At 40.5% G+C, this 71,073-nt stretch overlaps 4 protein-coding genes across 9 annotated transcripts in view; 3 read left to right on the top strand and 1 right to left on the bottom strand.

Annotated features, from left to right (window-relative positions):
- ldb1b (LIM-domain binding 1b) overlaps positions 1–12,104 on the top strand; it is a 23,501-nt gene extending 11,397 nt beyond the window's left edge. For 2 of the 5 annotated variants that reach the window (XM_044028341.1, XM_044028340.1), the window contains exons 2-11: positions 2,681–2,783; positions 3,669–3,713; positions 3,984–4,059; positions 4,149–4,251; positions 4,351–4,523; positions 4,813–4,935; positions 5,650–5,733; positions 8,755–8,878; positions 9,138–9,286; positions 9,905–12,104. In XM_044028341.1, coding sequence (XP_043884276.1) covers positions 2,681–2,783; positions 3,669–3,713; positions 3,984–4,059; positions 4,149–4,251; positions 4,351–4,523; positions 4,813–4,935; positions 5,650–5,733; positions 8,755–8,878; positions 9,138–9,286; positions 9,905–10,135 — 1,211 coding nt within the window. In that variant the 3' untranslated portion in view covers positions 10,136–12,104. Of the gene's footprint in view, positions 95–2,680; positions 2,784–3,668; positions 3,714–3,983; positions 4,060–4,148; positions 4,252–4,350; positions 4,524–4,812; positions 4,936–5,649; positions 5,734–8,754; positions 8,879–9,137; positions 9,287–9,904 lie in introns of all 5 variants that reach the window. The other 3 variants (XM_044028343.1, XM_044028342.1, XM_044028344.1) reach the window with 2 other exon arrangements.
- A 3,287-nt stretch (positions 12,105–15,391) lies between these two features.
- On the top strand, positions 15,392–36,538 carry armh3 (armadillo like helical domain containing 3). The gene is made up of 26 exons (XM_044029021.1): positions 15,392–15,496; positions 17,624–17,733; positions 17,828–17,884; positions 18,081–18,227; positions 18,580–18,687; positions 18,768–18,860; positions 18,971–19,045; positions 19,146–19,232; positions 20,160–20,216; positions 20,328–20,371; positions 20,892–20,952; positions 21,051–21,097; positions 21,878–21,953; positions 23,054–23,147; positions 24,983–25,084; positions 25,282–25,340; positions 25,449–25,514; positions 26,104–26,173; positions 26,419–26,479; positions 26,562–26,650; positions 27,789–27,871; positions 28,624–28,750; positions 28,867–28,942; positions 30,806–30,884; positions 34,374–34,490; positions 35,541–36,538. Exons 2-26 carry the CDS (start codon positions 17,632–17,634, stop codon positions 35,631–35,633), a joined length of 2,070 nt encoding a protein of 689 aa, XP_043884956.1. The 5' UTR covers positions 15,392–15,496; positions 17,624–17,631; the 3' UTR covers positions 35,634–36,538.
- A 3,154-nt stretch (positions 36,539–39,692) lies between these two features.
- LOC122770659 (Kv channel-interacting protein 2-like) lies at positions 39,693–48,587 on the top strand. Of its 2 annotated transcripts, none has more exons than XM_044027636.1 (9): positions 39,693–40,073; positions 45,576–45,680; positions 45,778–45,878; positions 46,438–46,507; positions 47,031–47,101; positions 47,502–47,609; positions 47,707–47,811; positions 48,212–48,274; positions 48,389–48,587. In XM_044027636.1, the coding sequence occupies exons 1-9, from the start codon at positions 40,001–40,003 to the stop codon at positions 48,434–48,436; spliced, it is 744 nt and encodes a 247-aa protein (XP_043883571.1). In that variant the 5' UTR covers positions 39,693–40,000; the 3' UTR covers positions 48,437–48,587. The 2 variants fall into 2 exon arrangements, with proteins under 2 accessions (XP_043883571.1, XP_043883570.1); XM_044027635.1 differs by having other exon boundaries at positions 45,778–45,902.
- A 2,083-nt stretch (positions 48,588–50,670) lies between these two features.
- On the bottom strand, positions 50,671–69,944 carry jupa (junction plakoglobin a). Its single transcript, XM_044028524.1, has 16 exons — positions 69,789–69,944; positions 58,774–58,823; positions 58,056–58,223; positions 57,702–57,955; positions 57,096–57,334; positions 56,603–56,804; positions 56,220–56,364; positions 55,942–56,045; positions 55,319–55,657; positions 54,466–54,618; positions 54,235–54,354; positions 53,979–54,129; positions 53,117–53,238; positions 52,920–52,959; positions 52,532–52,661; positions 50,671–51,748 (listed from the first exon to the last, which is right to left on the bottom strand). Exons 2-15 carry the CDS (start codon positions 58,784–58,786, stop codon positions 52,534–52,536), a joined length of 2,178 nt encoding a protein of 725 aa, XP_043884459.1. The 5' UTR covers positions 58,787–58,823; positions 69,789–69,944; the 3' UTR covers positions 50,671–51,748; positions 52,532–52,533.
- Positions 69,945–71,073: the final 1,129 nt, after the last annotated feature.

The following is a 71,073-nucleotide window of genomic DNA, read 5'->3' as shown; positions in this document are numbered from 1 at the left end:
CCAGCGGGCCTATCCGTTCTTACGCACGGAGCGTACACACGGTCTATCATCACGGATCTGTAAACATCAATTTTCTGATTGGACTTCTTTGCAGGTAAAAGGGGTTCGCTTTTCCACGAACACACACTTTTAACCCGCGGGGTACAGCTGCTGGAGAGAGTGAATTTAGCTCGGGGACTTTGGCTGTTGTCGTTTTTCGTTTTATTTCGCTGCCCCTTTTCCGTTGAAAAGGGGATTTGAACGCTAAGGCGTTAGCAAGAAAGCTAACTTCGGCTAACGGGCAATTGGCTGTGTCTTGCTAACGTTAGCTTGCCCCGCAGGCCTTTATTGACAGGGTTTTAACGTTGCTCGCGCAGTGTTGTATGACCTGGGAATTGCTCAGTTGTTGTGCTCGATATACATTTGTAACACATTCGTTTTAAGTTATGTAGCGAAATTATTGTGGGTTCTCAAAGCGTCCGTTTGATGTTTTAGCCTAGCTTAAAGCCCAGTGTTAGCATTGTACGCTTGTTGCCTTTCTAATAGCCTTTGTAGCCAGATAATTCCATGTTAAATGTGCAAATGTGACTTAAATGTTAAACTTACAGGCTGAACGGGAGTTTTAATTCACATTAAAAGTAAAGCGCGATCGTAATATCACATTCTTGTCCTTATCAGAAAGTTTACCAACATAGGTTTGTGCTTCAGTATAACCTAGCAATTGGAGGGTATCCCTGTTAGACAGTTATTTGTCCCTCGAAAACAGACATGGTGGCAGTGTGCAGTGGCATATGTCCAAAACCCCACCACAGGTTATTCTTCTTATGTGGTGATTCTGGGTGAAAACTGGGTCTGTAGTTTGTGTGCCAGACTTATTAGGTTTCTGTCACTCGGCATCTGAGATAGATTTTGCTCTAAAGGTTGGTCGACGATCACTCAAAGCAGGAAAATGTGTGCATGTTTAATGTCTGTGTGTGTGTGTGTGTGTGTGTGTGTATAGTGTACTGGGAGAGGGGAACATGATTCCCAGTGGAGGAAGTGGAGTCCAGTTGATGTGATTGTGACTGCCTGTCATTAACCGCTAACAGGAGAGGAGAGGAGCTAATGGAGCTCTCAACAACTAATGGACACATAACATCGATTATTTATTTATTTATCATCCCCCATTTGTTTTTCTCTGGTGAAGCATCCAGCCCATAGCATAGTGTTGATGTTCACAGTGTAAACAACGTGTTGTTGCACATAGTGAAGGCAGCCGGGCTGCACACAATCATATATATATGTATATGTACACATATATAATGATCTGTGCTCTAAATGAGAAACTTTTATTGTTATCAATGTTGCCTCTGTATGTCAGCAGCAGACCACATGTATCTGTTCTAGCTCTGTTAGTTACAAAGACAGTAGAAACCAACTACACTGGAAACTAGTAAGTGCTGCATTCAAAGAGCAGCTGGATTATATATATTATATAATATATATAGATATATTTTTAACACAATTAACAATTTCCCCTGCTTAAAAACATCCCCTCATTTCAACGTCAATTTAAAAAAAAAAATCCATGTATGTAACACAATATACATCTTCCTTGAAGCACACTCAGAGATGTGTTTAATATGCAAAGACTGAAAAGACAGCCATAAATGAGGCGGGGCTTCACCATGGCGACGACAGGGGTCATGACCCAGTGGCTGCTATGCGTAGATGACCTTTATGGAAGAGCTGGGCAATTAGAGTACAATAAGTGCTGGAGCACTGTGTGTGTGTGTTTGATAGAGATTCATCGGTTTTGTGTGTTTCTTGGTGAATTTAGTCAATGTTGATGTTATGATGTATAGCATTCCATTTTTATTTAGGAGGATTGTATAAAAGGTAATAGAGCTGTGACAGAAGCATGTTGTTTACAGGAATCTTCCCCTTGACATGTCATGTTGCATCTTCATGTGAGAAGATGGACACAATCTGTAAATTAGTGCAGCTATTCTGGACAATTGGTGCCATTTGCCTCCATCCCATACATAAGCTTCAATCAAAAAACTAGACACTAAGGCAACAGTGTTGACATGCTATCTTATCTCACAAGGTTAAACATTGATCTAAAAAACAAATCCAGATCCATATCACTACCAAATTCTAATATTTTTCCCTGGGTCATAATAACCTACATCCTTGAAAAGAAAAGTGTTATCAAAATCTGTGCTTTACTCTTTGAGTTGTGCTGCTCAGACAGACAAACGTGGCCAAAAAACACACCCTCCTTGGAAGAAGAGCACATACCACATACCAAAATACTTATTCAGAGGAACACTTTGCACAGGTGGCATGCCATATGTCAAAATGTTAAGGAAAGTGAAAACTCTTAATTTATCTGCCCCCTAACTCAGAACTATTCCAAAATATAGTTGGTCCTTCCTTGGCCCGTACCCCACACCCAACCAACTTTCAAGAATTCAGTGGATTGTACTTTATCCTGCTAACAGACAGCACAGAAAGCAGCCTCCTTGGTGGTGATAAACAAAATACCATGTATGGTTTTATGTTTACTTTCTCGTATTTGCTTTTATAATTTAAGATCTTTTCCATCTAAGTGGTCACTTAAGACGTTTTTTGCCATGATCTAGAAGCTCTAATAACTACTCACCTAAGAGGTGACACACAAATTGAAAATGATGTTTACATTTTTCTTGTCTTTCAGGCTGTTCCTCCAAGTCATTCAAGCTGTACTCCCCTAAGGAGCCCCCCAACGGTAGCACTTTCCCCCCTTTCCACCCCGGCACCATGCTGGACAGAGACGTGGGGTGAGTTTTTATGTGTTATGTCTGTTTTTTAAGCAGTCTGCTGGGGTTCATGTTCACGTATTTGTATTATTGCCTTCCCCTCTATATTGCTATGTAAAGCTTGCCTGAAAAATGCTTCTCTTAAAAAAGTGATTGTTGATTCAGCTTGGCATCTGTTAGGCTGACTCTGACCTATCAACAAATTACTGGAAGTGGTTTAGAGGACAGAGTGCATGAGCAGCACTTCTGTGAATATGAAATGCAAATTGAGATAGTCACTGGTGGTTGATTTTTTTTTTTGGAGGTTCACTAACTTCATGAACAAATCCTGAAATGTACATTATGTTATTTTGGAGCTACACAACCTGTTTCTCTTGTCAAATTCACTAAGTAACTGATTTCAATGCATAGTTTAGTTCTAGGGACATCAGGGTGCAGGGAGCTGAGTTAGGGATCTTATGCCATAGTGGGGAACCTGTCAGGTTTTTAGCAATTGTTGAAGAGCTGATCTTATACTTTGTTAATGAATATGAACACCTCATTGTGTTGCCAAATGTGTGTTGGTCCTCAATGACTTAAGTGAAACTTTTAGACTGGCCATGTGAGACAACTCTTTAATACTCTCAGTCAATTTAAGTTGCCTTGTGTGGCTTTGTAAGGCGAGGGATTGTACCTATACAGAACTGTGTGCAGTATTTCACAGCTTGTCGTTCTGCAGTAAATAGATCAGCTGCAGTTGATGTATGTGTATTTGAGAAGTGTTTCTATTTAGTGTCTCCTTGTATCATCTAATGTGGGCCATGCTTGGCTGAAGTCCCAGGGTCATAAAGACATACTAGTTCCTGAAGTAGGGCACATTAACTCTCTAGCTGAATGTAACAATCCCTCCGTCTCTTGTTTCTTCAGTCCCACCCCAATGTATCCTCCCACATACCTGGAGCCAGGAATAGGGTAAGACATTATTTCTTGCTATCTCCAGCCATTGTGAAACAGCAATAATTAAAGTAAAGTTCAGATAAGGTTGTGGGAAGTTATATTCTTATCTGAGAAGGCTCAAATAGGTGTTGGAAAAAAAACAGAAAAGTGCAGACACTATGAGAGCATTAACATTTAAGTGATCAGGAAGTTTCCTTCATTCCACTGAAGCCTTTCATTATACAGGCTTACTGTTCTCACATAACTCCTCCATTTGTTTCCTTCTGTCTTGAAATATTTGTACAGGAGGCACACACCATATGGCAACCAGACAGACTACAGAATATTTGAACTTAACAAACGGCTACAGAACTGGACAGAGGTTTGTGGCACAGTGTTGTATGTATATTGTATGCACACACAAAGAAACAAGACATAATGTTGGTGTCTACTCTTTTCCTCATCCTGTAGGAGTGTGATAACTTGTGGTGGGATGCATTTACTACGGAATTCTTCGAAGATGATGCCATGTTGACCATTACTTTTTGTCTGGAGGATGGACCCAAACGTTACAGTAAGGAAGCAAAATCACAGCCGTCTATTCCGTTTTAAATGGGATGATATGCTGTTCCTTAGTTTTCCCTTACATCTTTTTTTTCTTCCTCTTCACTAGCAATTGGCCGGACATTGATTCCACGGTACTTCCGAAGTATATTTGAGGGCGGTGCCACTGAACTCTACTATGTGCTGAAACATCCGAAGGAGTCCTTCCACAATAACTTTGTCTCCCTCGACTGTGATCAGTGCACCATGGTCACCCAGAATGGAAAGCCCATGTTCACACAGGTGAGACTGTGTTCTTGTGCAGGGTTTACACCTCTAACAGAGATATGTTATAGTAGTATGTATTCCAACTTAAACGCTAATCTGTCTCTACATTGTGGAAAAATCCTGGTTTTAAATGATGGCCTCACAGGATGTACAGGATGTCTTCATGCAGCTCTCACATGCCAATATTTTCAGTTATAACCTTTGCCCTAAATCTGAGTACAGAAGAGCAGCTTGTCCAGTTCCCTGTTTATGTTTTCATGGTCCTCCTGCTTCATACTGACCTCCGACCTCTAAACTCCTGTAGGTATGTGTGGAGGGGCGCTTGTACCTGGAGTTCATGTTTGACGACATGATGAGGATAAAGACATGGCACTTCAGTATCAGACAACATCGTGAACTCATCCCCCGAAGTATACTGGCCATGCATGTAAGTGAATACACACGGGCACACAATCTGAAAAAGTTCAGAACAAAGATCAGTTAATTGAGGGCAACTTACAAAAAAGAAGTCTATTGAGTATTTGTTTAGCTTGGTGTATACTTCCTCTGGTGGAAGTGAATGTGCGCCAGGAATGAAGTAATCTCCATGGGCGTGGGGGCTCCAAACGTTGTTGTGGTGCTTGGTCTGACACCTCTGAATTTATGTAACCATGTGTGCTCTGTGCACACAGTGGATATATCCAGTGGAAAACTGGCCTCGCAGATGTGTCTTAATAAGCAGCTCTTTTAGAGCAGAGAGGAGTTTTTATTGCATAGTTAACAAAGCAACACAGGGAAGCAGTTCAGTGTACACATCAACTTCCCACATGTGTGAGGTGTGAAAACACAACTCGTGTGTATAGAAAGAAAGAATGTTTGAAATTACTGATTTACTGTAACTATTATGATGTTACTATTCAATATATTCATTGGCAGACCTTATCTTGTTGACTTCCTGTTTATGCACACAATTAACTGTTGAAGCAAAGTGCATTGAGAGCCAGTATGTGTTGCCTCATGCAAGTATAAACAAGTTTTATGGCTAGGTATATGTAGGGTAATCAAGTTGTGGATCAGTGTAGTTTGCCGAAGTGAATCCAGGCGTGTGTGTGTGTGTTTTTGTTCAATTGTTATAAGTAACTGTCTTCAATTGATGTCCCAGGCCCAGGACCCACAGATGCTGGACCAGTTGTCCAAAAATATAACAAGATGTGGCCTGTCAAACTCCACCCTTAACTACCTCCGAGTAAGTCAAGCACCCATTCAACAATTTTATCTTTATTGTCTTGAATATTTTTTCCTTGTTTTGGAGCAATTGTTGGTAGAATGGCGGCTTTTATAACTGTAACCGTACCTCACTCAACATTTCAAATTCTCATCATCAGTTTCACATGTTCAAATTTGCCATCTACTAGCATAATTAGTTGAGAAAAGAGGCTGTCTTCAAGTTGCTCCAGCCACATGACTTTAGCTGTTATAGCTGTTATATAATCTGCTTTGACATGTTCACTTCTAAGCCTGTGCAGTCTGTGCAAACTCTATGATGTTGGATAACATTGTTCAACATTATAATGATGCTTTGACTTGCCGGAGTGCACGCACATGTCTTATTCCTCAGCCACTGGGCAGCCAAACCTCACACTCACCAGCTGTTGGCTTACTGAGGCATAATGTGATTGACTAAATGAATGGGTAGCCCATGCATTCAATCACATGTTTGCATACCGAGTGGTGCTTATGATGAGGTTGTGGGGTTAGGTCATTTTATGTAGTCAACCATGAATCAAATGTGAATATTAGGGATGTAACGATTACCGGTATGACGATAAACCGCGGTAAAATTCCCGACGGTTAGTACCACCGTTTCAAATTTTAATTATCGTTAAAACCGTGATTGATTACCGCAAAACTCAGTGATACTGCTCATTTCCTGAAGAAGCAGCAGCACCTGAACGGCACTTGCTCAGAAGCGGGCGCGCATGTGCAGTTTCCACTGTCCTGTGACAACACGGCTGAAGCCACCTGCGCTCCAGAGATTTCCCCCCAGTAAAAAAAACAAGATCAGAAGTCTGGGCATAGTTTGCATTTTTAAAAGATGTTGACGGTAAAATAATTGAAGACAAAAAAAAAAACTCCGCGAAGGGGGGTAACACTTCCGTGACCACCACCCCACAACCTTTCAGCGAGTGTAAAGTAAGTCAACAAAAACGGGATTTCTGAATAGTGGGAAATGTCATGGTTTGTCTGTAAAACGTTCCTATTTTGTCAATAAAGGAAACCTAAGTTAAGTGTTACCGAACGTTACTCCTGTAAAAATACATGTTATTGGGTGCTATCAGCGAAAGCAAGTAGTGTGTGCAGATGACACGTACCGTAGCAGAGCAAAATTTGTTTGTTTCTGTGTTTTCTATTTTATTTTCATGCTGTGTACGACTGCTGCTACTTAATTATTATCTGACAGATCCGACAGATTGAGGATCTGTGTGTGTGCGCGCGTGTCAGTCAGTCAGATAATAATTAACAATAATAATAATAATAATAATAGTAATCATCATATAATATAAAATATATTTTTTTAAATAAAACTTTGTTAAAAGATTTCAGTGTGTGTTCAGTACTTTTTGAACATTTTGAACACATCTAACAACACCGTGATAATATTTATAACCGTGATAATTTTGGTCACAATAACCGTGATATGAAATTTTCATATCGTTACATCTCTAGTGAATATATGTCAATAAACAAAATATTTGTGAAATACAAACACTTGTATTTACTTGGATACACTTGTATATAGAAGTTGAATGAAGTGCCTCAACATCGGTCACAAGGTGATGCCGCTAGAGAGGGGGAGGCTGTTGTCTGCCTCCTGTATAGCTATAGGTTTATTTAAATTTAACAAATAAATAAAAATGGCAGTCTACGCACATATGTAGTTTAAAGTACACATAAAACTTTGTTGGAGTATTGATAAAGGAGTCCTTTTGTTTTTGTCACCCTCAAAGGTTTTGATTACACTCTTAAGTGCTGTCCACTGAGTGAGCATTTGTCAGAAAGAGTATCAGCTTTGTTGTGCTGCCTTAGTCTTAAAAACCTTGTATGTATGCAGTGTGTATGCATTTGCTATGTTTTAATTGCCCGTTCCTCTTAAAAAGACAATGAAAATTTAGTTACCTCAAAGAAGTTTGAGGTTGTTCAGTTTAATCGGTATTGGCATGGGTCAGCGTTGGCAGTGTTTGAAGCCTGTATTGCTTCTGTCCGTCAGACTGGAACTACAGGCTGAGTCTTTACTGCTTGGTACAAATGAGTCACAACCCCCAATGTTATTTAATTGAAAAGTTGTATGTGGCTGTTTGTCAAGAATATAGTATTAATTAGTCAACAGATTCCATTAAAGCTGTAGTGTGTTGAATAGCCTGTCTGCCTGAGTTGTCTGTGGTGACATTCCTGCGCTACACAGAAGCATCAGACTGAAGCATAACAGCTACACTATTAAAGCCAAATGGCAGTGAACATCAGGTTTAAGGAATTGTCCCCAGTCCTCTGAAACATGAGTGAGGTAAAGTGAATGTTGAAATATATCTTCAGGTCTAGAAATTAACCCTGGTACTCTGACATATGAGCGAGGCAGTGAGACATCAAAACTAATGTTGACAAAGAACGTTTAGAATATGGACCTCAACTCAGAGGACACATATTCCCACACCTCACCTGAAGTGTGGGGTATGTGTGTGGAGCTTTAGTGCTAGACATTTACGAACAAAATTATATAGTATCTTTCATCTGCATCATTGTAATTTGACAATTTTATTTTTATTTCAAATCTCTACAAATACACATTGCTGTTTATCTGCCATTCAGTGACACACATTAAAGCTGCTTGTCTATTCTGCCCCCACTCTTGTGCCACCATGTGCCATCTCACTATGTTTTTGCTGTTAGCATCGGTGTGGTCTGATCAGAATTTGACTATGTTGTCTTGTGTACATTTTTAACATCTGAAATGTCCGGAAACTCATCACACATGACATAGTTTACCCATCTGTCTCAAATCCTACACAGTGAAACTGCTTTCAGCAACCCAACCACTGGAATATAAACTTCTTCAGTGAAAAAAAACCTGAGTCTCTGTTGTCAGAACGTGGATTTCAAGTCCACCACTGACATGCTTGTTCTTAACTCCAGCCACTTGATCAAGTGGAGAATCTCTTCACATTGTCATTGTAATCTCTAACCAGTTTCCTCTCTCTGTTTCCACTTCCAGCTGTGTGTGATTCTTGAGCCCATGCAGGAGCTGATGTCCAGACACAAGACATACAGCCTCAGCCCCAGAGACTGCCTCAAGACCTGCCTCTTCCAGAAGTGGCAGAGGATGGTGGCACCACCAGGTAAGATAAATGACACGTGGCGCTTTTTCTTGAGAGTTTCTGACTAATCAGTGGCCAGCAGTCTGTTGAGATCACATTTTAATATTGGCTTAGCTCGCTTGGAACCTTCCTAGAACAGGTAACAAGAAAAGCACATGAGTCTAGTCGAGTGGAGTAGTGGTCGAGCTGTATAATGGAAAAGCCCCAATATTGACAAACAGACAGACCTTTATTTGTATCTGTGTATCTTTGTAACTCTCTTCTTATTTCTGCCTTTTAGCCGAGCCATCAAGACAGGCGCCTAAAAACCGGCGGAAGCGTAAGATGTCAGGTGGCAGCACCATCAGCACAGGAGGAGGAACTAACAACAACAACAACAACAAAAAGAAGAGCCCGGGCAGTGGCTTCCCTCTGTCTAGCCAAGTCCCAGTGAGTACATCACTCCCACCTGGAGTCAGCAAAATGCTATTACACCTGTGTTTATTGAAAAGCTGATTCATGGAGGGGAAATAAGCCTTGGTTTCCATTAAAGTGCATCATAAGTGTTGCACCAATATTTTTGTTTAAAGTGCACATTTATGTGTGTTTACATTCACTGCTGAGTTTGTTAACCAATAAGAGCATAATGCAGAAAGAAAAATTGGTATTTTGCAGTGTTTTGATACTGCTTCCCATCTGTTATTGTTGCTTGTTGCTTTGTTTGATACTTGTCAAGGAATCATGAACCCAAACCATCATATTCACTTTCTGCCGTTGTGACTTTTCAGACTTTTTGACTCACGGTTTTTAACAGCGTCTTTTATTCACTGAATCTTAGATTTCGATTTATAATCTGTTCCCTTTGTGGTAGGGAGTGGTAATAATAGTGACTCTAATAAGTCTAACTTTCATTAAAAGAAATTTTTTTTTGACAGAATCCACATAATGAATGTAGTCCGCTTATTTAAATATAAAAAAAAAAATCACACCAACACGTATCAGTTCATGCTCTTGTTATGACATTTGTAATTTCCATGCGTACTGAAGAAAGTGATGCTGTCTCTGCAGGACGTGATGGTGGTGGGAGAGCCCACTCTGATGGGAGGAGAGTTCGGTGACGAGGATGAGCGCCTGATCACGCGGCTTGAGAACACACAGTTTGACGCGGCCAACGGCATCGACGACGAGGACAGCTTCAACAACTCGCCAGCGCTGGGCTCCAACTCGCCCTGGAACAACAAGGCCCCGCCCAGCCAGGAGAGCAAGAACGACAACCCCACCTCACAGGCGTCGCAGTAGAGCCCTAGAGCCCCGCAAACCACTACATGAGCCCTTGTCTGTCACTCCTCAGCCGTCCCGTCCCACTTCACACCAAACAGCCGCCAGTGCAACAACAGCAACAGTCCCATCATCTACTCACCTACTGAGACATCCATGTAGAGCTCAGATTCATCACACACGTAGCCCGGAGGCTTTGAGAGAGAGCTCAGTCTTTCATCCTCTGTGCCCGAGGAAGTTTTACAAGGTTTTTAATATTCAGGCACTGTCCCACTTCCCTCACCTCCATATACAAAATGTCTCATCTGCTCTTACTATTTTTTTAGTTTGGACAATGTAGTAGCTGTAGTAGAGGAGAACTGTGCACACTGAACCATCCACACTGAAGTTTTATATGCAGGAAGGGGCTGGGTGCAGGAGAATAGTGGCAGTGGGGCTTTGAGATGGTGGAGAGTTGCTTTGGGATAACTTGTTCCGCCCATCCTCTTAACACAGCTCTCAGTTCTGGTCTGCTCTGTCGATGCTTATGTCACTGATAACGTTTGTTAATAGAGTGTGTGTGTGTGTGTGTGTGAATGTGTGTGTGTGAGTGAAACGCATGAGGAGACAAAAGAGGCAGTTTGAGTTCATCTGTGGCTTTGCTGAAGCAGACAGACCATAATTTAATATCAGTCTATAAAACTGTTGAAATTCATACATGAGAAATTCAAATTGAAATTCATACATGAGAAGGAGAACTTAAATGTGGCACTAGGGAAACATTACACATACACACACAGATACACGCCAAAACAAACGTGATGATTGAAGGATTTTAAGTCCCGCAGTGCCCGCGTCATCTCTGATTTAGACTACAGTGAATGCAGTCTTTCAACAGAGATCATTTAAAACACCCCCCTCCACACACACACACACACACACACACAGTTACAGAGTTTTTATACAGTATATATTTCCCTAGAATGTTTTTTTAATTTGTATTGAACGCCTTCATTTCAATTGTTACTTTTTTATTTTCTACCAATACTGAAAAGCTACAGACCAAGGAGCAACACAGGACTTTTATTCCCTCCCCCCATCTAAAATATATTGTTTTTATCTTTTATGTTTATAAAAGAGAAATAATTTAGTGTGGATGTTTTTATTTTGTCTTTTGTTCCATTTTTGGAGATTTGAATTTTTGTGTATTTGTGCTTGTATATTTAAGGTAGTAGCAAAGTTCTGTCTGACTGTAATAAAAATGTATTCTTACTTAGATTTACCTAAAGCCATCCTGATCTAATGTAAAGAAAACAAAAAATAGGAAAAAGGAGAAAAAACACCCATGAACCTGTTCCCTCTATCTACCCACTTGCTCTCTTTCCTCCTCCCTCTTTTTTAAAACTTGTGTAAATTAAAATTACAAAATCCCTGGGGTACAGTGGCACCATGGAGAGACAATTTTACAGTTATAGATTTTTTTCTTTTAATTTATTTTGGCAGAGATTCAATTCATGTTTTCATCGACGCAGGAAGTGAACTTTCACTGACCACCGTTCATCTTTAATCTTGTGTACTAGCTCAATGTCAAGTGAATGTGCTCACTGAATTTTAGTTGGATTTCATGTTTTGTCACTGACTCAAACTGAGATTTTTCTCTTTCCAATTTCTGTCTTAATCATTTGTTTGATCTTTCATAACCGACATATGTGAAGTCATGGATCATGCAAACATCTTCTAAAACCAGCTTAACATTGAGTTTAGTCGGCATTTTGTAGCAACTCTGAGTCTGTGGAGTCTGACTAAAAACGGCTGATGTTGTTTCGTACATTTCCATTGTGTTCCAGTGGATTCCAGCAGCAGTTATGACTGAGCTTGAATGGTGACTTGTACCTTCTCCGAAAAACCCTGTAGAAAAATCATTGTTTGATATATATTTTTTTGATTTGGTTAGTTTCTGCCCTTGATAATTAATGTATGGTACCAATAAAAAGATACATTTTCACTTTAATATATTTTGCGTTGTCTTTGAAATCAGATTTTGTTGTGGAGCTCTAACGAGTCACTGACTATGAGGAAACTTTTTTCTGCGGTCTTAAAATTGAAACGAGTAAAAATAAAACATGCAGTCAAAGCAATCGTATAAGAAAAGAAATCTGGATGGACGGATGGGTTTTTCCTCAGGCACTTCATGTTGAGATAGTGAGGTGATTGATTTCCCACTGCTTACACAGAAATTACATTTAGAAGGGATATCTTTATTGTAACAGAAAGCAAAGCCTACTACTTGGTAAACATGTTGATCGATTGGTTCATTGTTGGATTACAGCTTTAAGACAGTGGTTCCCAACCTTTTTTCCTTGTATGTGTCCAAGACAAACCAGGCCCCCGAAACCTGAACCGCCTGTCCATGCATAAACACTTATAAGTGACTAATTACAAATGTTAACATGCACAAATAAACAGTTTGTGTGTGTGGATACATTTGTAAAGCCTTGTCTATTGTATGTACATGCCTTCATTTTTCCACCTCTGAACAAACCTGTCCTCTGCTGTCAGGTGTCAGTGAAGGTGAGCTGTATGTCACACAGGCTAGAGGCTGTGCTGCAGGGTATTTCTGGGCCCTCCTCACATCTCTGAGACTTGCTGGTGTTTGGGCCTAGTGTTGATCCGGGTCTACATCCGTCCTTAAAAAAAAAAACGGCTACAAAGGAAAAACTAGGCTGGGGGACCATGGAGCCCTGGAGGAGGCGGATCACAGACAAGGTCTTACTTGTCGAACACAATGTAACATTTTCTTTAGCATACTGCAAATGTTTTTTGTCAGGTTTTGTCCAAATCTGTTCCTGTGTCTATATCAAGTGAGAAATGAGACTGCATGGTTATAAACGTTATTAAAGCAACAATTCTCATGCCATAGTTAGTTAACTACACAGACTACGAACCTCCATCCTCCCTGACATTATCTGTATTTATAGCAGTCTTTTTCTATCATTCATATAGACTTGAGTCAGGGATTTCCTTCCTGTTGAAAGATACCTCACTCTACCACTGACCCACTGTCGCCCACGAAGAGGAAAATACTAAATAATGTGATTCTGTACAATGATGTGAAAATGGAAACAATGTCACACATTTAAATAATAACTTGTATTCTTGCTTTTTCATATTATTTAGTTCCTTGGTTATTAATTCATTCATTTTTCAACATGTTTAAATGTCTTCTGTGTCTATTATTTTCATATAAGCCTCTTGAATGTCTGAAAAACCTGTTTATTCCGTTTACTGCAGGAGCAAAAGAGTAGCAGAGACTCACTTTGACACAGGGTTACACATCCCCACCGTCATGGAACTGGCAGCATCTCACCTGCCAACTATCTCACCTTCTCCTCTGAGATTTATTCCACTCACTGACTGTGTCACACTGTTCCTTCAGAGCAGCGAGGGCTGTCGCTGACACTCCCAGTGTCTGAGTGTTGAAGTCGAGCTGCAGGAGCCGATCAACGCTGGTTTTGCTGAGCCCCAGTGAAACAGCCTGAAGACCCTGGAGACCCTAACACTCACAAATTTTAGTTTGTGAACCACTCACACTCAACTGTGCTAAAGTCCAAAGAGAAAATCCACATTTTTATCTTGCATGGACACAGAAACTGTTGGTCTGCTGCCTTGTAAATGTATTTTATTTGAACTGACCGATGGAGGCAGCAGTGGATTAACGTTATAGTTTATGTCTTTTAACACGTTTAGATTGAAGCCATTAAGAGCCAAATGCAACTTTTCCACTGAGAATTTCAAATAAAACTCAACCTGGTGTGTGAATGTTTCGACTGTGCGTATGTACCAACAGCTAGGTTATGACTCTGTATAATTTGCTTTTCTTCTATTGTTCCTCGTCTCTCATTATATTCAGATTTTCATTTCCCCCTCTGTCACCTCATCCACCTCCCTGTCTAATGACACTTTAAAGAGCAGAGCTCGTCTCATTTATTTAGGAAATGCGAGGCTGCTCCACATCGTCTTTGCAAGAAATATTTCCCCCTTGTCAGTGATAAAAAGTTAATTTATCAAAGAGCACACAAGGTCAGAACATGGACGTGTCCAACAGGTGCCTTAAATGCACAATGTCATGGAAGTGAGACTGCCACAGATAGTTAGACGCGTTATTCTCAGTCAAATGAATTTGTACCAGATTGCCATTAAGCTCCATCTATAATAACTTGAGTATTTGAATTGAGATTAAGTCTGTGTTATTTTGATTTACTGAACATAGTTTGGGTAACTGTTGTGTGCATATGTGAAGTGGTGCAGCTCAGACATGAATCTATTGTTGATTGTTTTAAATCATCAACAAGTCGCCATGTGTTGCAGAGACAAAAATGTTTTTTTACACCCAATTCTGTCCTGCTGGGTTCATCTACATTTGGAGTAAAAAGAGCAGATGCACCCTCTTCTCAGAATACCACAGATGGTTTATTACTACATATTTTTTTGGAGTCCCAATTCCATTCTGCCAGAATCAGCCTGTCTTCAGTCGTAGACCATTAATGGGAATACAAAGTACTCAACATTTTGCTTTGAGGCCCCTGCTGCTGTCAAACATCCACTTGACAGGATTTCAAAAACCCTCGTGTTAATGTCGAGACTGTTTACTGCATGACGCACAGATGGTCTAATCACTTGAGTCTCCATAATGATACAGACACAGCACTTCACAAAAACCTCCACAGATTACAGAGAAAATGCACATTCACTCGCGATGCCAGGACCTGGAGTTGTTGTTGAAGGTCTCACTAATTTTTAAATTTGAAGATCATAAGACATTAGAAATACATCTATCATAGTCCAAACTGCCTTCCTGTAAGGAAATAATACATTTTTGTTGTATCCAGTTATTTATATGTGGTCAATTATTTCAACAGTCTAAATAATATGGGAAATATTTGTTCATTCAAAAGTAGTATCGATTTGTCAGTGTCTATTCTAATACTCACTGTCTGTGTTTATAGCAACAATCCAAAAAAGAAAGACATTGTACTTGGGAACTTGGATTGTAACTGGAGGGTATGCCGGTTTGAGTCCCTGGGGTACCCCTGAGCATCCCTGAGTAAAAAAGTGACTAAATCACTTTTACGCTGAGTAAATTTTAAATAAGCTACTTTTTTTACTTTAACTTGCATTCATTTTTAGACCAGTACTTTTACTTGAGTATTTAAGTCCTCTTTCCACCTCTGCTTAATTATTCACTGTAGTAGTTAGCTTGTGCTCCTAACCAGTTTATTGACAGTGTAATATGTGGGGTGTTAGGACCAGGAAGACCAACAGGAGACTACAGGCAGCAGTATGCTATGCTAGCAGATGCTAGCGCTGTCACAGGACTCATAGGTTTTTAAAACTTCAGTTGAGGTAAGAAAAAACAATCTGTATTAATCTAAAACTGAGACCTGTCTGAACAATTGAACCCAGTAATGTTATCAATAGCCGCACCCAGATGTCACACGGCCAATCAGCCTGTATCAGTGCCTTAGATTTTAGCACAAGGCAGCGTTAGCTTTAGCAGAGTGACACTCACTGAACATTATTTCCGTGAATTTACATTAGGAGAACGAACTGCTAATGAACAACGCAAATGCTGAGCGAGTGTGGACTGGACGACACACACTGTCCGTCCACTTTAACCTGTTGTTTGTCCTTAAGCTTTTAAATCCACTGAATGAGTGTAGCAGTGGCTCAGTTAGCTCACGTGAGCTAGCTCGCAGTTTATGTGCCATCATATTCATATTCGTGTATCGTCATTATTTACCATTACCGTCATATGTGCTAATGGTAATAGTAGTTTATTTACAATATATGTATATATAGAGAGAGAGAGAAAGAAAGAAAGAAAGAAAGAAAGAAAGAGACAGAGACGGAGAGAGCGCTACAAAAGTGATAGATACTTTATTCATCTCACAGAGAAATTCACAAGTGGATAATCAAAGACAATCTGAGAAAAAGAAAACTGAAGATTTCATGTACAGTGGGTGGGGAGAAGTACAATTTATTTAATCCCACCCCTTCTCCTTTAAGTATTAGCAGCTATACTTTAAGGAGTATAGCTGGTGAATGATACGCCTGGTGATAGTGGAAAAACTCTAATCCCTATATTATGATGTTTTTAAACATATATACAAAAACTAATTATAACCCCCTTCCCTTACAGTGAGTGAACACATTTAGATTGCTTTTTGTTGTTGCTTTAAATAAGATTATAGCCCACTGTAAGTCTAGGAGATCTTTGAGTTTTAGTAACTTTGACTGTAAAACATTGAGGTTGTGTGATCTCTGTGACCTGCCTTATGAATTATCCTTATTGCTTTCTTTTGCACTATGAGTAGTGTTTGTATTGTACTGATATACTTATTGCCCCAAACCGCTACACAGTAACCTAGATATGGAAGTCCTATTGACCAGTAATGCTAAGTGAATGAAGTCAATGTATTTGCACAAACTGCATGCTTGGACTATGTACATGTTTACTATTGTTGATTTCATTATTGATTTGTTTTATTCCCTATTCTCTGTATATATGTGGCATATGTATTTGTATTGATACAGTTTTATTGTGTGAGTGAGTGAAGCCCTTTTTCATTGTGGAGTCTGCAATTGTGACAGCTGTCATTTAGTTTGATAGTAAATACATAGGATTTCTATTTTCATGAAAGGAGCATCAGTCTATGTGTAATGGAGACAGGGGCTCGAGAATGAATGAAAACATCCAATTATTCTCACTTTATGTGAGCTGGCCCTCTGCTCCTGGAGCAAGCAAAACAGAGAAACTGCCACCAAAAACAACAATGAGCTGATTGTTGTCTACATAGGTTATGTCTCTGTGTCTTAGAGTAATGTTTCCTATGGCTGGGTGATATGGCCAAAGTCTGTATTTGTAATTAATGCAATTTGATATTTGGATAATATTGAGTTACTTATTTAGGAAATTAAATACGGTTAATTGCGGCTGAATAGAACATCTCAAACACTGCACAGGGAAATTACATGTTTTACCTAAAAGTGTGTTGCAGTGCATAGATGTTATGTCTATATATTTGAACAGAAACCAAGAACAAAATCCAAGAACAAAACCACAGCCTTGCACCAAACTGATTAATTCCTTCATAATTGTTTGCACAAGCAATAATTCTGTTTTTTAGTATCCTTCTGCCTCCCAGAACAAGTAATTTTTCAGCAGATTCATGACTGAATAATTTTGGTCAAATACAGTATTTACTCCTGATTGAGTAGCCTTTGCTAGTGTTCATGTTTTCGTCCAAAATATTTGTGTCCTCTGAAATGATTGGGCTTGAGGTGAGATGTACAGATAGCAGGGGGAAATCAGACGGTGTTGGCGCACTATCGCATTGCTGATTTTGGTATTTTGATATGATTTAGAAAACATAGACTGGGCTTAACCTTTAAATATACAATTTTCTGTTTTCCATACAGCTCTGATATCTACATGGGAATCACTTACATTCCTCTCTGTGTTGTTTTCAGACCCAGTCATGTCTCAGGTGGAGAAGAAGGCTGGGCTTCTTAGGAGGACGTCGTCCTCTAAAAAACCCTTGAAAGAGAAGGTGGTACTGATGTATGATGAGATATTTGCAGTGAGTATCACAGTTAAAGAAAGTCAGTGTTGAAAGTTGAATGAAAATGTATTTATGTTCAGTTGTTAACACTGTCTTGTCTGTGCTGTTTTAGAAAGAGGACCCAGCCAAAAACAACCCACGCTTCTGGGATGAGCTGTTTCTTATGAAGGTACAACAAAGAGAAAATTACTGTGTTGACATGACAGAAACTCTCTGGGGGGTAGTGTGTGCAATTATGGTGTGGCTATATCATGCACAGGAATCAGGTTAATTTTCATTAAAAAATCTATTATCTACAGACCATGTAATTACTGACAGAAAGCATCATCTACCATCATTTTTGCTGTCTTTCTTTCATGGTCCAGGTGAACCTGGAGTATCTTGAGTCTAAACTGGAGTGTGTAGATGGGGAAGAAGTCCAGCGCATTCAAGACAACATCAACTCCCTGTTTCACCACTGTGTTCAGGCTCTGGGTGAGGAGCACCAGATCAAAGTGGTCAATGCCCTGCAGGTAATCACAGCTCCAGACAGCAGCCTAGATTTTCAGCTGTGTTCCAATCACATCTTTATGATGACAATAGAGCTCCGTTAGCCGACATCACACAACCAAGGTATTGCCCTCTGGCATGATGTCCACTGCACTGTTTACACTGGACAACACATAAATCCAGCACCGGTCCCATTCATTTTTTGCCACACCTTAGGTTGCCAACATGGCAGTTGATAGGGACCGAGTCATGTGACAACCGGAGCTCCTTAGGACCATAACTGTAGTCAAATGGACCTTTACTAATTTTGTCTAATTGGAACTTATTTCTCTTGTTGTGTGTTGAACTTGAACTGTGCTCTTGTAACTCCTCCAGACACTGTGCGCACTTTTCCGTGGTGTTCATCAAAAGAACAAGTCGGCATCTGGATTTGACATCATCAACATGCTCATGGGTTTTGATAAAGCTGAACAAAGGATGAAGGTATGTGTGGAAAATAACATCAAAGAGGGGTGGAAAGTAGTCAATACTATGAGATAGTATTCATTGTCTGTCTCCTGCAGGACCTGATGGAGAGACTGGACAGCCTTCTTTGTGGCGATGGCTCAGAAAGCCTGAAGAGCCTCTGTCTCAAACTGCTGCTCTGTCTGGTGACGGTGAGACAAGACACACATCAACATATCACATGAGTTTTAACATGATCGATAGAGTTTGGGGAGTCTTTCTTGTCCTTTTTAAAGCAAAACATCATAAAATTTGTTCACAGGTAACAGACAACATTAGTCAGAACACAATACTGGAATATGTGATGATCAACAGCATCTTTGAAGCCATTCTACAAGTGAGTGACCATGGAAAGACTGTCTTTCCATTTTCTAATGTATTTTATTAATACAAAAAAAATAATTATAACTTTATCTCTCTGTCTGTTCCTTCCTCAGATTCTGGCAGATGTATCCAGTAGAGGGCAGCATGGTTATGATGCTGTGGTGCTTCTGGCTTTATTGGTCAACTACAGGAAATATGAGGTGTGTATTATGTACATGCTAACTTGGTAACTTGATATATATACAGGCTCATGAGCTCAAAAAGGTCCACAAAATGTGCCCTATTTATCTCCATTCTCTTACTTTTGCACTGTGATTGTAATCTCGCTGTGAGAGCTGCTGTTATGTCTCACCAGCAGGGAATATAATAGAAGTTGTGTCTTTCTGGTTGTTCACTTGTGGTGTGTCCTCTCTGGGAGGCTTTTTCACTTCAGTGTTGCACCATGCCCAGGGGAAAATGAGGTAAAAAAAATAGAGTCGTTAATTTGCCCATGTTGATAAGATTTTAACCACAGACGAAGCTTTATGACACTCCACCCATCCATTAGCTGTACTGCTGAGTGTTGTGGGGGCATGGGCGGAGCCAGTCCCAGCTGAGAAAAAACATTAATTAATGATAACATCAACAGAATATTTGTGTAGGTGAAATATGGACATGTCCTTATTTTGCACTGCATATAAAAGAATACAGACAAAGAAATAAACTTGCTGTCTGTTTTTCTCCTGGAAGAATAATAGTTACAGTGTGAGAGAGGAGAAAATGGATTAGAATACACCCAGCAAACTTGGCAACAATATGACAAAAAGTAGTAAAATGCATAGGGCTGCAACTAACGTTTCTACTATATCTTGAGTCGTTGAAGTTGAGCAATCAGAGTAACTTGTTTTAATTGTGAAATACACTCAAACTGTTAAATCACATATCAAAATAGTTGGTGATTGTAATCGAAAACATTGAAAACAATGCTAAATTCAAACTAACAGGTGGACGGTCTCAAAGATGTAGCTGTATTGTTTGCATGTATCAATTTGTGACGTCAGATCAGGCCCTTTAGAAAACGAGTGACATTAACGTCACTATTTGTCTCAAATGATTTACCTGATGTGAAATTCTGATTTCTTTGACAGTCCGTGAATCCATACATTGTGAAGCTGTCCATTATTGATGACGAGCCAACACTAGATGTGAGTATGTTGTTCCTTACGGTGTCTTCTTACCAGCAGAATAATAAATAGTCAGTCTAATATAAGCATCGTCAAAGTTTTGATTGAAACTCTGGATGTTTTCTCTTCCAGGGAATGGGAATGGTCGTTAACCAAGCTCTGACTGAGTATAACAGGTGAAATCTAAATCTGTTTTTTTGTTTTTGTTTTGTTTTTTAAATGATCCACTACACAGTGTGCTGAGGCCACTGGTGTCAGCAGTTTGGTTTGATGTCTCCCACACATGTTCTGTTTCCATTCTTCTGGAAAAAAAACAGGCTCTTTATTCGTTTAGCTATTTATATCTGACAGTTCTCTTTGGCAGTCAGTAATGGTTTTTGGATGAAGCAAGATTTGGAAAGTTAAATGCTGTTTATGAGTAAAGGACTTGTCTGTCTGTCTGTCTGTGTAGACAGACATGTCAAAGTGATGGATGGCAGCTGTATGCAGTTCATTGTTTTGTGTATAAACTGAATGCCCCATCAATAATAAATTGCAGACAGGAGACGGGGATGTTGAGAAAATGAATGTGAGTAAGGTTACAAGTGCTGTGCTTTAAGTGACAGTGTACATCTCTGCCTCTGCCGTTTTGTTGCCCCTTTTCTCTTCACTTTGTCATTACTTTATGTCTCTTGTCTTTGTTTCTGTGGTTCATAGGCAGTACAAAGATAAAGAGGAGGAGAACCAGGGTGGGTTTTTCTCTACCCTAACCAGTATGGTAAGATCTTATAATCCTATAGGTGTTTGATAGGATGCCCTGTTTTGGGGCCCTTTGTTGTTTTTCCACTGATAACTCAGTTTTTGTTTTGTTCATAGGTGGGCAGCATGTTTATAGCAGATGCTGATGAGAAACTCTCTGTGCAGTAAGTGTTTTATGTTCTTGCAGTAATCGCATCGTCTGGTGAGATGATCTAATATAAAATTTAGTTTATTCCAGCTATATGCCACAGTGGTTAATACACTGGTTGCAAAAAAACAAAATCTGTTTGAATAGAACTCAATGAGAAAATGAACCCACTTCTCACTTGATTTATAACCCCAGAAAACATTTTCCTGTGGAGGAAAGTCTCAATCACTAGTTTCTTCAGTTGAAAATGTCGGTAGTAATTTACGTTCCCGTTTAGAGGAAAATAGATGATAAAACCCGAGTGGACACCAGTGTGATTGAAAGCAGGTGTCACCATAATAGGGGCCTGGTTGCATGTGAGGTCTAGGAACTTCCATTTGCAAAACCTCAACCTGATCCCGGACAAATCTATGCAAATCCTGAGGTTTGAAACAGCAGTTCAGATTTTAGTGGGTGCTTTTTTGCCACTCTGTTACACCACAGGCACAAATGTCTTCTGGTATCATCAGACATCAGTTTTTATTTATAAACAAGGGTTTTTGTTGTTTCATTTCATGTTTAAGTTTCAGGTTATTTTTTATATACACAATTACATTGAATGCATATGAAATTATGTAGGTTATTTAATAGCAAGTGTACACATTATGCTGCATTTAATGAACAGAAAATCAATGTTACCTGCAGACAGAGACACAGAAGTGAACACCAGACCTGTTGACTTGATCTTTTAGTCATGTGAGGATTTGACTTTCTAATGGAAAAACACTTTAATCACCTGCTTCTCCTTTATCTGAAGGACAAACGAGGCGATTCTGCTGGCACTCTATGAAGCTGTGCACCTTAACCGTAACTTCATCACTGTATTAGCACAGGTAAATGTTATTTATGCTATTTATTTAGAATGTTGTGTTATATAAAATGTGAACAGAGCCCTTTTGAACTAAATTTTCATCACCTTTATTGAACCTGCATTACCCAGAAGAGGCTGTTGCAAAGGAGCAAGTTGACCAGTGAGAATGTATTCTTTGCTTAGAGGTCTGCATATTCCAGTTCCTACAGTAGGGTTAAAATCCAAATATTTCCAAAACATAAGCTCTTTAAAAAAAATAAAATAAAAAATAATAATAATAATAATTAAAACCTGCAGCCTGGGTTTTGTTTTTCCCCTTCTCCTATTCTAGGGCTTTGGAAAGTTGGCAAACCTTTCTAATCTTATGCCAGTCATGAAATCAGCAATGTGAACTGGAATCAGATAAAGAAGAGACAGACTTCTGTCCTCTTCTTTACATTTTTCAGAGCTGCTGGTTGGTGATGTTGGTGGATCCAATTATTTTACGTGTTTTTTATTTCATCAGTAGATTCTGAATGTCAGCAGGAGAGTTAATACTGTAATTAAAACACAATTAATTAAATGACAAAACACTCCTTTTACATCTCCTTTTTCTCTGTCTTCCTTTGTATGACAAGCTGCTTTTTTAGTGCGTAAAATAACTTCTGCCACTAACTTAGACTTGTTACCTTAAACAATTCAATATTGACATTGTCTTTTAGTAGTCCTGAGGGATTTAACAATGAAAAAGGCATTTAAACTTAAGCATTGTGAGGGGACCAAAGATTAGCACAGCTGAAAACTCTGACTGTAGAACATCTCTAAATCTTTGGCTGATAACTTATAGTAATATATAGTCGGCCTCAGTCAATTGATTACTACCAACTATTGTGATAATCGCTTAATCAGTTTGTTTGTTTTTACTAATAAAACAAGTTTTCTGACATTTCTTGCTCCATAAAACAAAGAAATAATTTAAACCGAAATCATGGTTTGTGGACAAAAGACATTTGAAAAGTGATTCATCGAGATAGTAATTGATATATTAATTGATTATGAATTGTTTTTTCAGTTGCTGCCCTAATAACAAGGGACATTTATTCCCTTTTTTTTATAAAATGTGTGTTTTTCTCCTTTTAACAGAGCCACCCTGAGATTGACATCCCAACCACCCCCACCACCCCTACTCCAACAACACCTACAACTCCACTTGGCACAACGCCACCCTCTCTAGACAGTAAGCCATACATGCTTATACTGTATATTTTAATTCCAACAGATTTAGTGTCTGTAACATCACCAATAGGTTCCTGAAAGAAACAGGTAAAACTAGATCACAAGACAGGACTTTGTCAAATTCAAAATTGTCACTTGGGATCACAAATGTAGTTGCGTGTAGACAAAAACGTTTATTTTCTATGTTTTTTTTAGGTGTCTTTTTATCCTTTTATTGTCTTTTTATTTTTCTTTGTAGGAGAGCTTTAAACTCATCAGTGCTGTGTTTACAAATGCTTTAGGTCACCTCCTCATAAACTAAATGGCACTGTCTACATACAGGGTGAAAAAAAGAAGTGCTGTGGCTCTCTAAACCTTTTGGCAATGACGATGTTTGCATCTTTGTCCTTTTGTGGTCTTAAAAGGGAGCATACATTTTTGATGACTCTGCCCTAACTCTCGTTTACTTCGACCTCGAGCAGGAACTCTTATGCTGCGATCAGACTACACAAATTCAGGCCAAAATGTGACCCGATTATGAACGTAGGGAATGATTAACAGACATTTACTGTAACGTAATTGAAGAACAGAGCTTTGGTGTCGTTATTTCTGTTTTCCTGCCTAGTCTGACATCTACACCGTGCCCCTGGATGTTGACCAATAGGATAACAGTGTGCACTGACCTGGCGTAACATACAGACATAAACATAGAGAAGAGGAAGAGGGAAGCTGCCGCTGCCGTTAAATAAATAAAATAGTGATACCAAAGAAAGGCGCTGTTGAGCTTTGGCAACATTAACCCCTGCCTCTTTGACGTCTGCTCAAGGGACAACCACGACAAAGCTAAAAAAACAAAAATAGGCGGAGGCACTTCAGCTGCCCGAGTGAGTAATGATTGACAAATCTTTCCCCCGCCTCCCCAATGACCTTTTATCTGTGTCTTGAACAATGATTGGCCCAGTGTTGCCAGTCCCCCGAACAAGACATGGCAAGAATCCGTGCCACTGTGATATAATCTGACATGGTGACCATCGTGAAAGACAAAAATATTGTGTAGTCTGATCCCGGCATTAGACACGTGTGCATGTGCACAGGAATCTCTTTAAATATTCACTAGTTCTAAAGATTATCTAAAAGGAATTAGTTGCCGATATGCTGAAAACACACTTGTGTGATAATATGCATTTATTATATTTTAGTTTCCTAAAAAGATTATTTCACTATCTTAATAACTTTCTTATCTCTCTTGAAACTAAATGCAGCAGGTGTATGTTGTCAGCGCCAGCTCTCATGCTATAACTGACCAAGTGCACATGCTTCTATCTATGGCTAGCTCTCCCTCTCTCTATTGCTTTGAACTCCAGAGCCGTTTCCTAATAAAATATTAACCTGCAGCTTCAAATACAGATGAATGTCCCACATGCAGCATGCATTACGCCGTGTCATTGGACATTCACACACGGGCCTGCATCACATGTCAGGAAAATGATCCTTTTCCTTCCACTGCTTTGCCCCATGTGATGGTGTGTTTCTTTACAGTGAAATCTTGTGATCTGACAGAGAAGGAAACAAATGAGGGTCTACGTTGTGCAGGGAGATCCTTTTTAAAAGGATGGAAATTCTTGTCTAGACAATACTACAGTAGCAGAACAAAGACATACTGTCATCAATTTTTGTTTTTAATAAATTTGGGCTACAGCTCAGGTTTTGAGAACATAAATATTTATGGAATAATTGCTTGTGACTCCCCTGTGACACCCCTATGTTTTTTTATGTACAGTATGTCCTTTTTTCCCTGTAAGTTTTAAAAAGAATATTGGCAAGACTTTAAATTTTGTATGTGCATCTGCTGTGTAGTGATGAACAACCCAGAACTGCCTCTGGATCCCAATCTGCAGACCAGCAACCTTCTCATCACCTTCCTCAAGTATGCCTCCATTGTAATGCAGGACACTAAAGGTAAATGGCAGCCTCCATGTTCTCTTCCTCTACATGTCTTGACACTCTTAGAATTCTTCATCCTCCTGTTATAGATGATCCATTTCTGTAATGTCAAATTTCTTCTCTTTCCGCCTCTGTAATTGTTGTGCAAAAATAACTTTAATTACGTTTCAATTTTCCTGTCTCTACTAAGACTCTGATGTTTGTGTTTTCAGATGAGCATCGACTCAACAGTGCCAGACTGTGCCTAATTATCCTCACCTGCATAGCAGAGGTACGGGCAGCTTATCTTTCCACATCCACCAACAATCATGTGATCTCTGCCTGAATCTTCACCTCAAGTATTTGTTCCTAATCCACCTGTATGTGTGTGTCCAAACAGGACCAGTATGCTGATGCCTTTCTTCATGATGACAATATGAATTTCAGAGTCAATCTCCACAGAATGGTGAGTTTATTGCTGGGATTGAAAGAGGGGAAGTGAATTATAAAACTTTTGCAGGTACTTTCAGCTGTGGTACTTTAAAAAAAACCCAAAAAACATAATTACCACTGTGACAAACATACTGTAAAAACTCGGACACACTGGTCCATCACTTGTGTGCAGTATTCTGAATGAATGAATCCTCACACACATACAGTACACAAGGTCCACCTTCTGGTGAACAGTTGGAGCTTTCAAGCTAAACATCTTGAGCTGTTTGTGTTTTTTCCTTGGTTGTCATGGAGATTGTTGTATTTCAGTCATGAATGATGATGATGATGATGATGATAAAGAGATGCTGGCTGCATTATTGGTGCTTAGTCACCTTTAGTTTGTAATTGTCCTGCCATAAGTTGCTATTGGATTTAGGTTGCTGCTATTAATTGTTTCAAATTCTGACAACAACATGACAACAACAGCACAATCTTTATGAGGGAAATTGACTGGTGAAGGCTACAGGATGTGACAGAAAGCTCTATAAGGTTTCCAGTAAGTGCACCTTGTGCTTTTTTTTTTATAAAGTTAATAATGGATGTCCTGTATGTTTTTCCAGCCAATGAGACACAGAAAAAAAGCAGTGGACAAGAACATCCCTTCACGGCCGCTGGTGTGTGCTGTACTAGGTATGAGGAACATTTATGATGGTCGTTTAACATGCACTGGAATTGGCTGATCAGCGTTGTGTATCTATGTCATTACCCAGTTGTCATTACCCACATGATATTATTTGCAAGATATTTTCCAGATTAAATAATATTTTCACTAATGTTTATTCCCCAGAAAGAGTCCTGCTTTATGATTTGTTAGCTTTTCTGTACCACTTTACACACATTATTCACAATTATTCTTCATTCTCTGTTGCCTTTAGACCTGATGGTGGAGTTCATTGTCACACATATGATGAAGGACTTTCCAATGGACTTATACTTGTGAGAGCACATTACACACACACATGCATACACATTCACATTACTGTTATTAGTCTCATAATGTGCTCTTTTTTGTGTGCAGACGCTGTGTGCAGATCATCCACAAACTGCTATGCTACCAGAAGAAATGCCGAATCCGATTGCACTACACTTGGAGGGAGTTGTGGTCAGGTAATGATAGCTCACATCATTTGTACCTTTATGTAACTAAACCTACTAATATTTGGATTTTAACCCTACCTCCCTCATAAAGAACAAACAGGCATAGCAACATAACATACTACTGAAAACATAACCTCCTTGTTGTAGGTAATGGATTTAGGTGCCTCCAGCACAATGAGTACCAATTATTATATTAACCCTCTTATAACAGGCCGTCTGGATTTATTTTGATTTTATGGCTGTAGAATTGTCAAAAAATGTTCAATGAGTGAGTGCTTCATCCCCTTTTTCCAAGATAACTATCTGGCAGTTCTTCAATATTACTGTGTGTTTTGACAGTTTGTTGGAGTACATGACCAAGTGTTTTTATTTTGTGGTGTACACAAACGTTCTAGGAGTTACGGTAATGAGAAGTGCGTAAACAATAATAATTTTCCCTTAATTTTTTATAAAATTATTGTAATTATTAAAGTAGGTTTTAATGGTTATTTATCTTTTTAAGGATTTAGGATCTTTATTTAAGACTTCATTGACAGTAACCTGTTACCAAGCAAAACCCATTTCATCTTGAAGTCATTGGGCCTGTTATTGTGGAAACGTATTGCATCATTGAGAGTGGATAACGAGGCTCTATAAAAAGGTACAATGCATGGCAGTGGCCTTGTCTTCAGCCTGGTCAACGCACAGGAGGATATCATTTCAGGTTGTTATGGCCCCATTGCAGCATCTCATTAGGAAATGGAGTTCTCTAATCAGACCAATAATCTGTTTAATTCCCTGAGTAACACCAAACCTCTCCTCATGGTGGTGATAATAGTGTACCATGAAATAAGACTGGAGAGAAAAAAAACGAGCTAAATTAAGGAAATAATAGAGTTTATCTTGAGTGTGTTGTTGTGCCAGCTCATGCTGGAGCTTGTTAAGGGCTTTTTTTGTACAAGCACAATTTGGTCCCTTGGTTTTCCTCAATAAAATCTGTGAAAGAACTTGATTTGGTGTTGAAAGGTTTCCCTCCTCCAGTGTTTCCATTATCTACCCTAATAGAGATACACACCGAGGAAAGCAGACTGCTGCCATATGTCTGCGGTAGATGACTCTCAGCACTCCAGATTATTTCATTAATGTGAGCATATCTTCCTCTGCACAGCTCTCATCAACCTGCTGAAGTTCCTGCTGTCAAATGAGACTACACTGCTGGCCAAGCACAACATCTTTCATTTGGCCTTACTGGTGAGAAACACCACACTCACACATACACACACACACACACTGAACCCTGGAGCCTGAGAGAGTACAGTCCATAAGGCAGATAACTTTCTCACACAGTACGTTTCAGTGCACACATTAGTTGAGCTATGGTTGTAGCTTCAATTGGACTGGTTGTCTTTTACTTTTTTGTACCGATTTATTATTTCTGGGTTTAAACCAGGGGCGGGAACTGTGGCGGACTGATTTAGTGAAAGTTCAGTCAAACTAACATGTTTACATGTATTTTAAAGGTCCGGGTTTTGTGGGACTAACACGATAACTTGTTTTTTTCTAGTTTCATGTAAATGCACTGACAGAGATGTGTATTCTTTTCCAGTGAGAAGAAGCAAAGATTTACTGGCGTCGCTTGTAGCCCAGCTGTAGTTTTTCTTTTCTTTATTTCTTTATTAGTTTGAACTGAGGAGAAGAAAAAAACAAACCTGTTGCACAGCATGAACTTACACTAATCAACCACAGCATGAGAACTGGTAATGAGTTTTAATGTGTCCCTTAATCTATGAAGCCATGAAATAATTCAAACATAATTTGTTTTAAATCACAGTATTTTCCAAAATAACTCTTTCAAAACAAACCACACAATTAAAACCAGTTACATGTCAAATGTTGTGACAGATTGTTGTAGTTTATCCACAAAACTCTTTTCCCATGTTGCACCTTTTGAGCCTGAATGTGTTGTTTGCATGTTTAGACTTAAAGCGTGCCTCCTTTCACAGGTAGTGAACCTATTTAATATGTTCATAACATATGGCGACACGTTCCTGCCCACGTCCAACAGCTACGACGAGCTGTACTATGAAATCGTACGAATGCACCAGGTCTTTGACAACCTCTACTGTATGGGTACGTATGGATGGGTCAGAGCATTTTGTTGCAGCCTTAAACCTAAGAGGTGAAAAGAAATGTTCACAAGGGGCTGCACATTCATCTGAGTCTGTCTGTTATCCTCCTCCTTCTAGTTCTGAGAGTATCAACCAACACAGGCCAATGGAAGGAGCCAGCCAGCAAAGTCACACATGCCCTCATCAATGTTCGGTAAACATGCACGGAAACACACACACACACACTCACACACAGGTACTGACAGGTGTTGTAGTTGTGATTTGATTTTCAATCATGTTTTTTTAAGTCAGTTTTATATTCACTGTACAATACATACGTACAAAATTGTCAATCTCAAAAATTACGTTAATTATTTAAGTTTTATGGAAACTATTTCATATTACACTTAAGTAATGTTGAAGTAATTGTTTTACAGTACACTATGAGATTAGATCAAAATGTTGTGCAGATTTAGCCCTAATCTTAACCAGTTCCTCAGAAATGAGGTTCTACCTCATTAGGACCAGGTGTCAGTCTCCGGAGTCTTGTTTCCATCATGGTACAGTTCGGTTTGGTACAGTGCGGTATGGTTTGGAAAGGAAAAGCCCTCGGTCAGGCTTGGTTTTTCAACTGAGAATAGTACCTTTACTTGGTAGGTGGGGTGTGTGAGGTGCCCGATGGCCGTGCTAGCGAGATCCGAAGTGTGACGTTGTACAAGTGCGACAACAATGAGCACGACACAACAGACAACAACGGAGGAAATCCAGCAGCTTGTTTATTTTTTGCTTGATTTGTCTGACGTCAAGCTTTGTGTGAGAATAGATTATGGGTATTGAAGAAACACTGGTCGCAAGGGAGTGACACTTTTCTGTCACCATTCCATTACTCTGTGAGTGCCGAAATCAGGTTATTTTGGAACTATTCCTAACAAAAATCTGTTCAGAACTGAACCTGAATCGTTCCACTTGGTGGAAACACGCTAGGAGGACTACTGGTACTGACAAGGTCAGTGTTTATACCAGAAAAGATGTAACAAATGCAAGTACACACACGGCAAGGCAAAAACAACAATATGGAATGGAATGGAATACCAAATGTGACCAAGGAACGTAGAAGAAGTCAGGGGGTTAAGTCTTGGGAACTATAATTCTGGTTGTCCGTCCCTACCCTTTTCTCTCTATATTTGTCCCCTAAGCTGGTCTATTTTTATCATTTTCAAACCTTTTATCACCTCAACCAGCCTCCACACACACATAGCATGCTTCTCCGACATTTTCCATTCCAGTAATCTGTCTTTCCACCTCGTTCTTCCCTGATGAGGTGATCCTCTGAGGTCACCCTGGCTCGGAGGCACCCGAGGGCAGAAGGAGCGCTTTTGCTCCCCACGGATTCAGCCACTTAGCTGCTCTGGTGATGGTGTAGACTCCACTGCTTAGATAGGCAGTCAGGAGTGGTTGAGGGAAGACTCGGTGATAGGAGGCTGAAAGAAAAATGAGCAGATAAATAAAACGAGTTAAAGCAAAGAGGTATAAAGAACCCAGTGAGACTGAGTTGAAATTAACTCAAATGAAGGGAGCATTTCCATTTCACTGCTATCACTTCTGGTCTCCATATGCTGATTTCCCACATGGAAATGACAGCAGAATTACCCTTATGGGGATTTTGCTGCATTTTGTCCCTATAATTTATCTGATATATTACACTATCTCACTCAGTATAAAATAAGCAATTTCATTTCACAGCTGTGTTTATTGCATCAACTTGTATTTGTCCTGTAAAGCTGTTTATTTGTTTGAAATGAATGCACATGCTGGGGAAGATTTTGAATTTAAATCCGAAACTCCCTGGTGTGCTCACACAGTATGGAAATGAGTGTTGGTGTTAAACAGGCAGTCTGTAACTGGTCCAGTTTGAAACAATGCATGTCAAAGGTCTGGCCTTTGCTGACCTTCACATTTTGATTGTGTGGATCTTGTTTGTACATAAAAATAAGTATCTAACGTATTGTGCAATGTTAACGTGTTGACTTTTGAGGTACATGTCAATTGTAAAGGGCTCCTGTTTTTGTTCCTTTAGGGCCATCATCAACCATTTCAACCCCAAGATTGAGTCGTATGCTGCCGTGAACCACATCTCACAGCTGTCAGAGGAACAGGTAGATACAACAACTCCTCCAACTCTCAGATGTTGAAGTTGCTTGCAAATCACCTTCAGTACATTCTCGGGGCCCTTTTGAGTTGAACGGTTTAGAAATTTCATTTACATGCAATGCTTTGCAAAGTCTCGGCACCAGCAGCGTTGTTCTTATGTCTTTGATCAAAGGCACTTGGATTGAAAGGGTGTGTGAAAATTGGTTGGTTTATATACAAGCGAAACTGTCTGAGTTTAACTCATACAGCATATGTTTGTAATGCTCAAACGTGTCTTGAATAAACCTGTTTACATCAGTTAGGCTTCCATTCCAGTTTTAAGAGAGCCACTTATTTTAAAACTGCATACATGTTTCACATAGTATTTCTAAGTATTTACTCTCTATTGGCGTGTTTCCACCACCTCGCCTCGCCTCGTCTCAGCTAAGTTGTGTTTCCACTAGCATAGTACCTGGTACCAGGTTCTTTTTTAAGTACTCTGGCAAAGTTCCAAGCTAGCTGAGCAGGTCGTCAAACTGCCGGCCACCGATTGGTCAGAGTGCCGTCACAGGAAGAGACGTCTGACACAAGGATGAAGCCGAACAGTGCCAATCTGTTGATCAGTTAAAAAGACTTAAAAATCCTAAAAACGTGGGTTAATCTCCAACAGCTACCAGGGTCTAAAATCTCAATATTTAATGGAGGAGTCTGGTGTATTTAGCGACAGCACTGGTGATCGCGATCACAAACCCTGCCACTGTATTTCACTCCATTGAAAGCATTGTGACAGAGATGAATGATTTGAGGCAACAACAGATGGTACATTTCAACTAAACAAACCACTTACCATACTTTCAAACCAATACCCAAAATGGAACGATTTATTTTGATCATAACTTTTTGTGCTGGATATTTTGAGCACAGTAAATGTTGCTTTTCTTCCTCGTTTCGGCAGCCACTTAGAAATAATGACATTTCTTCCTCCCCCACACAGTAGGAGACCCTCTACAAAACAAAGTGCGGACTGAGTCATTAAGCATCTGGACAGCTTTTGAAATGCTTAGTTATTTGCTACATCATTAGTGGAAAAACATGAGTCTGGACTGAGAGCTGAACTGAACTGATATGAGTGCTGCAAGCTCCATTTAAAATCCTTTTTTTTATCATTTATGTCAAATCAGAGAGGAGAGGAAAATGGCCAGGAGTCCTTTTTTTAAACAAGATGATAAGAGAGTGATGGATTTGGTCATTATACTCCCCAATTACCTCTCCACTTTTATCTGCTAGATTTATTCACAACAAAGAGCGGAAGGCAGAAGTTAGCTTTGGTGTCAGTGGCGGTGAGCTGTCACTGGTTTTATACGATTTTTCTACCCGTGATATTAACTAATTTGATAAAGTGGCTTTGTACGCTCCAGCGGTGTTCTTTAAGAGTTGTTACAGCACTTGTGGAGCTATTATAATTTGAATGTTGTCAGCAGATTTAGTTGTAACACCACAGTGGTGTGCAGCACATTCAGCTGCTGTTACTCCTTTATACAGTATATACCGATCTTAATTATTCCATATTTTATTGAAGTGAGAGCAGTGATTGTTAACAGTGATTGTTAACACACTGCAAAGCAGAATGTAAATACTGTATAACCAGAGAACCAAAAATGAAAACATTAAATTTGATCGTTAGTGTGACTGCAGGACGTTCCATCTCATCATGTTTTATTTATAGAACGGCAAAATAACTAGAGCAGCTACAATAACGTTCACAAAAGCAATGACAGCGGGAAAGCAAATCTAAAATGAGTTTAAAGAGAACGAGGGACACATATGAGTCAGCCTCACTCCTTTGTGTCCCCTGTCCTGACCAAAGAAAAGCCCAACGTTTGCACACAATTTGCAAAAGCTTTTCATTTTCTGTTGCATTTAAGGCATGGCTCCAAGGGGCTTTTAAAAAAAATAGTCAATGCCCACTTGAGGTTCCCACTGAATTTTATACTTCTAGAGCAAGAAAAGATTGCATTTTTTAGAACTGTGAGGGGAGTTTTGATCGAGCTCATCAGCTGATTCCACATTCATCATCATCTAATGTAAACCATGTTTACGTTCATTTTCCCACTCATCAGTATGTTGAAATTATTCAAAAGCAAAAATTATTCTGGCAGGCTTTTTCTTGTGGAGTAATAAAAATAAAACAAATTTCACCAGTGATAGTGGTTATTTATAAAACACAAAATAAGAATCAACTTCTTTTGTTTTTATATAACATTTAGAGTCAATATAATGTCAAATGTCACAGTCACATTTTGGGAAATTGTTTTTTGCTGATACTTGCTCTAATATTTGTAATAGTAATATTAATGTGGAATCAAACCTGAGATGGTGAAATCAAGGGAGATACGATGTGTTGAACTGCGTTTAAGGGACCTGAACAGACCAGCTCTTTGTTTCTTTACTTCTTTGCTCTCTGTCTTCCCTTATGCTCATTTTTTAATGAAGTGATGGAATCTTTGCATTTACGTTCCCGTCTGTTGTCATACAAGCCACCTGCCTGCTGTGTCTTCATTCCCTAACAGAGACACCAGAAGATGGACAACCTGCATTAAGACAGTCGTCATCTGTCTGTCTTCCACCCAAACACTATACAATAAAAACACAAGATTGTGTCAAAGAGAAACATGAACTGTGTGCACATAACCCCATCGGCTAAGTGATGCAGAAAGAAAACAGTCCACGATATAGACTTTGCTTCAAAACTCCTCTGCTTCTAACCATGTCTTCATCGCTCACACGTCCTCCCCTCAGCTTTTCAGAGAGGGAGGGAAAGAAGCGTCCGGGGAGAATGAATTATTCATCAGTGTACCATTAGAGGTTGAATATAAACACCAGTCCCAGCTGTAGATTTATTAGAGACAAATCCGAGGAAGAAGAATGTTTTCCTGCACTTCATCCGCTCTCGATAAATTTGAAAATGATGATTCAGCTGCACAAACGATTCACTGCCGGGGCCAAAGGAGAATATGTACAGTATGAGTTGTGTATAAGGCTGACGTGTAAATGAAGTATGTTTCTGTGGTTGAAAGCTGCGTGTGTGTGAGTGTGTGAGTGTGCGTGCGTGCGCACAGTGAGCTTGATGATAAGATTGTGGTTCATGCATGCCCCTGAGTGCTTCATGCTGTGTGGAGTGTAGCAGCGTCATTAATAAAATAATGAAAGCTCAGCTTAAGGGTTGTTTCGCCACTGACTGGTGGAGTGGCAGGGAGCAAGTGTGGAGAAGGATCTGCATAATTACGTCTGATCTCAGCTCACTTTACCGCGTCGGTGCAAGCGTGTCGTGCACCGACTGAGGGACGGGAAGGTGCCAGATGTGATGCTACATTATTCCAATCCTCCACATGAAATACTAAACACAAATGTTACTTTGACAGTTTGGTTTCACCGTGTGCGATGCATGAACCACAGCAGTTGGGGAGCTATGCAGCACTCGTAATTATTTTCCCTTGTATTCTTTCCGTCTCCAGGTGTTAGAGGTGGTGCGTTCAAACTACGACACGCTGACCCTCAAACTACAGGATGGTCTGGACCAGTTTGAGAGATATGCGGAGCAGCCCAAAGAGGCCGCGTTCTTTAAGGAGCTGGTAAGATGAGCAGCAAGGCATTGTGGGTGTAGAGGATCTTATTGTGGTCTATACGTGGACTGGGCAAAAGGGACCTGGGAGTGGCCGTACTGAACTAAACAGAACCACACGGAACCTTATATCTCAAAATATCTCCCATTCATTTACACTAAAGCTCGTCTGCTGACAAACTTGGTGTTTGTTAGCATTTAGCAATGATTTCTCCATAATTATGAATTACTACTCATTGCAAAACTACGTCCAGATCCAGTGTGGAACATATAGGAGGGTCTATTGGCAGAAATAAAATGTACTACCCATTATTACGTTTATATGGAGTGTATAAATAAAATAAAAATAATTTGGTATTTGTTGCCTTTAAATGAGCCTTTTATATGAGCTTTAGGTAAGGGCATTGCTCTGACAGAATCTTCACTGTCTCTCACATCATTTTCTTTTCCTTCTCCCACTGCAGCGACCAGGGTTCGAGTGGAACTGGGTCTTTCTTTTTTTCCCACCTTGAGTCAGCAACAGGCAGAGAACAAAAGTGAAAGAACATCTCCAACTAGATACAAGGACATTGCTGGCTAAAGAACAACTTGTTCAATAGCCACCAGGGGGCGACTACAGTAGTTGGGGGGGAAAAATAATTCAATTTGAAAGGAAGTCTGTGGGGGAAAATTAATTTCTCACTTAATTCACAGCATCAGAAAACATTTTTCCTGAGGAGTTAATGGTCCCAATCACTAGTTCCAGCTCTTCTTCAGTAGAACATAGTGTCATTTTTTTGTAAATTATGTTCCCATTTAGAGAAAATAGGTGATAAAGCGCAACACATATGAGTGGACACCAGTGTCATTGAGACCTCCACATGGGGACGATCAAACTGACAGACAGAGATGTACAGAGATTGTACCATGGTTTCAAGCCAGTTTTTTCCCTGATGACATATTGTGGTCATGTATGTGTTTGTATATCTCCAGGTGGTTGTGGTGAGGTTGTAGTGACATGAACGGGATTAATCCTCTCACTGGACCTGTAATAAGTCTCTGTCTGTCTGTGTGTCCCCAGGTCCGCTCCATCAGTCTGAACGTGAGGAAGAACGTCTCTTTGAACACCATGAGTCAGGACATCCTGCTCAAAGAGTTCTCCACCATCTCCTGAGACACACACACACACACACACACACACGTCAACACAAGTCATCCTCTGTCTCCTGAATGATGGAAAGCCACAGAGAGAGATTGACACAGACAGACAGACAGACAGACAGACAGACTGACTGGGTGCACATTAAGGATAAACCTGAAACTTTCCACACCTGCTTCCTTTTTGGTCGGTCCCTTTTGTGTGTGTGTGGGGGGGGTTCTTTAAGGACGTGTCTGTATTGCACTGTTTCCTCGTGTGCAATCTTACAGTATTGGCTGGACTGTTAACTGACCCATGAAAGTCTGGACTCGAGAAATTTAAACAAATGTTTTTTGTTTTTTTTAACTCCGATCATCTTCGCCACCCTTTTTCCTGCCACTGATGTTGATGTAAGTAGCTTCTGCTTCATCTCCCCGGTAATTAATCAGATCTAGTCTTACAACATATGCGATTGTGAGCCTATTTTTTTGGCGTTGAGATCTTACTCTGAATCTGAATTTTCTCCACAGATTAATGCTTGGTGTGTGAATGTTAATGTAAATTAAAGTGTTTTATCTTTTCGTGTTTGCTGAGGGGGAGAACGTTTGAGTTGAGGACGCGATATCTAAAGCGATGAGGTCTTTATTGGTATTGCAACTCAAAGCCACGATAAACATTAATTACTGTACATGATTCAGGTTCTTTTTAAAAAAAAAAAATGTTTTGAAGTGGGTGGCCAGTTCAAGTTACCATTCCACACATTCATCCATTTTAACGTTATTTTTATTTTTAGGGTTTCTTTTCTTTCTTCATTTTTTTTTGATTGGAAGCAGTTTCTGAATTATGCAATTTCTTCAAGCGTAGGCTCTCTGTTCTTTCATCTCTAATTTCTGTAGGTATATTTATGTTTCTTTTTAAATAAAAGTTGGTTTCCTACCACACTTTTCGGATTTCCACTCGTAACTTTATTGTCTAGGAACTTGACTCCAGTTAACGTGCGACCCTCGATGGATTTGGTCCCAAAATCTCAACTAAATACCTAATCTCAACCTTGACCCGAATCCAAACCCCAATTCTAACCCTAAAACCAAGTTTGCACAGTACAGTGTGAAACGGGATATTTATTGGCAGAAAGTGAATGTGCTAACCATAAAAATGTGGAATTACTTAAAAATAAAAAAATAAAAGCCTTAGAATTAGCCTTTCCATGGTCAGTTAGTGATGGGAACAACAGTTCTTTTCGGAGTCCTGAATCTTAAGAATCAGTTCACTATAAGTATTCATTCAAAAGATTTGTTCACCTAATTCAGTTCTTCCCATGATCAGAGTGATTCAGTTCAAAATACAGTTTAACACACATTTTCTGCAATTTTAGGTCTTTTATAACTGATCTCAAGTTCATCATTCTTCTGGGATTTACTGAGGCCTATTGTCCGACAGTTTGAGTCGCTGGATCACTGAACTGGTGCAGGCTAACGCACACAATGTCCGTCTGACTCGGTGAGTGAACGAATCACTTGATGTATCGGAATGCTCGCGTCGTGAACTGAAACGGAGTGATTCAGTTCTTCTGTGTTTCCTGCTTTCGGTTCAGTTCGTTCACCCAAACGATTCGTTTTTTTTAAACAAGTCACTTAATGAAGAAGTGAGCTGTATCTCACAATCCCACGCTGCTCTCTGATGTCGACCAACTAATTTACACATAAAAACTGTTGATGCACCTTTACCAAATATTTGAATCAATAAATTACATTTTTAAATGGCTAAATGTCAGGTCATGGCTGCTGATGAGGTGATGTGTCTCATGGTCAGAGAAAAGTATCTTCTCCTTCTCTTTGTTCCTCCGTCTACTCTCTCATCCCCTCATGTTGTGAAAGTAATTATCCCGTATCTCTGATAGACTTCGTCCTCCAGCTACTCACTAATGACGCCTGCGTCCTCGGGGGCCCCACGTGAACGACACCGAGAGAATCCTTTGTTTGCCAGAAGATCTGTCAGATGAAGGAGATGTTCGTGCAGTGGTCAGGGAAGGAAAGTAGAGGTCGCCTGTGAAGTGAGTGTGAAATGTGAAGACTAAGACTAAGAGCTGTGGTCCATCAGCTGTAAAAGTACAGTGTGACAAATCCACTCGTTTGTGTCTGTCTGTTAAACTGTAGGATGCTACCACAGGAGCCTCTTCTCACAAAGTAAAAACTAGTGGAACCCTCATGTGTAGTTAATGCACAGACACCTGTCGACTGCTTTACCGCAGCAGCAGCAGCAGCAGCAGCAGCAGCTGTGAGACCATAAACATTAATAACAACCTCACTCTTCTCTCACTCTGTACTCTTTGTATCTCTGTCTCTCTTACACTTAATTAGTGAGAGAGTGTGTGTGTTTTCTTGTATGGGTGTCTTTGTGAGGACATTATTGACTGGTTCCCTTAAAAGGGGTTTTTGAGGGTTAAGGATCGGTTTTAGGGTTAGAACTGGGTTTAGGTCAGGGTTCTGCACAAACGTGTGAGTGTGCACATGTGCTAACCTGTTACATCATGTGATGTTAGTACCAGTAGTCCACATGGGGACCAGCCTTGTCCTAATGAGGTTAGAACCTATTTTCTGAGGCTGGGGTTAAAGTTAGGATTACAATTAATTGCAGGTTGCCACCAATGCAGCGAGGGTTAACTGTCCCACTGCACGTTGTGTATTCAAACACCTCTCCACTCTTTTCCCCTCTGTCTTTTTTTCCTTATAATTATTATGTTATTCTTTACCAGGATTATTTTTGTGTCCTCCCTTGCTTGGTCTCTCCCGTGATTGTGCTCTTCCTCCAGCAGCTGATGTATGTCCTCTCCTCACCATAAGTCTTTGACTGTTGAGGGACATTATAATCCCTCACTCTGCTGCCCGTTTTTAAAGGAAATTCACTGCACCATTTATCCCCAACAGAAAACACTGTTTCACTTTTCCTCCTGTGTGACAGTCACAGAATTGTTAAATGATAACACTCCTCTTTGGATGATGTCATATTGTCTTTGTCTTTCACAACTGCACACAGCACACGTTAGAGGAGCTTCATAAACTTGCACTGTGAGTGGGAAGACCAAGAAATGCTCACAAAGTGGATTCTACTGCTAAAAATAAACCTGGACGTTCACTAGGACTCCACAGTTCTCATGATCGTCTTCTTTTGAAGCTTTATTATAAACAATAATAATAACAAGTTTACTGGCACTGTCAGGATAACTTAGTAAAGAAGAATCCAGGTCACCCACTCATAACAGATTGATGGATAATGTCATCAGATACAGTGACAGGCTGAGGTTCTCTGTGGCTCACACTGAACAAAAAGCTCTCAAGCCATTAGACGCCACAGTGAGCACTTTGAGTGTACATTCTTGGAGCGTTATTTTTATTTTGTCTTTGTGTATAAACTGCATGTAGGGCTGGACAATTTGGGAAAAGATTATTTTAGATTTTCTGACAGATATTGCAGTTTTGTGATTTGATTTGTTGTGATGCAGCATTGTCACGTGAAATACTATCAAAATACAAACGTATATGTGTTTATTAACCGTGTATGTATTACTTTTTATTTGAATTCACTCAGGAATGTGATTTACAACCTAAATGCAGGTCAAAATCCATTTAACATTAGGGGAACATTCAGGGAACCAAAAGAGAACGTTCTTTAAAGGTTGAATGAAGATTGGGACAAAAGTGGTTAAGGAACCTTCAGGGAACCGTCAGAGAACGTTCTATGAAGGTTGTGACAAAGTAACCTTCAGGGAACCGTCAGAGAACGTTCTATGAAGGTTGTGACAAAGTAACGTTCTGGGAACCAAATGTGCAACCAAAAACTAACGATAGGGGAACGTGAGGAAAACTTTCCATATCAACCACAGGAGAGCCTAGGGGAAAACCTTCAGGGAACGTTCCTGCAACCAAAAGGTAACGTTCCCAATAAACATTGCAGTTTTCCTTTACTTTAATGAATTAAAGTTGACTCTAAATCTGATTATTCCATCTCTCTCTCTCCCTCTCTCTCTCTTCCTCTCTTCCTCTCTTTAGTTACGTCCGCAGGTTAGCGCAGCAGAGAAAGTAGCGCCACCATCATCATCATCACCATCACACGTGAACCTCACAGAAGTGACAGCAGGTGAAGCGCGGACGCCGTGGATGTGAGCGCGCGCTGATGCTGAGTTGCGTTGGGTTTGGTTTGGAGACACGTCGGACCGTCCGAGCTTTATTGCTCACTTTACTGAGATTTGCCTCGCAGACTTCTGGGTGAAGAGACCGTGATGGATTGCGGACAGAGATGGATCCGGCGCAGATCTGGTAGATGAGCTGCGGTCTTGGCTCCGCACATATGCGCAGATCCTGCAAAAGCTGAAGAAGCAGAGGACGCAGCGTTGGTGAGAAAACATGAAATCCAGGAGTCAGGAGCAAAGTTTGACAGACTCCAGAGAGCTGGACAGATCTCATGATCCACTCACAGGTCGGTGCAAATCTCGATTTACTCTTATTTTGAAAGGAAACCTGAGCAGTTCCATGTTTGCTGCCCTGGCTGAAGCCTCCTGTCACTGATGAATGTTTGTTGTTGGCTTTTTAAATTAAACTGAATGTCTAATCTGTTATAATCTGCTACAAATATTTTCAAGATCTTAGATTTCTCAGCAATATTCTGAGATACTTTTGCACTACAGTTGCTCTACGGTGAGATCAGGTTTAAATCTCTAATTCTACACTTAACTGCCACTTTATTAGGGACACACCTAGTAAAGCTGCATCTGGTCTGGTGTGGTCTTCTTACCTGTGTAATGAGGTCGTATGAGGTCTTTCTCATGTGACCTCTGGCATCAACAAGGTATTATCATTTTTATGTGTGTCAAACATCCTGGTTGATCAGCACTTTCTGAAAAATACTCAGACCAACAACCATGCCATGCCAAAGTCTCACCTTTCTTCCTTTTTGTGAAGTTCAGTTTAAACGTCAGTGGGTCGTCTTGACCACCTAAATGCACTGAGTCGTTTTCTCACTGATTCTGATTCTGGTTCTGTGTTTACCTGCTGTTCAGATAAGGTGACTTTAAATATTTTCTAATTCTGATCACATACCCTGGTATATACAGTAGAACAGTATATCTGTGTTTCCTCAAGTACCACCAGAGGAAGCAAATAAGTTACTCGTTTTGTGTATGAATGATGATTAAATAACACATATAGTATTATTAATGTTTGTCACATCGTAGGAAAAAAGGTGATAAAGAACATCCTCAAAGCTGAAGTTCAAAACAAAGACATCACGTCCCAATATTTACTCATCACTCTGCTTTTATCAGCACGAGGACATTTCACAGAAACACGTCGGGTAGATGTGAAGACGTGAGGAGAACAGAGATGTCTGTGGACGAACACACTCACACACACCCACATGGTCAAGTTTAGAGACATGATCCACCAAAATAGTCCTTTCTGTCTAAAAATAACAACAGCAATGTATAAAAATAGAGCCTTTAATATTACACAGCACAGTGCTTTACCGTCTGATTTTAAGTCTACACGTCTAATGCAGTGAATGGATAATAATGGATGCACTAAACTATACCACTACACTACACTACACAGAACATAGGCTTTATTTAATGGCTGGTGGCTGTTGCTTGCACAGTAGTCCGTGTGATAATGTACCCATTCAGCAGCAGGTTAAACAAACAGTGGACAGGTGCATGAACACAGAGCGTTCAGGAGACACAAACAATGACAGAGTGAAGCAGCACGGTGTTGTGGTGCTTAATAACAGCCAAATAAACACAGACAAACATACTGATGAACAACCACTGTAAAAGTATCTTACCAGAAAAATAATATTACTTAAGGTATATGATGTTTACTGTACTTAAGTATCAATAATCATTTTCTTATATAAAATGAAGTTTGAGAAGTAAAAGTATTAAAAAAGTGAGGAGTAAGGCTTGTGCCATGGTAGCTCAGTGGTTGGGCGAGTTGTCTTTTGTGAGTAAATCTGCGACTGTGAAAAGTCACTATTTACACTACTGTGTTTTAACGTATTTCAAGAAGCTCAATTTTATCATGTGGTACTTGGTATAAAAAATTTGCGAGCCACTGTCCTCAGGAGAAAGGCTGTGCAAACTTGTGTTTGAGAGACCACGTCTTTGTAAAGGATTATGATGAGCACAAACTCCACGAGGAGCCGATTTATGTATTTAATGGTTGATTAATAATTTACTTTTCCTTAACAGATATTTCTTTAGTGTGCAGAATTCAGAAGGCAGAAACATTTACCTGAAAAAAGTCATTACGTATAAAACAACCTATAGACAATCTGATGACATGATTTTTGTTTCCATTTTCACCAAAAAGTGCTCAAATTTATGAAATTTGGAAATACATCACAGGTCAAAGGTCACTTTGACCTGGTCAGGAAAACACACAGTTATCACTACTAATCATAACTTTGACTCAACAACAAAAAATTTTCTTTAAAGCCTGAATATGTGATCTATAACCCCCACCAGGATGTCCATATAAGGAGTTGTGTATTATTCCCGAGGCAGTTTACTAAGGGTGCACAGTGGCACAGATCCGTGCCGCGTGAGCACTATGGGTTAAATACCACACAGCTAATGTATCGATTTCCCTCAAAATGAAGTGAGAAAGCAACGATTCATGTTTCAGAGTTTTTGGAGAAGAGAGTTTCAAAGAGACTTCACAGAATTCTGATCAAACACTTATACATGATTTATTAGCACGTTTGTGGAAAGTCGTGGAATCTTTTCAGTCGTCTTTGTTTTTGTCCGCAGAACTTCTCTCTGTGACTCCTTTGAAGACTTGCAGTTTGGAATAGTTTGAAACAGTGGCTGCAAGAGTCTTTAAGTGTGGAGAACAGTGGGGGAGAGGATATTGATCTGTCTCACAGGGCCGCACTTGTTCTCATTGATTCATCCCATCAAAGTCAAACAGATGGATGTAGAAGTGAAGTGAGGACAGACTGAGCCCCGCTCTCCTGCTGAGAAGCTCCCTCACATGCACACTGTTCTTTTTGTTGCTCTTTCCCCCCCAAGCACTTTTTGTTTTGTTTTGTTTTGTTTTTAACTTGTTTTAACTTAAAAACAGAAACGCTCCACTATCATCTGAACAACCTTCTGAAGTTGTGATCACTGGGATGAGACGATATGATGCTCAGTTTGCAGTCTGATTGTGTTCCAAACAAAGTTATAATAGTTTGACTTTTTGTTTTTCAAATGAGTTTCTTTTAACCCTTTAACACCAAGCCTATCACAGATGACATGTTAATTACACAATGGTTTGTGCTGTTGGAAAAAAATCCCAATGGTTTCTGAAAGCTGAGAAGTTGCGAGTCAAAACCAACATGTGGTTATTACGGTAATTTCACTCGCGCTGTTGCAGGAAGCCGGTGAATCAGCGCCTTTGTCACCAGAGAGGAGAGTTGGAAAAACGCCTGTACATAGTTTCCATTGTTTGGCCTGTTTTTGCACAATGAGACGAAAACTCAAACCTATGTTATTTTGAATATGTTTATACTGTTAAACTGCTGGAAGCAGCACTTACAGGACATTTTCTGGTTAAAATACGCAACAAAAAAAGTCCAGATGGACATTTTGTGTTAAAGGGTTAATTCGGCAGTTTTTATTATTATTTTTATTCAACTGTTTTCTTTTAGTTTTTATTAGTTTTCGTGTTAGATTGAGTTTTTTTTCTTTGTAATATGGAGTATTTGCCAGGTCAAAGATTCAAAACGTATTGTGTGTCATAAAAACCCAGCAATTTGACAAATGTATTTCTACAGACACACATAAATATAACAACATAAAGAGTGTTTACAAAGGGCAAAAAGACTGAAAGACGTCTGTGTGAACAGGTCAAACTGCCGGACTCTGACAAACTACAGTATTTCAGGGTCAATGCGTTTGCTTTGTCTTGTCTAAATAAGAAAAATCAACAACCTGTCAAAAGGATCTCCAGCTTATTTTCTTATCTTTAGTCTTTTGAATTATAATCATCTTATGTGTGTCTGGGTTGCCTATTGTGTGTGTGTATGTGCGTGTGTGTGTGTGTGTTTGAGGTTCTGTGTGAAACTCTGTTTGCTTTTCCAAGCCGGTGCAGCTGCCGTGTTTGATAGTGTGACGGTTTATTTCTTCAATGTCCATGACACACACACGCAGAGGTGGAAAGAGTAATGAAGTATTCCACTGAAGTAAAAGCACCAATATTTTTACGTACAAGTGAAAGTACTGCTCTAAAAATGTACTCAAGTTAGAGTAGTTACTCAGTTACTTTTTTTTAACAATGTTGTGGTTCGTCTTTCTTGTGTCGTGCAAAAAGGACAAGGGGACACAAATCTCACATGAATTGTTTTTAATGAAAGGCAACACTTTACGAATTCAAGTGCTGACAAAATAAAATATGTAAACACATGATGTGTCAGTCAACATGGGTCAAAGGTCAAAAATACTTTCACTTTCTCCTTCACTCAGGGACCTTAATTAATGCCCATTCACCTGTCCTCATCATTCACCTGTCCTCATCATTCACCTGTCCACACTTTTTTACTCAGTAACAGATGTTTGATTTAAAATGTAGTGATTTAAAACGTAGTGAAGTACTGTATGTCCAAAAAAAATAAATAATTCAGTTTAAAATGACTTTGAAAAGTACACAAGTAAATGTAATTCATAACTTTCTGCCTCTATTTTATAAACACAGAGCCAGATTCAAGGTGTCATCAGGAGAACCTCAAACAATGTGAAAGCAATCAGAACAAACACAGAGCAATAAGAGCAACTGACCTGAGCAGATTTATAGATATTTCTAATAAAGAGAACATCCTTGATTTGAGAGTTTCATCAGACATGGCCACCTGTCTGCTGTACCTGCCTGAGAGCAGACTGTGGCTCAATACTGTCCTCTGGTGGCAGGAGGGACACACGCGCGTGTCCTGTAAACTCTCAGTGAAGAACATGCTTCTCTGTGGTTCTGCAGAGAGAGAAAAGGAAGATGAATTATTTATAGTTATGTTTTTTGTCCATTTTATTAAGGTGTGTTGATTGCTACTTTGGCATCTGTTTGTTTGTTTTGTACGTGTGGGACTTCTGTTTTCAGGTGTGTGTTTCCCAATTGTCTGTTTATGTCAATACAAAGCTGTGTCTTCTGTTTCGTCACTTCTTCCCACAAAACGCTGTAGTTTCCCTATTTATAGATATATTTTATAACGTTTTCTTGCTTTTATTGGTTTTGATTGCGCTCCACGTGTGTCTGACTGGTGTTTGTTATATGTACTTTCTGTCAGAAATGAAACGGAGACTGCCCGAATAAGTGAGTTTATGGCCAACTAAGAAAAGAAAGACAAATGAAAAGTCAATGCTGAATTTATTCTGCTTTGTTCTCCAGATGTTTGGGGTTTATAGTATAAAGTCTCCGTGCCTGGATTCTCTTTGAGAACCAGAACATTAAGAGAATTAAGGAGCAGTCGAAACGTCAGATTGGAAGAGGATGAGGGGAAACTTTGAGTACTGATAAAAGTCTTATTCTACAAAAAAATAAACAGCATTTTATTTTAAATAATGCACTTCTACAAACCAGTAAACCCTCAAATGTTGCACACAGGACAAAACAGGGGAAAGTTCTATGCTGATGTATTGACAGTTGGATGAGTTGTCTTAAAAGTTATTTGTGTAAATCAGCTGTTGTTGTTTTAAAAATGGTAATAATAATAATAATAAAACAATGTTCTGAAAGATGTTTAATCCTGAATAATACCAGCACTGACGTCTCTGTCTCAGAACTCACACCGGTTCAAAGCCAGAGCAGCAAACTCATATTTGCTTTGCATCGAGTCGCAGGAACTCAGAAGTGATTCAAAGTATTTGAGCCAAGTTCGAGCTCCTGTTTCAATCTCTCTGACACAGTTTCTACTCTGTGTTTGCTCTAATCTCTGCTTGTGATTGGTTGTTTCCAGGTAATCCCCCATCCAAATCCAGTAAAAAGACCATAAAGCAGCGGTTCCTCAAACTGCTCCCCTGCTGTCGCTCCGGCTCCGGCTCCGGCTCTTCAGTTCATCAAAGCAAGTGTCTGGACAAACAATCTGTCACTATCACTCTTATTCCCACTCCCACTAGTGACTTGTTTCTTCATTTATTTGTCTTCATCCCTCCACACAGGAAGTATAGCTGACGACGGTGAACTGTTGACCGTGTGTCACAGACCGCAGGGACTCGACCGCCTCGTACAACTGACCAATTTCAACAAGATGGAGCTGCAGGTTCTTTACCGAGGATTCAAAAGTGTCAGTCAAAAAGCTTCCTGTGAATGAATGATTACACATCTGTATTATCATCATCATTATTATTATTATTATTATTATTATTATGTTCCAGCCCTTTATGTAAGATTTTAACCCTTTACTGGGCAAACAACTGTTTTTGGTAACATCCGGAGACGCCCAAACCTACGTTACCATGAAGTTTGAGCGATCACTGGAGATCTGTGATGCTCAAAACTTCTAGTGCAGTTCCAGAAAAAAAAGTGCAATCACAAGATAGAGCTCAGTCGTCTCCTGCATCTACGTTCATATCTCAGAAACTAATTTAATAGAAAGTTGTTGAAATCAGCAGGAAAACATGTAACACGTGCAGGACAGCGGTCCCCGAGGACCAGGATCAGGAAACACTGTTCTAGAAGGTTCTGAAATAACGTTTCTTTCACTTTATTTGTGTTTTTCTTGTATATTCTTATACGAAAAAGTTCAATTTCAATGAGTGCGTGTGTGTTTGTGTTTATTTAGAATTTTTTGTAACATGACAGTTGTGTGATTTCTGCAGGAGTGTCCCAGTGGTGTGGTGAATGAGGAGACGTTTAAAAGCATCTACTCACAGTTCTTCCCACAGGGAGGTCAGTCACACTCATCCATTCATCCATTCATCCTCTATACCAGGGCTGTCCAAACCTTTTTTTGTAACGGGGGCCAATGTTCCATTCAGACCTTTATTTTAACAGTAAATGTTACATACAAATACACTATTTTATAATAATTTCATTTTCATTGTCACATTCAATCACTAAAACTAAGTAAATAACTATAATTTGACGTTTTAATCAACAAATAATAATCTGCTTTACTGCTTTTTTTTTATAAAACAGTACATTTGAAAATTCATGGATAACATGGATAAATAATTATATTTTAGCATTAAAATTCTTCTCCATACAGGTGTATTAACCATTACAGAAAAAAAAGATTTTGATAATTACCAAACCTTACACTGGGCGGTCGTGGTCTATTAAATGTTTATATAATGCTGTAACAAGTCCATTCTGTGGCTCTCTGACCTTTGACCTTGGAGGGGAAAAGAAGCTGTTCCTGTGGTGTTTGAAGCACTAAAATATATATTTTTTTATCTTTTCTTCCTTTCAGATTCAAGTATGTACGCACATTTCCTCTTTGAAGCCTTTGACACTCACAACAATGGAGCGGTCAGCTTTGAGGTGAGAACCGCGACCTGGTGCCAAACGATTATCCAGTTCTAAAGCCGAATGTGGTAACATATCCTTCCTTCCTTCCATCCTTCCATCCATCTTCTACCTCTTTGTCCTCCACATGAGGGTCACGGGGGTTGTGCCAATCTCAGCTGACATAGGGCGAAAGGCGGGGTCACACCCTGGACAGAACGCCAGTCCATCGCAGGGACACATATAGAGACAAACAACCGTTTACTCTCACAACTACGGTCAATTTAAAGTTTCCAATTTACCTGCTCCCCATATTGCATGTTTTTGGACTGAAGCCGGAGAACCCGCAGAAAACCCACGCACACACGGGGAGAACATGCAAACTCCTTGTCCTGATTTCAACCATCATGTCTCATATATTCTTTCCCTTCTGTAGGACTTTGTTCGGAGTCTGTCCATCATCCTGAGAGGCTCCACCGCGGACAAACTCAGCTGGGCCTTCAATCTGTACGACCTCAACAAGGACGGCTGCATCACCAGAGAGGTGCATGTGTGTGTGTGAGAGTTCTCCATTGTGCTGCCACCTCATGTTTTTAGTCTCATGTGTTCTCCTCTTCTCCTCCTCATCCCCTGTTCTCCAGGAGATGACTGACATCATGCACTCCATCTACGACATGATGGGGAAGTACACTTACCCCAGCATGAAGGACAGCGCTCCCAAGGACCATGTTGAAACCTTCTTTCAGGTAAAAACCCTCTGATATCTAACAATGAGTTTAAGTCCTGGGCTTAGCCTTTATTTTTTTCTGTCTGGAGAGAAAATCTGTGTTTTTAGCTCACAGGAGCTGCCTGTGTGACTGAGGTAAATCTGAAGCTTGGTGATGGAGAGTGTCACTGGTGGATATTTCTCGATATTTCTCCACTCAGGGGAAACTGAGGTTTTCAAAGATACTACCCCTGTTCTAGTAATACAAAGCTAAATGCAAATCTGTGAAGTATTCCTTTAAGCAGGCATGGATTTGTCACTATCTCACACACTTCAGAACTGATTGGTTCGATTGATGTGAAGCACCTTGTGTTACATAGAAAGATTGTGAGTGGTTGATTGGAGTTGTCCTTTGAGACGCCTGCGGTTGTGCGTTGCAGAAAATGGACAAGAACAACGACGGCGTGGTCACCATCGACGAGTTCCTGGAAACATGTCAAAAGGTCATCAGACATTTAATCATACTAAATGTGACTGGTATAAACTTGCACACAGCTTTAAAGTAAAGAATAAAATGATTATTTTTCCTTTTTTTTTGCTCCTCTGCTCTGGTGCAGGATGAAAACATCCTTCAGTCCATGCACTTGTTTGATCATGTGATCTAAAGTCTGGTGGACGCAGACGCAGCGTGATTCTCCCGCCTGCTTGTCCTCGTCTCCTGTGTCCACACAGTCCTTCAACTGCCCCGAACCTGAGTGGGTGTCGTTTCCGGGGCCTCGACAGACCTTTGACCTTTGACCTGAGGGTATATGTATATATATATATATATATATATATATATATATATATATATATATATATATATATATATATATATGTATATGTATATGTATATGTATATATATATATATATATATATATATATATATAACATCGAACATGGACAGACAGAATTAAGAGATAATGACAGGTGGATTGAGGTGTTTTCAGGATTACGACTGAAGCTGTACGAACAGTCTAATAGACACTCGTTGGCCACTTTATTAGGTACACTGCAAACATCTAAAACGGCCAGTCCCACGGCACGGCCGGAACTCACTGCATTTAGGAATGTAGACACGCAGTCGAGGCGACCTGCTGGAGTTCAAACTGAGCATCAAAATGAGGAAGAATGTGGTGTTTTTGTTTGTGCCAGAAGGGATGGTCCAAATAGTTCAGAAACTGCTGATCTCACATCTCCAGAGTTTACATAAAAAAAACAAAACAAACAAAAACGCTCCATAAAAAAGAAAATATCCAGAAAGCAGCAGAAAAAGTTTGTTCGATGCCAGAGAATCAGATCAGAGGAGACGTAATACCTAAAGACGTGGATCGTGTCACTTATTCAAATAACTGCACTGCATGTATGATAGAAGTGAAAGACACAGTCGATTTTTAGCAACGGTCACATGCTCTCAAATCTCTTTAGTGTTCATATGGAGCTCACCTGGCATATTTATTATATTACTACTGTATATATTTGTCTGCATGATGTGGCCATATACAGTTCAAGTGTGAATGTAATTTTCTACACCCACATTGTGACAATAATAAAACCACACAGGTGCTATGCAAAAGAGGATAATTAGTAAGTTATTGACGTGTGTGTGTGTACTTGTATTTATATCTTTGTGAGGTCCAAACAAACCTAAAAAACTCTATTTTCTCTGCACTCCATAACTCCATAAAGGTTAAGACCTGGTTTAGGGTTAGAATTTAGTTTAGGTTAGGGTAAGGCTTACGCGGCACGGATCTGTGCCGCAGGTGCACCCTTGGTAAATTACCGTGGGAATAATACACAACTCTTATATGGACATTTCTGAAAAAAAGAGTGGAGCTAAAAATACTGACCTAAAGTAAGATGTAAGACAATAACATGACAGGCTGAGTCTGAGCAAACTGATAGAGACGGCGCTAAAGTCATTGACAAACTAAAAAACTGGAGTTGTTGGATTTGAAATTGTAATGCTGCAACACTGATGCAAGAAAAACGTGTTTTTAAGACAAACGAACACCAAGCTGGTAAAAATGAGTAATTGGTGGAGAAGAGCCTGAAAGAAACAACAGAACATTTTAGTAAAGCTTTTAGCTTTTTTCTCTCATAACAGATGTAATCAGTATGAATTCTGATTATGTTTCAAAATTACAGAGGCGCAGACAGGGTAAGACATTAGTTTTCTTTCTTTCTTTTAACCCTTAGTTCTCACACGGCACAGGTCTGTCGTTGGCCGCAGGTTCATCCTTGGTAAGTTACCGTGGTAACAATAATACACAACTCCTTATATGGACATCCTGGGAGGGGGGGTGTTTATAGGTCACATCTTCAGGCTTTAAAACATTAGTTTTTTGGTCTTCTTGTTGTTGAGTCAAAGTTATGATTCATTTTTATATCAGGAGTAGCAAAGGTTGTGCAGAAGTCACAAAATACTGTTTTTATTTTGGTTCATAAAAAAAAAAGAGTAAAGCGAATTTTGAACTGTGACTTCTTTTCCAAATTTCACACCTTTTTCCTTTTTTTTGCTGAGGTGTGTTCATATAGTTTGTGAAAATGGACAAAATCAGATTGGCTATAGGTTGTGCTGAAAGAAAGGATATAAGACACTCTATATTGCACATTGGTATCGCCTAACAAAGCCTTAATGCGCTGTTTTCTAAGGGTTCATTTCAAAACTCCTGGCCTGAACGACTGAGTTTCCAGATAAAGTTGCACTTGTCAATTTATTGTCATTTGTCATTGCATTACAGACCATAATGCACCACAGCACCAGTGTGAAGACTACCAAGACCATGAGTGTTGCACAGACGGGACAGTGGTGTTAACAAAGGTGAACACTCAGTAAACATACTCATAGACGCATCATATGTTTAATATATCCTTTATTTTTATTAAACAAAATTTCAGTAAAAACTCTCATTAAGTAGAAAGACAAATTTCCCTGTCAGTAGTCTCCTCTAGCTGTAGGGCCGTCCCCAACATTACATTATCCTATGCGTTGACTAACGTTATTAGTCAGCCTGTTAAACACAAATACGTAAAAATCGCATCACCCACGCGGCTGTTCTGCAAATGATCATCGTCACACAAACTCGTCTCTACAGGTTCTGTTTCTAATCCATTTTTCTGTTAATCTTCTGGTCATGTCAGATTACGTGAACCTTTGCCCAGTAAATAACTTTTAAAAGATGGGAAACAAATTCATTAAAAAAATAAAACAAAAACACAAACAACCCTCTTGTTAACGTCCACGTGTCGGCCGATGACGTTACGAGTGTGTGTGGGGGGTGGGGTTGAGGTGGTGGAGGAGGGGCAGCCCTTCACTGCTCTCTCCACACTTCCTCTTTTGTTCAAACAAGTCCGTGAGAAGCGGCTTTTCACCGACTCTCGGGGTCACAGCGGGGAGAAAGTCGACAGAGTATAGTGTCTATCAGCAGTGTCTGTTACAAAGTCAGTAAGGAGAGAAGGAGAGTAGGAAAGAAGGAAAGACAGAGCGGTGAGCAGGGGGCACTGTGCACGTCAAGCCACCTCCTGGCAGTGTTTTCAACTATTATTGTCTTTTTTTTGTTTCTTTTTCTTAAAAAAACGGGAAGCTACAAGATTATCATCACAAAATAAAATCTCTTTGGCATAGAATACCCACCCAGAAGCACAAGCACACACACAGTCACACGTTACTCACATGCCACACACTCGTAGAAGGTTTTCCTAACAGAAACCTATAAGCATTGCCATTGTCATTATTATAATAATCAGCAAAATTAGGCTAGAGAACAAAGTCGAGTTGAGCCCTGTTAAGATTATGAGTCCGGCACTCAGAGATAATTGCATATATTACATCAGGCTGAGAGCAGAGGCAATAATCTCTACTGATGCCTGTATTCTCTTCTTCTTTGTCTTATTATGTCCCACTCCTCATCAACTCCTCCTTTTGTCTCTCCATCTGTAATAAGGAGAAGAAAAAGACACGATGAGAAAATAAAAATTTACAAAGCAAACACTCAAAACACTACACAACTCATAGTACCTAATATTTCATTCCTCACTTTGTAACTGTCATGTATGGTAATGTACAAATATAGCTGCACCTTTGCCATGTGCATTACGGTAACACAGAGGCGTGTGTGTGAACGCTGTACATGTCGTTGCATGTTCTGGTGGCTCATTAAATTCAAACAAAAATGTGTGTAAAGCCTCCTCGATCACTTCACAACAGCAGAGACAGGTAAAGCAGATGAAGTATTTAGAAGGTGAAAAGAAAACGGTCCCTTACCATGAATATAAATACTGATTTAGAAACCTTTTGACCAATTCAAGTAAAAAAGCCAAACATAGAACAGTCTTGTTGTTTTTAATCTGTGTCTCATTCGTCATCAGTGAGACCGGAGTGCAAGGTTTATGCAACTTTTGGGTAAAAATCAAAACTGGTGGTTATCTGTTTTTTTTTTTCCATTTTCATTAGAGCACAATCTCGGAAATTGCAAAAAAAACGTGTACGCGTTTTTCATTTTATTTTGAAAATCAAACGATCAGTTTTTTCATCTTTCGTTTCATTTGTTTTGATAGTTTTCAGATACTCAGATAAACGCAGAAATGTAACACATGACATCTTAGATAACCTTACATAACCTTTTCCTGAGGAAAACGTAAGATCAGAAACAAATAGTTTTAATTTCAAGGCCCGTGATTTATAACCCGACAGCCTAAAGTACACACACGCACTGACCTTTAATAAGGGTATGGTTGTCTCTCATAGGAGTAGTCCTCGTGCATCATGTTTCCCTCCATGCCATCCATGGCCATTTCACCTGCATATCCTGCTCCGACTGGGAAGCCTTGGTAACCAGTGTCCAGCTCTGCAACAGAAACACATGAGGACGTTGAAAAGGCGTTTTTGTTTGAAATGCTTATCCTTATTTCTTAGCAATGATGAAAATATAGAGAGGATTATGACTGAGTTAAAAAAGAAGACCAGTGAAAATCAATGCATGCATAGTTTGAGTGATACAGCAGCTCTAAATGGCCTTTAGAGCAATTGCAGTCACTCCCTGTGCCAGAGTGACAGAGTGCTGAGCAATGTGCTGTGTGTGCACATTTCAGCCATAGTTACTCACCTTCTTGATAGTGTGCATCCATGGGGACGCTGTTGTGGGCCTGCAGACAGGTCAAAGGACAACACAGGTCACTCTCTTTCTCTCTCTATAAAGCTTATTTATAGTCCTTAGGTTATGAAATGTACAATTTCTAATTGCTTTAATTACAAAAAGACATTTCTATAAATCTACTTTAATGCTCAGACAGCGACACACACCATCTCCCAGGCAGCGGGGTCGTGTTTGAACAGTGAGTGTGTGAGCTCCACGGACACTCTCTTCTTGTAGTCGGTGTTCTTGTCCTCGGAGATGCGGAAGAGAACGGCAGCAGCGTAAGTAGCTGAGGAGAAAGGATGGGGACAATATCAGTGCTGTGTGATTTAAGTTGTGCGTTAGTGTGATTGTTAATAACTGTCATATCTAAAGCCAGATGAATCCAAACAGAGTCATTCTGGGAAAAAAGGTCATTGTGTCTCCCAGAGGATGGGAGTATTTATGAAGTAAGTAAGTTTGCTCAATATGATGATACAAGTCTTTGTCAGAGCGGATATTTTGACATGAGTTAATGAGAAGAGCACAGGTGTTACTGAGAACATGAACAATATAAGTCAGGTCAGTGAGTCATCATTAACCTCCTCCCAGAAACTGAAGAGGAGGATAAATGAAACTTGGCTCCCCTTCATTTGATTATTTAAACCTGTGCTTCTCTCACAGTGAACTGTCAGACAGCCCGAGGCCAACAAGCTTAAAGCGTAATGTTTTTTATTGAACTGTTTTCATGATTGGCTTCATATTTATGATACAGTCCCGGGAGTCTTACCATCATTAGCTGTAAATAAACAGCATTAATTCCATTTAGAACAAATGTGTGACACTGATTATGCAAAATAATGTCATCATTAAACCTGTGACAAAATGTCATTCTGTAGCACTGTGGAGTGAAAGTGCACCTTCATAAAATGGACACAGTTATGCCTCAAGCAAGGACCTGCACTTACAGTAAGTACAGCACGTGAGTCATCTATGACTAAATGCTGCATTACAGTAAGCCAATCACAGTGCAATATGCCAGTGTCCTACCAATGCCCTCGTTGTTGGAGTGCAGCAGCTCCATCAGAGGAGCGGACGCTCCCTCACTGTCGATGGCCTCGGCTGATGGTTTGTCCAGCGCCAGCTCGCACAGGACGCCCGCCGCCACGCGCTTCACGTTGTCCACTGGAGAGTAGAGCAGCTGGAGAGAGAGGGGGGGAAAAAAGAGGATTTTTTAAATAATAAAAAAAAAAACTCCCACACACACATGATTGCTAATTGTCAAAAAAACAACAAAGTGTCTCACCTGCACAAACAGAGGAATGGTCTGCATGTTGGCGATGTCTGCTCTGCTGACAGGATCTCTGGCCAGGATGTGCAGTGCTCCTGTGCAGCCCTCCACAATCTCCTCCATCCTCACTCCATCCTGACAACAAACAAGTAAAGAAATACTGTTAATCGAAGGAACAGAAATCAAACAGAGCAATGATGAGCATCTTTTGACACTAGTACCCGCCCCCCCATCCTCCCCATGTACCTGGTATGTCTGCTGGGCAGATGAGCCGTGTTTCTGGGCATCCTGGTGGGCTTTGGACAGCAGTGTGACGAGACGCGGGATCACTCCTGCATCCCTGAGAGGAGCCTGGTTCTCTGGGCACAGGGCCAGGTTACGGATCAGGCCGACCGCCGCCTTCAGGCAGGGAGGAGAGAAGAAGGTGTGATCATGACGCTGCTCGTTACTGGTCTGCAAACAACTTAACCTGAAGACTGTGAACCATGTTTCCCATGAGGCAGACTGGGATCTAGACACTTACTATGTCTGATAACATGGCTGCTAGCAGAAAACGAAGACACTTACGCTAATATTAACTCATAAAAACTGCACCTGCTTAGGTCTGCATTATCTTTCTCTGCTAGAAACTTAAGTTTGTAAGTCCACAGACCAAATTTGCATGTGGGACACTTGCAGGGACAGAGGAGCAGCTGGTCTACTGCTGCTTCATTTGATATGTTTGTGTCACTTGGGTAAATCTGTCCAAAAGTTAACATGTTTCAAATGATTGATGAGGGCAACAGTGGATTAAAAGTCATGTGTGCTATGATTTCAAACCACTGATATTCGACTTGCAGAGAGTTTACAAACTTCAGTTTTTAGCCAGAAAGATTGTCCAAGTGTGATAAAGGGCAACAGACATATTCTTAAGCAGGTGTCGATTGTATTAGGTGAGCCTTTAATGAAGTGGCTCAAATCTGTTTTCCCCTCTGATCCTGATAATGGATCCAATACCACGTGCAATCCCAATCTCTCCTTTCAACCATCTTTCTGTCACCGCCACAAACCGTCGCAGTTTGTCTACACAGTCTGAACTCCGCTCTCCCTCTCTACCTACCTTAATGACAGGCCAGTAGTAGGGCTGGTTGAGCAGCTTGACGATGGCGGGGATGCCATAGTGATTCCTCACGCCGTTCTGTGCCATCTCAGCCTGCTGGTGGCGTGAGGTCAGGTGGCGCAGAGCGCAGACGGCAGGTTCGGTCACGTCCTCCTTCTCGCCCGCGCGCAGTATGGCGTGGATCAGTGCCTCTACGCCGTTGCTCTGGGTGACCAGGGTTTTATTGTGGGAATTGTTGCATGTGAGGTTGGACAGGATGCCGGTGGCACAGGTGAGCATGTTGATGTCATCTGAACTGAGCAGGCCGACCAGCACCTGCAGCAGGTTGTCCATTCCCTCCTGGAAACAAGAGGAGTGCGATGTTGGGAAGTTCTCTAGGTAATAACACCATAATATTTCCATGGAAATATCCAGATAATAGCTTGGTAAAGTAAATGATATTACCATTAAAATTCTCTGTATGTTTCCCTGTATGTTTAAGCAAGATATTACTTACTATGGTAGTACCATAGTGTTATTTTACCATACAATTACTACATTGTTATTGCACTGCAATGTAAAGTGTTACTGTTCTTTGTGTGAAAGGACAAGGAAGAGGACGAGGAGTGATTGAGGACACAAACCTGCTTGGTTGCAGCATCAGACAGGTTCCTGAGGGTCCACAGGCAGTTCTGCTGCAGACGCTGGCTGGAGCCTGAGAGGTGTTTGCCCAGAGCCTGCATCCCACCTGCACAGCAGAGAGGAACGCAGCCCTCAGCAACATCTCATAAATTGTGCTGTCATGCAGCAATGTGGTTGACAAAACACCCCCCAGCCATAGCTCAGGTAAGAAAAGCGGACACACCTGTATGACAGCCTTGTGCACACAGGTGTGTGCTGACACAGACAACATATTACTTACCAGCCTCTACAATGGCAGGCTTGTTGCTGGGACACACAGAGAGGACTTTGAGCACACGGCTTGTGGTCCACAGCAGTTTCTCATAGCTGTAGTTTCTCATGATGTGAACGAGACCCTCGGGACCCGCGTTGGCGAGGATGATCAGCTGTGAGGCAGAGGGGACATGTGAATGTGTCTTCAAACAAAGATTGAACTCCCCACCAGGTGCTGTCCAGGCAGATTAACACCACTCACTCATCACTCAACCACACCCATTCCCTCTCTGTGGCATCACCTGAACCATTCTGTTCTCACGCCACACCCAAGACAAAATAAAAACTTCCACAGCCATTCATTTGAATTCCTGTAATTATATCAAATGAACTAGCACAAGAAACACACACCTTGCTCTCCTGGTTGCCGTAGGACAGCAGCTGCAGACAGTCTGTGGTGATGGCCAGGAACTTGGGGTTGCTCTTCTTCAGCAGGGGGACCATTCTCTGCAGGCCGTCGGCCAGGCGCACAGCCATCTTGGCTCCCTCCTGGTGCAGTAGCAGGTTGTGGAGTGTGGTGATGGCATAGAAGAGCACAGACTCTATGGGAGAACTGAAGGGAGGGAAACTGGTGTTAAAAGAGTGCTACAAAACCATATACCTCATCATATTGCTCAACATTAAAGGACACTTCCCCTAGTTTTTTACTTCACTTGTGACTTCCGACATTTCCCAGAATGCCAGTAAGCACCCACTCAAGAATGTGCCTAATAATAAACTGACAGTAGATGGAAGAATAATGTGTTTTTGAAGAGAAAAGGTGGGATTTAAACTCCTTTCATCCTTTTGTTTTTTTAGGTTATCGCTGGTGAGGAAGGCAAACAATGGTTTTGTGCAGCAGCACCTGAGCATGCGGACTAGAGCGGGGATGCCTCCGGACTTGAAGATGGAGAGCAGACCCTCTCTCTGGTGGGAGAGGTTGTGGAGGATGCTGGCTGTGGCCCGCGCTGTCTCCATGTCACTGGTGTTCTGCATGGCCCGCACCACTGCTGCCACCATCTGAGGAGACTGCATTAGCGCGCGGCGCGACGCCTCTTTGCGTGTGAGCTGGTTCACGATCATCGCCGCCTTGCTAACCACCACCTGAGGGAGAGATGACAGAGAAAAGGTATTAGAGAGAGTGATACATGTTGTTGAGTAAAGGGACACCTCCAAGTTTATTTTCTGTCTTGCAGTTGGATTAATAGGTAGATATACTGTATGCCTGTATGGCAAATATAACGTTTAAGTGGGTTCTTGTTGCCACCATGCCTGCTCAAAAAAGAGCTCTCCACACAACTCCTGTAGATTTGAAACCCATTACACAAATCATTTCTTTAGATGTGCATTTAGGAAACTTTCTTACATCTACTAATTAGAACTATATTAATCTGTATAGAGCAACAGAAATGCAGTTTTGCTCAATTTAAACTTGGCAAAGTATGAGTTCAGGCGTTCTCCGGTTCATCACCTGGTCTTCATCGTTGAGCAGTTTGGTGAGTTCAGGAACGGCGCGCGTGGCCAGCTCAGCGTCGTCCTGATAGTTGATCAGATGGATGATGGCGGTCTTGAGCATCTGGGAAGGCTCGGCCAGGCGCTGGACATTTGTCATCTGGCTTGGGTCCGTCTGAGTGGACAAGATGGTAGTGCCTTCTTCCAGTGTCTCTGGGAACATGGCAGCCCGCAGACGCTGGGCTCTGGTCATAGCATACTGGCCGTCCAAGTCTAATGATGAAGTAACACGGCCATGACAACACAGATTACATAACACGTATGACAAAAGCTTTAATATGTTTGCCAAATGTCCCTTGTTTAAGAGTCTTACCATGCTGTCCACCGCTGACAGTGGTGGTCATGGTGTAGTGCTTAGTGGTGGTGTAATCGCCGTCGTCATCTCTGACTGTAGTGGCTCCAGACTGGATACCCGAGTCCAAACCATACATGGTCTCCTGCCACTCTGCCACCTTCACCATGCCATTATCAACCTCACCCACTAACAAGCACAGACAGAAACGTGGGATGTTAAGAGTTGTTGGACTACAGTCATGTATGAATTGGTGTTAAGAAATCATGCAAGATATTTAGGGGTTGTATCTTAAATCGCCAAACGCTTCTCTTGTGAGCCACAGAAATATCACTTTAGGGATCAACCTTCAGTTATAGTTTGAGGAAGTGACCTCAGTATAAATACATCAGCACAATAGTTGGAAGTTGGAAAGGTCATGACCAAAACGTTTAACAGTTTCCTCTAAAACGGCTGTAGAAGATTGACCTTAACAAAAGTGAACCAAGACACAGAACAGAACAAATACACTCCATGTTATTAAAAGCAGAAAATCCACTCAGGCCAACGTTTCAGTGTCGACGCGCTCCTGAATCAAGATTCACCAAAATCTAAAACTTTTAGCAACAACCTACTGTACATCCCCAGAAAATAAAAACCCATCCTTTACTTTAGGAGTAACAGACAGAGAAACATGAAAACATATCCTGATGGACAATGATATATCTAATATGGAAAAAATACAGCTTGAGTGACTTACTGTGCATCGCCATCTCTGCCTCCTGTTCTCACAATAACGATGGAGCAAACCTAAAAAAACACAAACAAAACACATTTTAAGTCAGGATTTCGAACATTTCTTCAGTGCGTGACGGTGCTAAAAATCATCATCATTTCCATGAATGTTACGTGTTTATCTTTCAGCAAGCTCTCTTCTTTCTTACACCACTGTCATTTTGGATGTAGCACGACACATCATGCACTTCCTGACCTTAAATCGACAACACAGAGCAGTCGGAGTAACAGCAGCAGCGGTGGGGTTAGCAGCAGGAGCAGGCAAAGTGAGAGGAGAGACAGCTTCAAGTCAGGAATGCTCGTCAGTCCAGGTTGACCTTTCACCTCAAGCCTCCACCCATACTGCCGTGGGAGCAGTGTGTGCTGCTGACGCATGGCAATGAGAAAGTTGCCTGTCAGGTTTTGACAGCGGTGAGAAAGTTGGTGTGTATGCGTTCATGAAAAGACTGGAAGTCGACTTAAATATTTGCTTTCATAGTTTCAGGTATTGCAACTCCTTAAATAGACTTGTAGCGAGCTGACATTCTGAAGTATCCCGAGTAGTTTTACTCTAACTGTGCTTCAGGCTGTGCAACCACCACCATACCTGTCCGTGCAAGTTTGTTCGCTCCCTCCAACGAGATCTCGTCTTCGAAGTAAAACTGTTCACACTACATTAGTTAGACAGCCGATCCTCACAAAGACAGCAAATGGAATGTTTTTTCACAATTTCCCTGCCAGAACAAGACAAATGATCACATTTCCTCTGTGCACAGAGATCCTTTCTCTATATTGAAAACCTAAAGCCATCTTAACGCTAATTATCCTCACATATATAGCTTCTAATACAAAGAAAATTGTTTAGTTATAGCTTCCTGCCTCTGTATGCAACATGTGACTGATTATTACAATGCATTCACTGTGCTTGTTACAAATGTTTTCAGATGTTCGACTGTAACTTTTGCAGAACTCATTACCAGGGTGCGTTGTGCTGTTTTGTGTGTGTGCACTCGTCTGTGGGCGTTCACTGGTTCACAGGCACTGCAGATACACTGGAAGTGCGCACACACACACACACACAAACACGGCAACAAACAAACACAAGGCTTCAAATGACTAATAACAGAAAAATATTTTTGATCCTTGTGGTATTTTTGATCCTGTGACAGCTGGTAATAAATTAGTGTGTGTGATTTAGTTTTTTTTTCTTAAACTACTAGTAAAACAAGTTGGGGCTTAAATCCAGGATGTCAAGCTTCTATGTTGGCACAACATCGTCTGCAAACACTTAAATTACTATCTTCATCTGTGCGCACATTAGCTTCCCAGAACAAGTTCGTCATGACTCAGTCCCACAGTGTGAGGAGTGTTTTAATGTTTAATTTAGTTGTTCAGTCCGTTTTTGGAGGGAAGCACTTTGTGAAATTCTTTAACTATGCTCGGTTGTTCGTGATGTATTTTGTAAAAGCAACCCTCCCATTTTCTTTTTGCCCTCTGGCTTTGCAGAAGGATATGTCGTTTTGTGTTTCATTCCCTCAGCTCTGCCCAGCCCACTTTTTCTCCCTCAGGCATTTAGTGTGTGAGTGTGTGTACATCGCTGTAGCTCCAGCTTCACTTCCCTTATAATTTGTATAAAGAAGAGACTGACAACAATGTGTGTGTGCACTACATATTCCTCATTAGTCTGTGTAGCCATAGCTTTTTTTTCCCCTCCCTTTTTTGATGTGCTAGAAAACGTTTTCTGGGCTTGTACGAGTTGTGTACTTAATATATGCATGTATTCTACACACAGTGCGCTCCCCCGGAACCAGCTGTTCTTGTAAACTGCCCTTTTCTTGCTTTTACCTTCAGCAGGAGCAGCAGCAGTTCAGTGAGTTTCAGCTGGATTCAGTCTGGCATGAGATCCTGCAGGACCAGGCCTTGGAGGACTGTCTGTGCTTGCAGCTACATGTTGCCTTACAGATAATGCACTGACTCATCGGGCCACAGAAACTACGCTTGCTCACATGCAACCAAACAATGCCAAGGGCTCCAGTAGCTTGCTAAATTAAGGTGTGGCCTTTTTTTAAACACAAGTGTGAGGTCTCGCTCATTGAAAGTGACAACCAGCTTTCAGGTCATATGATGACAAACGTTTATGAGAAGAGAAAAGTAAAAGCCAAACTCAGCCCAGACTTTTATTTCTGCCTTCAAGCAGCTATGTTAAACATGAAGTAAAACATTTCTCGATCCACTTGTAAATACCCAGATAAAACACGGTTAACTGTGCTCAGTGCACACAAAGTCCACTCAGAAATTGGCTGTTGTCTGTAAATCAGGGACACTGTTTGAGTAGTCTTTGTTTTCCTGGGTGAGGCAGTGGATTGAGCCAACTGTTGCAATACTGCAACACACCCCACAGATCGCCTAGGTAACCGAAACTCGGCTAAGGCACTGTACTGTGGGGGTTTTATCTGCTGATCATCTGATGTCTGAAGCAATGCTCACTTATTTACTGGTAAATGGAGTTTCCTCTTGGGTTTTCTAATAATTTCCTTTCCCCCCACCCCCACCCACACAGTATTTGGTGTTGATGCAAAAAAAAAAGAAGTAATTCATGATAAAGATCAAAGAAAAAAGCATTTCGTTTTTATGGCGACAGTAAAACAGAGTATTGAGGCTGAACTCCCTGCCTGCTGATGCCTCCTGCTTTGTTCAATTCTGACCAATAGCTGCCGTCTGTGTACTTCTCTCACTGGACTTTGCTCCCTTACAGTTAATGAGTGATGCATCCTTTCACTCTCACTGTACCTTGCTCTATCACGGTCATTACCACCACTCCTTTATCCCCCCACACACTAGTAACAGAGAAGCAACACCATCCCAGGGAGACGCATATCTCAGACTCGTTGCCTCCCACTATTTTGTTAAGCAACAGCCTCTGTGGATGACTTTAGTCGAGAGAAAAGAGGAAAAAAACCCTGCTCAGTAAAAGCAGGAATGCATGTCAGTGAAAGCTGCCAGTGTGTGAGTTGCATCAGAAAAGCAGAGATAAATCCTGTTCAGCGCCTGACGCTGAAACGCCAGTGTGACATTCCACACGGACATAATATATTCAATCTGTCCTGTGTCTGACCGTAAAATGTCGTGCCTTGTTTTAGTCTTTCAACACTAAACTCTTCTAAAAGTAACTGACTGACGCACTCGCACTGACAATGGATGAGTAACACTCTTCTCAGTCATGAATACAGATTGACTATCACCCCTCACAGGCATGTCAGACAGGGAGTGTCTCCCTAGCAGCAGTGACAGGCTCTCAATAAGGGCGTGGCGGCAGATTGTGTGGTTGTAGTTGAACTGGGTGAGGCCGAAAACACCTAATAGCTTAAGGGGCTCAACAGAAATCTGAAATTTTATTCTCTGAAGGACATCTTCCCAATAATTAACAAGTTATGCAGTTTACATTTTTAGTTTTAAGTATTGTTATGAAAGCAGATTTGGACTTTGTTGGCCTAAGCTCTTCTTTGTATAACAGCAGGAATGAATCAGGTCAGGGAAGAGGCCCTGGGGGCTGCAGATAAACTCGTATTCCAGAGTGGCCCCTAACATACATTGCCGTGTTTGGAGTCATTTGTTATTTCATCACATGCCTGTTTGGCAGAAAGTGGTGTAAACAGCACATTTCCAGCTTTTTGCTGTTAGTCCCACAATAAACTCCTGCCTAAGATGATTAATCTTGGAAATTTGGTGATGACATTAAAGAAATAGTTTGAACTATATTATTTTCATCTTCTTTCCAAGCTCTCGATGATAAAAGGAATGTCACTCTCATGTCCGTATGGTAGCTATTAAGCTACAGGCAGCAGCCAGTTGTGTTATCTTAGTTAGGCTGGAAACGGCTAGCTTGTAAATCTACGACTTGTCAAGAAATCAAATGAGGAGGACGTTCCTTTTGATTAATTATTATCATGGTTATCAGAGCATTGGAGATTTGTTGTGGAGATGTGGCCTCGTCTGGCGACGTGTCATGATCCAACAGGCTTCTCGTGTCATGTTTAGGTTGACATGCAAATAAAGCAGATTATGTTACCACACATCTGTAAAAAGCTCCCAGCACCATCTGCCCAGACACACACACGAGCTATTAGACATACTGGATTTGTACTTCAGGCCCACACACATTCACACACCCTGTCGCATCCAGTATGTTTCCCCCGTCTTCCAACTCATCCTCCTCTTACTATAAACTATTTCCCAGATGGGTTTAACTCAACACCCTCCTGCACTCACACAGTAAATGACTAGCGCAGGCAGCTGAGCCTCCAGATGAGACTGCCTACATCGCATTACAATCCCTTAGAGTTGGGATTCAGCCGTCGCACTGGGATATAGCTCAACACCCATACTGACCTTTCTGGTTCACAAACCTCATGTCCCTTACCCCCCCTGCTTGTCCTACAATAGCTGTTATAGCAATCTAATGGAGGCAGCAGTGGCTAACTGGATAGTCGTTTGTTATAAATCAATAAGAGAGGATGTGAAGTGGTGCACAGCTAATGGATTTATTGTGGTGGCCCACAGGAAGTGGTGGTTAACATTATTTGACTCACAGACACTGCTGTGCCGTGTGGTCAGAGAGGGGAAGTTTACCAGGAGAATCTGTGCTTTCACAATGACTCCTACATGCTGTATACACGAAACAAAGGTGACAGACTCTGTGTGTCTGGACTGGGACAAGACAGTAGCAAGAAGAAGAATTTCTCACTCACAGAGGGAGAGAGAGAAAATAGGGAGCATTTGTGAATTTACTATAACAGGCAGTTGATAAACTCCAGACCATAGCAACATGGCCAAGCCAAAAGCCCACAGAGAAAGAACAGGCAACGAGATAACGCTGGCGTGCACTTGTGCAACGCACAAACTCAGTTTGTCTTAACGTGGCAGATGCAGCACAGCAAGCTCCCCTTTCCTTATCTCGTCTGGAAATATTCCCAACGACACAATCATCCACGGCAAATGAATAAAATAAGGAGCAGAATGGATAATGGCCGCCTGATTTACTGCAGCTACTTATGCGAGTTGAATTAGGCCAGTGGATGCAGCGTGGTGGCTGTAAACTGGTGCATCGCTGCTTACTCCCTGTGGGATCTTGCCGTGAATCAAAGGAAATGCGAGCCGTCTCGGAGGAGGTGGCTGAGTAAGGAGTGGGATCAGGTTACACAAAGCTGATAAAGAAGTGGAAAGGAGTGTACGCCATATAGCAATAAAAGCACACAACAACAAAGTTCACACAACGGCCCATCGTGCATGAGATATTGTGGGAGGAACACAATACGACGTCCAAAGACCTTCTTCCACATCTGAACAATGGATTATTAACAGTGTTTAGACTTTTTTCAAAAGATTTAATCCTGAAATGGAGCATTTCATATCCAGTCTCATGGTGTCAGAGACATAACGGATGCTTTTAGGGCTGTGATATTTGTCTCTGGACCTACAGTAATTGGGATGTGCCCCCCCTTCCATGTTGTTTAGGAGATGGTAGGAAGGAAGAGGATGAACCAAGTCTGTGATACAGACAGCACAGAGAGCTTCTGTGTTACTTTGTTTGGGGTAGCAAGGAAAAGAGTAGCCACATTGTCCCGCTGACTTGTCAGAGTGAAAAGAAAACTGGGTCTCAAGTGTCCCCCACACTGGATGCCACCAAAACGACTGAAGCACATCAATATGGCTCTGCATGTTCACTGGCCAAATTTGGTGGCCAACACTGCATCTAAAGCCCCATTTAAAGGCCTGAACAGGAGTTTCTCTTTCTTTTCTTTTTTTTACTTCCTTGCTTTGAACTGCTACTGCTACTATCGGTGTGTGGCTGAACACTGAGCTGATGTGACAGATGATAAATATTTCAGGGGGATTAGAAGCATGAGGGAGCAGGAGGAGGGTGTTTTGGAGAGCAGGGCAAATGTAAAAAAAAAAAAAGGAACCCTGAAGAATAAAAAATGAACTTAAGTTTGTACTTCAGTATACAAATCACTAAAAAGTTAATAATACAAACCAATAAATCTAAGTGACAGCTACATTCAAGTCATTTATGTTGCTTTTGTAAAATTAAAATGTATATGGGAACTAAGCCTTTAAAGACAACTATCACAACCTAGTAAAACAGCAAATCTGTGTATGAAATCATTTTTCTTCAATTTTTATTACACCTAATATGCTTATGAGTATGTAAACTAGACATTTCCAAGACATATGTTTGATAAATTAATCACAACTTAATTGTATGCATTGTCTTTAAAACATATGCACTTAAATCTTCTGTAAAAAGGTTAGAAAAAATATATATGGCAACACAAAAAAGGTTCTCCCACAAACTTTTATGGGTCCTCCTGACCCAGTCTCTGGTCTAAAACACCCCTGCGGTTTAGGCGCTGTTTTGCTAAGTAGTCAAAGGCTCAGTTGTTGCATAAGTCTCTGAACCCCTGACAGCAAGAAATCAAAACAAAGAAAACGACCAAAAAAACAAACCGAGTTATGGCATTTTCACTGAAACAGTGACGAAATGCAAAATGAACTTCTCTGAGAGAAGTTGATGTCAAGTTTCGTCAAGCTTTTCCCACTGATTTACTTCCAGTTTCAGCCACACCCTAACTGTCCTCACTTTCCCCAATCTCTCATATATGTGTAATTAAGGGACAGAGGAGGAGGAGGAGGAGAAAAACAGACACCACAGGACTCATCAGAGTCACTGTGTGGAGAACTACAGCTCAGCCAAATCATCCAACTGTGAAAATATTCTCTTTTGAGTCAGAGCTGGAACACATTTCATGCCAGCACTGTTTGAATACATTGAGGGTGATGAAAAAGTTATCCGTGGTAATGTATTCATGAGGAAAACAGTCACATTCAGCTTTTTCCAGCAGGCCGTTAGACTGATGCGATACGAGCTGACTTAAAATGACCAACCTGGCAGACTTTCATGCAGCTTTTAAAAGTGCAAAGGAAGCAAACACGAGAGAGGGACATTTTCTTGCCCTCGTTGGATGCAACCGGGAGAACTGATGAAAGTAAATAATTAATTTCCCTGACTGTCATGGGCTGTGTTCAGCTGGGCAATGCCAGCTTCACTTGCTCAGCACTTTACCACAGTGCTCTGCAGGAGGCCTCTGGCTTTATGGTTTGTCAGTGACAGCAGCAGAAACCGTGTGAATGACTGGGTGTTTGTTTAATTACGAGATTAATCTTTAACAAAGGGGACCCAAATGGTGGATTAAATTAACACCTTCAAGGGATATCTAGTGTATAGTTTACTTGTGTTACAATTAACAGATTAATGTTTTGGTAACCCAACGATTAAGGTAATCACCAGCTATTTTGATAGTTGAACATCAAACATGAACATTTTCAGGCAGGCATAAATAAAATAATTTGTTTTTGAAACATAAAAAGGCAGCTCTTAGGTAATCAGGACTACTGATCTCAGTACATACATAGGCACTATATCACATTTTTATTCACATATAACCAAACAAGTCCTTGAAAACTCTATATTACATACATCTTCCTTAATGAATATACCTCTAAATTTCCATGTTTTGATAAAGAAAGTGATGATTTCAGATTAGACAGATTAATCTATTATGAAAATAATCTCTCTTTTTAAATTTAAATTCTAAATGATCAAATAATAGCAACTGGTCAAAGGAGATAAGGAATCAAACACTAGGCGTCTGAGAAGCAGCAGGGTTGAAATCGGCTTTGTCTTGACCACCAGTGTTGCCTGGTGAAGATTTCCTCTTAAGCCCCAGGAAGTTACTATGACTCCAGTGGACATATCGATACTGTAACACCATCTTCACTTCAACCTGAACCACAAAGACCCCATGCCGTCCAGTACAGGAAACATTATCTCTGAGCGTCCCGTTCTCCATGGGAACACCAAAACACAGGAGAATGGTGATACGCAAACTCAGAGTAGGTCACACAACATGTGTGCTGAGTGGTTGTAACCGAGCCGCTGGAAAGTACTCAGTCATTCACCACTGGACAGAGACAGAGACGAGGTAAGAGTGTGAATCCATGGAAAAAGAAAAATCTCCCAGCTACACAAAGAGGTTACGGTATATGAAATACACTAATCCCCTTTGGAAAGTGTAGTCCTATTTATAAACTGAAGGATCTCCTGGACTCTTGCTCTGCTAATGTAGGACAGTATCAGGGAATTAAGCAGGAGGGGGGGGGGGATTATCACCGTGCTGCCACAGCTGTAGCCGCGAAATCTACAGTAAGTCACCCCCCATCCCTCCGTCGTCCCACCACTCGTTCACCCTCTTCCCTGAGGCCAGATGGGAGCAGCTTTCCACCCAGCCAGGGTGCTGTCTGCTGATGCATGATGTGGTGACAGGGGTCAAGCTCAGTGAAGCCTGTCTGGCACAAAGTATTGGCACCCAGTCGTGTTCAACCTGACACACATTCACCAAGCTCAGCTGGACGCTTGCACTGGTCTACAAACCAGTCGGCTGACACAGACCTTGTTTGGTGATTCTGTAACTTCCCAAAAACACAAGTGTGTGATTTCAGAGCAAATATATATTAAGCTTGAGCTTATATCACGCATTAATCCATCAAATTATGCACCTGAAAACATAGCACTGATGCATAAAGAGTGAGTGATTATGCTGCTGTTTATGTGTAAACAGTGGGTGACAGAGTGTACATCTGTTTTGAAAATCTGTTCTGAAAATCCTTCACCTCTAGGAAGCAGGTGTAATCTAGGTGCATGTTTGATTGCAGATGCAGAAAGAGCTGTGGAGAAAAATTGTGGTAGTCTTCTAAACACGACACAGGCCAAGGAGATGCTGGGAGAAACAGAAATTCATGATTTCTGTTTTTGGACGATGGCGTCTTCATGGTGGGTAAAAAGGTGGCCCACGCGTTTTTTTGCCCAAAGCAAACATCGAATGCAGGTAATATAAGCTGACACCATTGTGATTTGTGTTATCCTGTCCACTTGAAGCTATTTCCCAATGGGCTCCATTAGCGTATCCACACTTTTGATTGCACTTACCACAAATGGCAAAATACAGTGACAGAAGAGGTGCAGAAGGGGAGGTATGGCGCAGTTGCAGTTTAAGCGATGCTCGCAAACGTCAGTACTTCTGCCCCCTAGTGTTAAATGAGGGATTTTTGTTGTTCCCTAGTCAAGTTGACTCTAATTACACATATTAGAGTTGGTGGTGAAGGACACAGTCAACAACATCATTAAAAGCAACCAACAAAAGTCCCCACAAAATTTCAACTGGTTGCTGATCTCTGTGCATTCACTCGTGAAACCAAGTGAAAGATATTTGTTCCCTCGTGTTGACTCTCCTGTGAGAGCCAGAGCATTTGCACAGGTAATGACATCATGGAAGGTTCAACAACACCTGGAGACATCACTGCTGGCATGAGCGGTGGAGGGGCGTGGACGTGAGCAACGGCAACCCCCAACAAGATTTACGGGCTGTGATTCATCATTCAGTGTCATATGTTACAGATGTGCATGAAAGTGATTGATGACTGGTATGGCTGCTGCTGGATTTCAGAAATCAAATTGAATTATATAATTATATACATAAATAATTGGACAATGAATTAAATAACAACCAGCCTCCGCTAATTATTAAAAAATCGTCAGCTGATTAATTTGTGTTCTTCTATTTTAAAGTATTGGATTCATTTTGCGGCACATTTTCCAAATCAATTAGTTTTCTACTTATGCGCGTGCATACTTTGCGTGTGTTATGTGTAAGTTGGTTGTAATGATGGCGTTACTCTGCTGTGTTAAGAGTTCATAAATGTTTCCGCGTCCTATATTGTTAGATGCAACTGCAACAGCTGTTGGGGAAAAACCTGTTTCTCATTCCAAGTATAGAATAAAAATAAGGCAAAATGTCAGCTTTTTCTACACAACATTATTTCTACACAACATTATAAGTACACCTTCTGATTTTGTGGAGAAGCTCAAGAAACGCTGGTACATTTGCTTTGGCCCTGCCAGTTTACAAAAAGTAAACTTTGGAGTAAACTCATGATTTATCGTTGATCATATTTACCTCAATATTATGGAGAGATGTATTGTTTGGATTCACTGATGTTGAAACAAAGGCTAATTCACAATTCTATTTGATAAATGTATCTATTATACAAACCAAATTTGATATTCACGAATCCAATGTTTTAAGATTTTTTTTTTTTTTTTTACAATGTCTCTTCAATTTGTGACAATTTGTACAGTTAAACATTTTGTAAAGTTATGTAAAAATGTGTGTTGTATAAATGTTTTGTATTTTCCATGTAAAATACTTATCCCCCTTCCTCCTCATACAATTCAGACTATTTATGGGAATGCTTTTTTTTATTCTGTATTTCACATACTTCTGTAAAGCGTTTTTTTTAAAAAATCAAAAACAATTTTAAAGTCTGTAATCTCGAGAGATCTGTAATCTCGAGAGATTTAACGATCTCGACTCAAACTGACGCGAACAGCCTCTTTCTCGCTTCACCTGCTTCCCTCGCACGCGCAAACTCAAGCGTGCACGCGCGTACAAACTTAATCGACCCAATTGACAAGTGTGACGTCAGAGATAATGATCGATATTGGGGCCACCCGTTGCTGCGACTGGACACGAAGAGCTTTTCGGCTGTTTTAGGTGATAAAAACTGACTATTTTGGTGAAAGAAACTTCTCGACGCAGCAGCAGCGCAGCGGCGGCAACGGCCAGTTAAGAGGCATGCGGAAATGAAATCCAAACACACACACACACACACACATAACGACTGGATTGACACCTAAGTATGTAAAATATGAACATTTAAACAAATAAAGTAGCCCCGCAAAACATAAAGCGGGACATAAACCCTTACACGCAGTGAAGACGGACAGAAAAACAACAGTGTGCCACTGACACAAAGACACTTGGAGGCGTTTAAAGACAGTCGGAGAAAGAAAAAAAAACAAAACAGATATAGAGTGAATCTTACCTGTCGAAAAGCACAAGCGTTTTAAAAAATATCCCTGCGTAATGTTGTTTTTTCTCCTTCAGGACGGGGAGGTTTTCAGCGTCTCTCTCTTTCTCTCAACTCCAGTCCGCTGCTGCTGCTGGCAGAGACAGTCCGATGTGAACAAAAGTGAGTAAAAGGAGCGTCACCTCAGAGTCGGAGCCAGACTCCGCCCTCCTCATCCCGACCCCACCCTGACTCTGTGGGTGAGTGACTCTGCTCTGACTCTGTGACACTGTGTGTGTCAAACTATTCTGCTCTCAACACTGTGGCGAGTTTCAGTGTTTTTAAATGTCATCATCAGCACCTTAGTTTATGCCAAGGTTATTATAGTTAACGAAAAACAACAACAACCGTCACATACATTATATTAGTTCACACACAATCCTTTTGGTTTTCACATAAAGAGTATTTGTTTTTTCTCTGAAAGGTTGTATTAGAGACAGCATTTTCATTCATTCATAATAAAATGTTTTTTTGTTTACAATGTGAGAAATAAGTCTATGCAAGTTAAACATTCGTTATGTAGTTAATTGGGTCTAAGTCAGGGGACTCAGGGGACGCAAGTCATGGTTTTTAATATTATTCTCATAACTCATTTCAACACAAACAAACTGAATGAGCTTGAAGAAGGGATTGGATAAAAATGTAAGCAGGTTTATGTTCAATTATTGAAACCTTTGGCAAGCTACTTGGAAAGGGACTTGGAGCTCACAAGCTACTTGTTGGAGGCCCATGATCTAAGTGAATCAAACCTCTAGTCTTTTATTGGGTTTAAAGTTTTGTTTTTCCTCAGCTTGAGCTCCTGAGAGTCCTGGCTCACAAACAATGTGGTGTGTCTTATGAGGGTTATTTATTATTATTTATTATGTTTATGTGTGTCTTTAGTCTGTTGGCTATTTGATTTTTTGATTTGACACCCTAACTGCATCCAACCTCAGCACTATGATACCCATTTTGCTGTTCAGGCTAATTTCTTGTAGACTGTTATATTTGATTCAGGGATGGTTGTTCATCTGTCTTTTGTTGGGTTTTAATGACACATAATACTTATTATAACATTTTGAATCTTGCACCTGGCAAATACTCCATATTACAAAAAAATAAAATAAAAAACCCCCCCCAGCATTTACCCCCCCAAAAAAACTAAAACTAATTAAAAAATCTAGTATGAACTGTGGTCCTCAACCTCTCATGATTGCTCTTGAGAGCAGTGGTGGAGAAAATACTGTAACATTTATTTTTGAATTTGACCACATCCATATGC

This window comes from Solea senegalensis, linkage group LG6, assembly GCF_019176455.1.
Source record: "Solea senegalensis isolate Sse05_10M linkage group LG6, IFAPA_SoseM_1, whole genome shotgun sequence".
Classification (NCBI taxonomy): Eukaryota; Metazoa; Chordata; class Actinopteri; order Pleuronectiformes; family Soleidae; genus Solea; species Solea senegalensis.
This window is presented reverse-complemented; position numbering and strand designations above follow the sequence as displayed.

Coding starts and splice junctions, on each gene's coding strand:
- armh3 (XM_044029021.1), top strand. CDS start 17,632: ATGTCTCAGGTGGAGAAGAAGGCTGGGCTTCTTAGGAGGACGTCGTCC. Junction 20,217..20,327: donor ATGACGAGCCAACACTAGAT/GTGAGTATGTTG, acceptor TTTCTCTTCCAG/GGAATGGGAATGGTCGTTAA. Junction 27,872..28,623: donor TCTTTCATTTGGCCTTACTG/GTGAGAAACACC, acceptor CTCCTTTCACAG/GTAGTGAACCTATTTAATAT.
- LOC122770659 (XM_044027635.1), top strand. CDS start 40,001: ATGAAATCCAGGAGTCAGGAGCAAAGTTTGACAGACTCCAGAGAGCTG. Junction 45,903..46,437: donor TTTACCGAGGATTCAAAAGT/GTCAGTCAAAAA, acceptor TGATTTCTGCAG/GAGTGTCCCAGTGGTGTGGT. Junction 46,508..47,030: donor ACAGTTCTTCCCACAGGGAG/GTCAGTCACACT, acceptor TCTTCCTTTCAG/ATTCAAGTATGTACGCACAT.
- jupa (XM_044028524.1), bottom strand. Junction 56,365..56,602: donor ACGGCAACCAGGAGAGCAAG/GTGTGTGTTTCT, acceptor TCTGCCTCACAG/CTGATCATCCTCGCCAACGC. Junction 56,046..56,219: donor GCCTGCCATTGTAGAGGCTG/GTAAGTAATATG, acceptor TCTGCTGTGCAG/GTGGGATGCAGGCTCTGGGC.